Here is a 64,991-nt window from a genome sequence, read left to right on the forward strand (position 1 = left end):
GGTTTCGAACGAAGGTAAAGACAACTAATTGCTACTAGAGCCGTTCTACAGGAAAACACCGAATGCACTTTTTGGCCAGCCCAATATATCTGTTTCTCACTGTGCGCATGTCCAAGGGCTCTGCTTCCGGGCCCCCCATTCGTCACCCCAACTCTGCCCTGTTCTCTGTAGTCTGTTCCCCACCCCGAGGCCTGAGAAACACTTCGAAGCATAAATTAAATCAAGTCGCTCCTCTGTTCAAAATCCAGCAATGATGTCTTAACATGCTTAGAATTATTAATAAATGGAAGTGCCTAACTGTGGCCTTGGAAGGAATACTCGAAATTTAAATGTATTTGAGTAAATTTAAAATACAGCCCCTTCTATTTTCTAAATTGACCAAAGTATATTTCTGTATCTACAGAATAAAAGTGCTTATAGAATGATGTAAGCTGTCACGGAGAGCATTTATCAAGCCAGTCTAAGAATTCCTAAGTCATTTGTTGGCTTTCAGAAATGACTAGCGTGAGCCTTCGTTCGCTGTGTTCTCGCTACTTGAATAATGCGCTTTTGGAGCTACGACCTGACCGAAGGAAACGCAACGAACTGTTCCAGTAACTACCCCGTCCAATCAGCAGCCACTCGTAGACTCAACACAGAGCATTTCTCTTGGTAACAATATTGTTTTGAGTAATGTACGGTCTCTCAGCTTGACTGAAGAGCGGCAGTATGCAAACATTCTCTGCTTCTTACAGCATCACCTGAGGTGCTCACACAGCCAACGCCTTTCTGCCTCCACCACAGAAGTCGTCTGTGAAGGGCCATACTTAACCAGGTCGCGCCCAGTCCCTCCGGAGGTCACGGCAGGGCAGCCACCACCGCGCCTTCTCCGCCAGGTCCCCCGGTGTTGACCCGGCTCAGCCGCTGCCTCAGCTTCCAGTGCCCTCCCTGGGTGCGAGTTCTCTCGTCTGCAAAACGGGGCCGTGATGACTGCGAGATTCAAACGAGTTAACACGAATTAACACGCTTAGGGGAAAGCCTGGCTTGCTTTCGCTTTACGAAGACCAGTGTTGTTAGCGTCCCTGCCGGGAGGCTTGGGAGGGTTTGAACCGATGGGGGCCTAACCGGAAGTGCAATTCAGTAAGAATGGTGCGAAGAGCCTCGGGCCCTTCCTCCCACAGGTCTCTGTCCGCTTCCAGCGGAGGTCCCGCTCCTGGGGATGGCCGCAAGGTGGAGACTGGGGCTGACAGGGTCTGGACGTGGGGTCGCCAGTGATCTTGACAAGAGAGGCTGCAGGGCTGGGAATGAAAGGCACACGGCACAGGTTCCACAGAGCCCGTGGAAATTCTTTGTTTCTTAGGAATACATCTTTTGTTGACTATGTGTATTGAGAATATCTTCTTCCAGTTTTTTGTTTACCTTCGCAATGTGTTTTTTTAAATCCTCAACCAAGGGCATGCTCACTGATTTTAGAGAGAGGGGAGGAAGGGAGAAAGAGGGAGAGAAATGTCGATCAGTTGCCACCTGTACACACCCTGACAGGGGGATGGACCCAAAACTCAGGCATGTGCCCTGGCCAGGAATTGAACCCTCAGCCCTTTGGTTTACAGGATGACACTCCAACCAACGGAGCCACACAGGACAGGGCTACAATGTGTTTTGATGAACCAAAGTTCTTCATTTTAATGAGGTTCCAGGGAACGATTTTTTATTCCACAGATAGTGCTTCTTTATTACCTTTTAACCCTATCCCAAGTCTTAGAAACATATACCTATTTTTTCCCCCTAGAGGCTTTGTGGTTCTACCTTAACATGTAAGTTTTGTGTATGGTGTGAGGCTTGGGTTGATAATTTTCTTTTCATATGAATGTACAATTCATATGATCCAGAATAACGTCTTGTAAAACAATCCTTCCCCCCACCGAATTTTTGTTGAAACTTTGTTGTAAATCAGGTTAACTGACATGCATTTATAAGTCAGTTTCTGGACTTTCTATTCAGTTCCACTGATCTTTTGGTCTGTCTTTGTACCACACCATCTGGGTTTGTCTGACTTCTTGTTGCCGTTTAATATTAGTTAACCCGGCTTTGCCTTCCTAGAATAAACGCAACTTGGTTTTGATTTATTATCCTATTTATATATTGCTGAATGCACTGAAGGAGTTGCATTCAGTTTGCTGATGTTTTGTATGAAACTTTTGCATCTATGTTTTTGAAAGAAAATGGACTTTGGTAGAATTTATCAATTTTATGCCATTTGAGACTAGGGTTTTCTTTGTGAGATGGTTTTTACTGATAGAGTTGATTCCTTAAGTAGAGATAGGGGGCCCTGGCTGGTGTAGCTCAGTGGATTGAGCATGGGCCTGTGAAGCAAAGGGTTGCTGGTTTGATTCCCAGTCAGGGCACATGCCTGGGTTGCAGGCCAGGTCCCCAGTAGGGGACACATGAGAGGCAACCACACACTAATGTTTCTCTCCCACTCTTTCTCCTTCCCATCTCCTCTCTCTAAAAATAAATAAATAAAATATTTTAAAAAATAAATAAAATGCTTTGTATATACATAAAATCTTACAAAGTCACTCATCCATTCAACAAATAGTTATTGATCACCCCCTAGGTGCTACGCACTGTTCTGGGTCCTGGGTGTATAGCAATAAAAAAAGACAAAAATCCCTGATGTTCTGGGGCTTTTCTAGCTCAATGCACGAACTCCTAGTTAACCGGACGCTCGGTGCTGCCCCCTCTAATGATTCAACAGTTAAAATCAGGGCTGTTGTAGACAACAAAAGCCTTATGGTCAGCATTCCTAGGACGGTCCTTGGTGCTTTGAAGGTGGGTGAGGCTCCCTGGAAAGTCTGCTGTCTCACAGAGCCTGGTAAAGACACTGGGGATGCAGGTGGTCAAGAGCACGTACGGGGTGCCATGACCGAATAGTCAGGCCGGCTGCTCCGTGGGACTGGGGCCTCTCGAAGGCAGGGCTCTGCCCTGTTTATCCCTCACTTCCCACTTGCGGGCACACGGCCTGGCCTATAGTGGGTGTTTAATGGCTTTGTGAAATTAATGGGTCGATCAGTGAATAAGGAATGAATGAACACAGAGCCCCTCCCTTGGTGATCTTATCTAATGTCCTTAAATACCATCTTGGCAGNTCCCATCTCCTCTCTCTAAAAATAAATAAAATATTTTAAAAAATAAATAAAATGCTTTGTATATACATAAAATCTTACAAAGTCACTCATCCATTCAACAAATAGTTATTGATCACCCCCCTAGGTGCTATGCACTGCTCTGGGTCCTGGGTGTATAGCAATAAAAAAAGACAAAAATCCCTGATGTTCTGGGGCTTTTCTAGCTCAATGCACGAACTCCTAGTTAACCGGACGCTCGGTGCTGCCCCCTCTAATGATTCAACAGTTAAAATCAGGGCTGTTGTAGACAACAAAAGCCTTATGGTCAGCATTCCTAGGACGGTCCTTGGTGCTTTGAAGGTGGGTGAGGCTCCCTGGAAAGTCTGCTGTCTCACAGAGCCTGGTAAAGACACTGGGGATGCAGGTGGTGAAGAGCGCGTACGGGGTGCCATGACCGAATAGTCAGGCCGGCTGCTCCGTGGGACTGGGGCCTCTCGAAGGCAGGGCTCTGCCCTGTTTATCCCTCACTTCCCACTTGCGGGCACACGGCCTGGCCTGTAGTGGGTGTTTAATGGCTTTGTGAAATTAATGGGTCGATCAGTGAATAAGGAATGAATGAACGCAGAGCCCCTCCCTTGGTGATCTTATCTAATGTCCTTAAATACCATCTTGACAGACATAACTCCAGTCTCGAATCTGACTCCCATATCCAATGGCCTTCTCATCCTACCTGGAGTCCTCTAGATATCCCTAACATAATATGTTCAAAATCAAATTTTTTATTCCTCTTTTCCCCCACTCCCAAACCACTCTACCCACAGTCTGCCCCTGCTCAGTCAGTGGCAGCCTCACCCTTCTGGTGGTCCAGGGCAAAAATCTTGAAGTCATCCTTGACTCCTTTCTTTCTCTTACAGCCCATTTCTTGTCCTTCAAAATATCCTTATGGCTTTACCTTCAGAATCTGTATTTCCGGATTCTGTCTGCTTACCACGGCCTCCACTACTTTTACTGGATTCAAGCTACCATTCTAACTGGTTTGTGTTATTATGAGTCTCCTGACTCGTCTCCCAGCTTCTGCCTTTGCCTCCGGCAGTCTCTTCTCCCCACAACAGCCAGACTCATCTGTTAAACATACGTCAGATGATGTAATTCTTCCAGTGGCTCCCTGATTTCTCCAAGTCAAAGTCCATAAAACATATTGTGCCCTACCCTGTTTTCTGCTCTCCCTCCAGCTCACTGTTCCCGCCATTCCCTGACCTCGCTGATCTTTGGATGACTTGGCATGAGGCTCAGGACTCAGGGCCTTAGTTCCTACTGATCCTGCTTGGCAGGATGTCCCCAACATGATGTCCCCAACATGACTCTGGCTTTCTTGCCTCAAAGGTCACCTTCTTAGTGAGACTTTTCTTGACCCCTCCATTAAAATGGAGACCACCCTATAGCCCCCTTCTCCTCTCCTGCTTTTCTGCTTGGCACTAATTACCTTTATCACACCATATATTTCCTTATTTATTTTTATCTCTCTCAACCAGAACATAACTTCCGTGGCGAGTAAATAAAAAAGGGACTTTTGTTTACTTTGTTCACTGCTGAATCCTTAGGACCTAAAACAGTCCTGCTTAAGGAATAAATCAGGGAATGTGCCAACCCAGTGAAAGAACGAGAAAAGGTAAATTTGTGGGCACTTCCGTGAGGCTCAATGAGAAGGGTAATAGCTAACTTTTACAGAGGAGGAAACTGAGGCACAAGGAAGGAGAAACTTCCGTGATCAGAATCCCAGGTCTAACCCCGTAATCTGTATTTTCCCTGGAACCCCGGGCCCCCGCGTGCTATTAAAAGCCGGTACGGAGTGGAGAGCTCCCTGCAGCCAGAATCCGGAGCGAGTCTGGGAATTAACGGCAGAGTGTGATTGGATCAGCTCCGAGCTGGCACCGCCCAGCTCCTTACTGGTGTCTGGTTACCTTGACTTGGAAAGGGATGCTGTCTGGGCGGGAGATGAAGGATTTGCGAGTTTCGGCCCCCGAGCGAGCCGAGGTACTCCAGCGGCCCCACGCGCCCGGAATCCAAAGTCAGGGTCTCGGGTTCCGCCCGGAAGGCTGCTCTCGGGCTCCCGGAAGCTGCCCTCGCTTCCCGGGTAACGGGCCCGGCGGCGTCAACGGCGGCAGCGTCGTCATGGACTTAGAGGAGGCGGTGAGCGCGGGTTTTGGGGGAAGAGAAGGGAGTTTCTGGTCGGATGAGGTTGTGGGTGAAGGGAGGCTGGGGTGATAGCCCCTCTGGGTATCATTCAAGAGGAGGGTAGAGTTGTGGATTTTGGGGGGTGTGCACCCTAGTGGCTCATCCTCTCTGGACGGGAGCACCCCCCCGCCCCCAGTTCCCTTTGATGCTGGGGTAAGCGAAGGAGGACCGGGCTTGGAATGAGAGTGTCCCCAAGTAACCCCTTGGGAGTTACTGGGAATAATTCCCGGTCTCTGGGACAGTCCAAACTGGGGCTGGAGACACTCCAAATAGTGCTAGTTATCAATACGGCGTTGATGAAAACGGGAGCAACTTGCCAAAATAAACTTGGTGTTCATTGTTGGCAGACTACATAAAACGCCGCACTCTATGATGGTATTAGAGTATTCTGTAATTAGATCAACGGTAATGTCAAACACCAGAGTCGGGCATCAGTACCTTAGTGAGTCTAGGTGTGTGTGGAAAGTGCTGGGTAAGGAGAAGGCTTACTCATTGCAGATGCCCAATAGATGGTAATGGAGTGATGAACTGGTAACATCTGTGACATTGGCCATTGTAACTCCCCATTAGCCTGTACCTGCCCTGAGTAGGAATCCTGCTTTGCTCACCATTGGATCTTCACCACCCAGTCAAATGCCAGTATGTAGATAGTTGATACTCTGTTTTGCTGAATGAATCCATCAGGACTTGAAACAACGCTAATAAAAATCTGGCTTCTTTGTGGTGAGACCATGTTTTTAGTGTCTGAGAAGAAGTTTCCCATGGTATGCTGTTTTTATTTTTTAAGTCTTCTCCATACTTAAATTTTATCTCTCTTCATCACAGCCTTTTCTAGGAGTTTTACTGACTCATCTTTTTTTCCATTTCACCCCTACCACCATTTCTTCATTATTGGCCCTTACACATTGCATATTTTAGAAACTTTTGTTTAATAGGCTAATTCCATTTCAAACTGCTCAAGAAACTCAATTGCTGTTCTCCCCATTTATAGATAATCTCTCGTATGTTTTCTAATTTTCTGTGATTTGAACACATTTGTGGGGTGAAACTTGTGGAACTGCAGGGTAGGTTTAGGCACGATGTACCGACTGTGGCTTCCCTCTTCTCCTGCAGAAAGAGTTCCGAGAGCGTTGCACTCAGTGTGCTGCCGTGTCCTGGGGCCTGACTGACGAGGGCAGGTATTACTGTACTTCTTGCCACAACGTTACGGAAGTAAGTGACAGGTCTCATCTATGAACTTGCTTATGATGAAGAATTGATGTATTTTTATCAGTCTTGCAATGTCCAAATTCCAAGAATGTAAGTGGTCTTCAAGGACTTAAGAGGTGAAGGAATTTGTACATTAAAGTGAGGATGAGCTCTTGAAATTATGGTGGGCCATATATACAAATGATTTCCTGATTCAGACTGTATAGTTTAAGAGGAAATAATTAAAATTGTGCTTAGAGGATGATGCATTTCATTTTATTAGTTAATACTTAAGAGTTTTTTTTAAAGTTTTGTTTTCTTTTTTTAAGATTTTATTTATTTATCTTTGGAGGGGAAGGGAAGGAGAGAGGGAGAGAAATATCAATGTATGGTTGCCTCTCGTGCGTCCCCTGCTGGGAACTGGCCTGCAACCCAGGCATGTGCCCTGACTGGGAATCGAACAGCAATTGTGTGGTTCACAGGCCCGCGCTCAATCCACTGAGCTACACCAGCCAGGGCAATACTTAAGAGTTTTTAATGTGTTGTGGTAGCTTAGTGCTTTGGAAGCTGAAACATTAGAAAGATTGAGGGCTGTTGGGAAGTTTGGAAATATGCCTTATTATTATTTTATCTTTGCACAATACCTTAGAAGTTGCCAGATGTTTTCTGGTCGCTATTTGATTTCCTCCTCATAACAAGCAGTGAGGTAAGCTATCATGCCGATCTGTAGACGGGGCGAGCAGGACCCACCAGGTGAGAGAGTTTGCCAAAGACACACCAGTGTAAAGTGTTGGGCCAGGACTTGAACCTGAGTTTTCCAACCCCAGTGTTCATTTCATCCTAACACACCTGCCTCTTAAACTAGAGAGCGTCATAGTGTCCTGGGTGGCCTTGATGAATGAGGCTCCCTTCATGCTGAGAGTGCTGAGTCCTGCTCTGGTTACGGGCAGGACAGCCTGCTACCGGACGGTCGGCAAATGCCGGACTCTTCTCCCTGGAAAAGGAATTGCTCCAAGTCTGCAGAGCCGGGGAGGAGCAGACACTACCTTCACCATGTCAGCGTGAGGAAGGCATATTGGGGACAGGTAAAAGTAGCGTAGACTTGTGCTTCTGGCCACAGTGGAGGATGAGGAACCAGATTTACCCTCCTACCCTAAACAAGTGAAAACTTGGGGAAAATATATGAAACTAAAAAAAAATTCCTTTGGAAAAAGTGGTTAGTTTAGCTTGCAGCTGAGTTACACAAGAACTTTCCTGGAGACAGACCTTGTTATTCCACCCCCAGCGGAAGTTCTTGTCTCCTTCCCTTAGTCACACGGAGCATCTGAAAGATAAGTGCTTCTCTGATGAAGTGGCTGGGGCAATGGAAAGTTCATGATCTTGATTGCGGTGATGGTTTTGGACACCCCCAAGTGGCATACTTCACAAGCACGTGTCGTTTGCTCCTCTCTGCAGTTCACTCACAGCTGCGTCTGCACCCGCAGCGTAGACGTGAACACAGTGAAGACGGGCCCAGTGTCTATACGGCCTGTTCGCCGTTAACAGATGAAGTTAGCGTGCTGTTTTTATAGAAGTTAAACTATTAACTAATTGCTGCTTCTACTTCTGTCTTTGATAACATTTTCATCTGTTTCTGTCTGGTAAAATCTGCTACAGTCATTTTTAAAAAGTATTTTATTTATTCATTTAGAGAGGGGGAGGGAGGGGGAAAAAAGGGAGGGAAACACTGATGCACAAGAGATACATCGATTGATTGGTTGCCTCCCGAATGCCCCTAGCAGGGCCCCGGCCTGCAACCCAGGCCTGTGCCCTGACCAGGGATTCAACCAGCGACCCCCTGGTTCACAGGCTGGCACTCCATCCACTGAGCCACTCCAGTCAGGGCCCTTTTTTTAAACTTGAAAGATCTTAATACAACTATCCAGTTCCACGTGTGAAAGATCATCAACCTGAATGGAATAACTTGTCAAGAATGTAGTGTCCCTTTTTTTTAAAGATACTTTTATTGTTCTCGCTTCAGCAGCACATACACTAAAACTGGAACGATACAGAGAGGATTAGCACAGCCCTCTTTAATTTATTTTTAAAGAGAGGGAAAGGAGGGAGAAAAAGAGAGAAACAGCAATTGGTTTCCTTCAGTATACGCCCCAGGAGATGCATACACGTGCATACGCCCCGTGCATACAAAGGGAAACAGCTGGAAGACACAGTGTCTCAGAAACCGCAGGGGAGTGTGGCCGGGGGCGCTGCTTCCATTTCTGTGAGAGCGTCTGTAGGGTCTCCTTTAGCCCTGGCAGGTCTTTCTCTCTTCCTCCCTCCTCTCCCCTCCCTAAAGAGAAATAAGTAAAATCTTTTTAAAAAATCTCCTTTAGAGATTTAGAACGTCTAAATTACTGATTTATTTTTTACATAGGGTGATTCAAATGAAAAGGTTTTTAAAAATACATCTCTTCTACATTCCTCTTTGCAGAACATCAGATGTTATGGGTGCGAGATCGCATCTCAGTGCGATAAATAACCTCTCATAAATCATGAACATTCTGTAAATACAGGAGAGAATGTGGACGTGCAGGGGTCATCGTGCCACTCGGACGATGGCACCAGGCAGCATTTATGTGATCACTGATGACAAAATTCCATGGCTAGTGACACGTCAAATATAGTTTTCTTTGCAGTAAAAACATTCCTTTATTAACATTACGGAAAGGGGTACAAGGAGTCAACAACCTGAATGAAATTAGCATCAGGTACTGACACTTTTTGATGTGATTTCGGTGCTTTTTGTTTTGGCTTATTAACACCTTGGAAGCACGGAAGGCCTCATATTTGAAGTCTAGTTCTCTCGGGCTGTGTTCAGCTGCTCACTGTTCGGATAGGCAGTGGTGGACGCTGGTGGGGTCGGAGCTGAGCACGCTGTTCCTGAAGTGGCCCTCTGCTCTGAGTCTCCACTTGGGAGGTGATTCTAGCTTGACATTCCTGGTGGAACAAGCCTTATGTTTCCAGCTCAGCCACAGTTTAGAAGAGGAATTCACTGCCTTTAAATTTTTGTGTGTGGTTGTCTTTTAAAAAGTTAATTGCTTTTGGGAAGTCAGATTTATGAGTAACTGCTTATGTATTACTTGCACATAAAGTCATTTCTATTTAAGTGCCAGCGTATTTAAAGGTACTAAACAAAGGTATGAAGTAGTGATTACTTGGAAGAAAATAACTTCGCTTGCAAGTACTACTGAAGTTAGAAATATATTTAAAGAAAAATATACACTTAGTTGTGTTTCTATGTTTTTACATAATTTACGAGTATGTTAAGAGTATAAAGAAGCTCAATTTTTAGGACAGACTTTAGAATAAATTACAAATTATTAGGGTTATATAATTATACAGTAATGGCTAAATTTTTACTTGAATATTAGTAAAAAAGTGCGCAGGTCACCAAACCAGGCATTAGAAAACCTAAATTCCAATGTGATTTTTGCCTTTGTGTTCTTATTTATAAACTGTGACTCCTCTGTAAATAATATTATTGGTGTAACAATAAGGAGAAATATATATATGCAATCAAAGACATTCATACAATTTATTAAAGATTTTATTTACTTATTTTTAGAGAGGGGAAGGGAGTAAGAAAGAGAGGGAGAGAAACATTAATGTGTGGTTGCATCTCACATGGCTCCCACTGGGGACCTGGCCTGCAACCCAGGCAGGCGCCGTGACTGGGAATCAAACTAGTGACCCTTTGGTTTGCAACCTGTGCTCAGTCCACTGAGCTAAAGCCAGGGCTGTAAAAATTTTTAAAAAGACTTAATGCGGTGAGGGGGGGCAGCGGGCGGGGGGGGAGGGGTACATCAGAATCTTAGGCACCAGCTCCTAAGAGCACTTGGAATTGAAGACTTTGCGATGAATTTTATTCACCATTTAGTCTCTCCAAAATCCTGTAGATGCAATTAAAAGTAAAAAGTAGTACTTTTATAATTTCATAAATAAAAGTGTTTTAGCATATTATTCAAATACAAAAAAGTAGGATGTCTAGTTTAGGCATTGCTGGTTATAAAAAATACAGAAATTATTTTAATCCAAAGTGTGTTTTGAGTACAGAAAAAAGTGACTATAATTTGACTATAGGTTTTATCTGAAACAACTAGAAAGTGATTTGAAATAAAAGTTTATTCATTTAACAGACATTTATTCATTGTTTACTATGTTCCAGGTACTCCTTTAGGTACTGAGTAATTTTGAATGAGAAAATAACAAAAATTTATGTTATTTCCCCCAAATGTTACCATTATTGATCCTGGTACTCACAGTTTGGTTCACTAAACTTGCAGAACATGCTTGGAAATATCTTCAGGGAGATGAAAAGCTGTCTTTTCAGTGACACGTTTCTGGTTCCCACAGAGATCTAAGGAAGTTTTAAGCACTGAGGCCATTCCCAACACCAAAATACAAGCCATCAACCGGGGACTTAAAAGGAAGAAGAAACCGGGTAAGCTCTGCCTTCATATGCGCTTAGCACTCTTCAGTGGTGGTTTTCGCCTTCCTGATCTGAGGGTGTGGAATGAAATATGAAATGGATTCTATAGAAGTTGCCAGAATTTTAACCAGGTAATATGAAGTGGAATTAAACTGGGTAATTATTAATTGTAAACTTGGAAGCAAATGTCTTAAAGCTTGTCCTTTTTTACTGTGCATATTTTCAAGTTGCTTTTCTGGTGGGACAACTATTATGCAAAAAAATAACGATAACAAAAGGAGCATATCTCTTTTCATCTGTTGGCATGTATTTTTCTGTTCTATATTTATCGTCTATTATGAATATGATTTTCTGTCCCTTAAAGGAAAATGCTTATTTTCTGAAATGATTCAGCTGGAATTGTCAGGTTAGGCAAGTTAAACCTGACATTCCACTTTGAGAGGTCTGTTTCTCACCGTAAATTCTGAACACACCCTTTTAAAACAGGGGTGATTATTTCCCCTTAAAATAGCCTCAGTGTGGGGGTGCTTTTACAGGTGCGTACAAGTAACCCACCATCCCTGAGAAGAATCTGAGGTCAGGTCTCTCTGATGCCTTTTATTCTTGTGACTGATGACCTAGCGCCTGATCCCCAAGTTTGAAACGGGGCTGATGGTATTGGCTGCCTCTGCACGAGGGGCTTTAAAGACACACACACCTGAAATAAGCGTGCACAGATGCTAAGGAACCGTCTGTGTGGCGCACGCTAACACTCTTGGGTGGATGACGGAGAGAACTCCTGAATGCTAACTTCTGTTCCTTTTTCACCTTTCACAGTGACTATTTTTATTAGACTGAAACTCGATTAATTTTAATTAAATTTCGTCAGGTGAGGGCCTGGTTAACATGGACTTGACCCACATAAACAATTAAGATGTATAGTTTAAATGTGCATTGCTGCAGGAACTTCAGGTGCTTCCGATGAGGACTCCAGGTGTCTTACATTCAACCTCTTTGCCCTTAGTGTCTTCATTGGTAAAGCAAACACAGTGATCCCGTTTGTTATGTGAAATAGGAACCCAGACTCCGAAGTTAGCGTAGGAAGAACAGTGCAGGAGGGAGAGTACACACACACACACATAGCAAAGGTGAAGCTCCCTCAACTTCACCTTGAGGGGCGCCTCTGCCTTCCTCTGTGTGTCATGGACAGCCTAAGGTGCTGTCCAGAAACTCTTGGCCTCACCAGAGTGGGGAGGCCTGGGGCACTGTGCGGGGAAGGGGCGCCTGGGGTCACAGAAACACTTCAGAAGCTGTGTGTGAAAAGGCTGTAACCTCTCCAAAAAGCACAGCATTGGTCCTGCAGGGAGGGGGGAGACAGAAGGGTCTTCACAGATTCTAGCATGTTCTTTAACAGGCAGTTCTGTTGAAATGTGTAGCTCCTGTCTGTGGCAGTGGCAGATTCCTTCCCTGTCTCTCGGGGCAGTTCTGAGGATTGACCGAAATAGCCTGTTTACGTGCCTCGCACACACCTGACACTGAGGCGGAGCTCCGTAGTATGTCTTTCCTTTCGGTTTCTCCCTGAAACCTAGACCCATTTTCAGAAACCCAGGGTGAGCACTTTGTTTTAGAACGTTCTTGCTGTCCTTCCCGGTCACCTGGACAACCGCATCCTGGCTTTTGTTCATCTGGTCCCTAGATGCTTGGTGTCCCCTTGCTTGGGGGGTGAGTTGGGGCAGAGCTGTGGGCGCTGACCTCTCTTCCAGTCAGAACTACGGGGTGCGTGCTCGAAACATTTCCTTTTTTAAATGTGGTGATTATTCATTTTCCTGCCTTCTACATTAACAATTCAGAAAAATTATAGGTAATTTAAAATATGAAATGTGATTAATTATAAAAATGTTTGTCTTTTTAAAAAAGATTTTATTTACTTATCTTTAGAGGGGAAGGGAAGGAAAGAGGGAGAGAAACATCAATGTATAGTTGCCTCTTGTGCATTCCCTACTGGGAACTGGCCTGCAACCCAGGCATGTGCCCTGACTAGGAATCGAACTGCGATCCTTTGGTTCGAAGGCTCACGCCCAATCCACTGAGCTACACCAGCCAGGTTAATGTTTGTGTTTGGCATTTGTGTACAAATTCGCTACATTGGAAGCAAGAGAATGTCAGAAAGGAAATCCTATTCAGGGATAGGGAAAATTGCAGCCACATGTGGCGGGCATGCCTGTTGCTCCTCGGTGGCGCAGTGAGAAGAGCAGGGATGTGAAGGGCTGAAGCATCTTCTTCCTCCTTTAGAGAGAGGCTGGGACTGGTACGTGTGCGAAGGTTTTCAGCATATCCTTTGCCAACAAGCGGAGGCCTTACAAACGCTTGGAGTGAGCCCAGAATTAAAGGTAAGCCCACTTGTGTCTAGATGTCAGCCACTTGTGTCTTATGCTTTGTTGTCGGGGGAAGAACAGGATTGAAATGGAGGAGATGAGTAGAGTTATCTGCAATAACACCAGGGCTGCTGGAAGAATCACATCTCTGATACTTCTGCTTTAGTCCTTTTATTAGACCAGCTAGTCCCAAAGTGCATTCTACAGGATGTAAATAAGCAATGTACCTAAGAGGAAATAAACAGCGTTTTTGTCTGCACATGAGATGTGCAGGAGACACTGGCTTAAAGTAAAACGAGCCACGTGGTGCCTTGCTGGGCCCCCTCTGTGCTGATGCACGTGCTTAGTTTCCACAGGGCCCATGTGTGGGGTCATGACTGGGGAGGGAGCCCTTCGGTGGGCGCAGTGGCTCTGGGACTCGAGTTCCAGGATGTGCTCTGGGGAGCGATGCATTAGAATAGTGGTTCTCACACTTGACTTTGTGTCAGAATCACTCACAGGGCTGTGAAAGCTCAGGGTGCTGGGCCCCGTTCCAGAGTTCTGGTTCCGTAGATCTGGAGTGGGGCCCACGGGTTTGCACGTCCAGCAAGTCCCCAGGTGACCATCCTCCTGCTGGTCCAGGGCCACACTTGGGTTCTGTGACCCCCAGGAGTGTCCCTGGTTGAAGTCACCTCAGGAACCCTGTGAAGGGCAGCTGTTTGGCCGTGGTGATGGTTGTGCCCTTGCTTCACGCCCGTCACTAGAACCCAGTGCCAAGAGACCTGGCCTAGTTGGAGAGAGGGCTTTAGGCACTGGGTGTGCAAAACACAAAATCTACAATGGCGTGTTTAGAAGTGACATTAAGGGCAAAGGATACGGGAGAAAGATCAGTGTGGCCTGACGTCCCGAGGAAAAATGTGCGGAGGAGCCTTTGCTGGTCAAGCTGAAGCAGCGTGACCTCTAGACCCAGGTGTGGCTGAAGCCGGTACTGGGCCTCACAGCGTGGCGTCGTGCGGCGTGGTGTGGCGTGGTCCAGTATAGTATACAGGGATTGAAAACTCGAAACATGCCCACCAGAGGCGGACACGTGATAGAGCTTTCGGAGCCTCCCACTAAGGAAGGAGGGTACAGGTGCGCGCAGATGGGGGGCACTGTGTGCAGCCCGAGGGGTTCCGTGGCTGAGCTCTGCCGGCATGCTTGTCCGCACAGCCTGAACCACCACTCCTTCCCTTCCCCTGCAGAGTCCAGTTCTGCATAATCTTTGGAGGCGCTACCTTCAGAAGAGCAAGCTGGCGTACTGCAGAAACCCGGCTTACACCAGCAGAAGGGCAGCCGAGGTGAGTGCCGTCGGGAGGAGGCTGGGCGTGGCCTTGCCTGGGCTGGAAGGCCTGCCCCGGATGCCAGAGGAGAGCTTTCTGTCATAGTCCAGCAGGACGTGGGCCTGATCAGGACGCTGGGATTCGTAACTAGTTGAAACATAAAGAAATATATGCTTAAGTCCTAAATGGAGGCTTAAGGAATTTCTGTAACTGCACTATTAAAACATTCTTACGTGTTCTCCCTTTTGCTTGGAATACCTGCACCTGCTTTACATGACATTTCAGGATCCAGCTCAGTCACCATCTCTTCTCAAGCCTACATGTGAAGAAAAACAAGTCTGGGTGCCTCACACCTCTTCCCCATCCCCCCGAGCAGCTGTATTTTTAGCAGTTTGCTTTTAACTGCTTTCTAAATGTGCCGTGGTACTTTTATTTGGGTAGGGGGCTCCCGCCACTGAGCATGGCAGGTTTGGTAAATGCTGATGTGTGTGATGCGTGGTACTTACTCTCCAGGGCTGATGAGAGATTTCGAATCTACCAGACACTCTGTGTTGAGAGCGCGGAAGCCTGGCCCTGTGTTTCCGTGTTGGGCTGAGGCCTCAGAGGTCCCTGACCCAGGACCAAGAAAGGCAGGTCTCGGGGAGGGGAGCCAGTCTTGAGAACGGAAAGTCCTGAGAGATGCAGTGACGGAAGTGCGAGGGACCGGAGGGTTAGTGGAGGAACGCCCTTCAAGTGTGGGACCATGAGTTCACGGAAGCTCAGAGAAGCAACTGGGATTCATGGGAAAGCCAGTGTCTTAGAGTCATAGAGTTGTGAAGCAGTATCCTGGATTTAGGAGGCTGGCACCTCTGAGAAGGGCAGGCTGCGCGATGGGGTGCTGAGGTGGCCTTAGAAACGGGAAGACAGAGGCGTCCCGTCCGTGAGGAACCTGCGCTAACAGCAAAGCAGCCAAGGTGTGTGTTGGTTACGCGTGGGCCCCGGGGCTCTGCTTAGCGTGGGAGAATCGGAGTCAGAACCTGGGGTTTTCTCCGGGGCTTTAATATTTGTAAGTTAACTGAAGATATTAAACAAGGCTTTTGTTGATGTAAGTAAATACCCATATAAAGTAATATTAGCATCACATTGAAATCTTGTTGGTGAATAAGCAATAAGCAAAATTTTAAGCCGATATGTAGTTGGTAATCTAATTTCTATCAAAAAGTACAGCTGTACTCTAGAAGGAAAAGGAACAAGGACTTTTAAATTAGAAGCTTAGTCTTTTCAAATATTCAGTAATATTTTCTTGCTTTGGTACAACTGTTTTAAGAATAGTAGGAGATCTGCTTCTGAAACCTGGTTGCAGTACTTTAAAAGAAAAAAATTTTAATACCCACCTGAAGATAGGTTTATTGATTTTAGAGAGAGGGGAAGGGAGAGAGACAAAAACATTGATGTACGAGAGAAACATCGACTGGTTGCCTCCCATCCATGCACCAACCAGGGATCGAACCCATAACTTTTTGGTGCATGGGATGATGTTCCTTCCAATCATCTGAGCCACCTGGCCAGGGCCTGACTCCATCCATTGCTTTTGTATGATCTTGGGTGAAATAAATGACTGAAAACGTACATAATAAGCAAACAAATAGGCAAGTATGTGCATCAGGGTAAGAAGGGAGAAAATGGCGAGGCAGCGAAGGGTGCTGTTTGACATGAGTGGGCGGGGAAGGCGCCCCTGGCGAGGGGTCTCATGGAAGTGAGGAAGGAAGCCAGGAGAGCCTCTTGGACAGACGTGTGGAGTTTCGGGCCGGACCCAGAGGTACTGGGCCAGAGTCCAAATTCCAGCCCAGCTCGCAGGGGCTTCCTGTGTGCACTCAGGTGCGAGACGCACAGCTCCAGACAGGAAGTGACAGTCGCTGGGCCCAGGTGGTTGGCATGGAGGTGAGAAGGGGTAGGATTCTAGATCACCTCTGCGTAGAGCCACCAGAATTTCCTGATGGGTGGGACATAGGGTGTGGGAGACAGAGAGGAGTCCCCAACGATGACTCTTAGGGATTTGGGCCTCAGCAGCTGGGAGGAAGGAGTTGCCATCACCAAAGTAATAGATGGGGCGGGAGGGTCAGCGGTTCGGTTTGGGACTGTGAAGTGTGAGAGGCCATTAGAATCCAGTGGAGACGTCAAGTGCTCTCTAGACGTACAAGTCTCAGTTCAGGAGCGGGGTCTGGCCGGGCAGTGTATGTTCGAAGGCTGTCAGGCATTGGTGCAGCCTTCCCACCCATAATGCCGTCGTTAGTGAGGCGCACCGTTCCTGTAGACTCGGAAACAGTGCAGTGGGTAGTGTTGAAAACCACACAGGCAGGTGACAGGACAGAGAAGCGAAGGCAGAGGAAGACCAAGACCTGGCCGGGGGCAGGAGAGGAGCTGACAGGGAATTCTGAGGAGCAGCTGGTGAAGAGGAGGAAGCCAGGAGAGCGAGGGGCCTTCTGGAAACTAAGGAACTGAGTGTTGCAAGAAGAGGGGGTGATCAGCTTGAGAAATGCTGCCACCTGGTCAGGAAGAAGAGAGTGAAAACCAGCGAATGGAGCAGAGGGACCCAGACTTGCTGGAATGGGGCTGTAAGGGGGGAGGCGGTGGGGACGGCAGCTCTGCAGCCCCCACCTGGGCGCTCTGCTGCAGGCTCGCCCTGAGCTACTGCGTGTGGGGCTCCAGACCAGCAAACAACAGCACGTTGCCACCTTTTGCTGGTGAAAGCGAAGCACAGCACAGCAGTCTGGCTGTACAAGGAAAGTGCACCTGAGCTGGAGTACAGGGGGGTTTGCGTGGGATGGACGTGGCCGTGTTTGTGCTGATAGGAACGATACAGGAGGGAGCACAAGTGAGTGATAACCTGGGGGGAGGGGTTGCTGGCACAAAGGAAGAGACTGGCTGCAGACGAGAGCGTGGGTGTCCCCTGGGGGAGTCACCGGGCAAGATGTGGTCAGGTGCCAACAGGTGCCTGCACCAGCCTGCAGACGTTCCCTCCTGACCACGTCGCTCTTCCCAGCGAGTCCGTTCTCTTGCCACTGTGCTGTGCACCTTGCCTCTCAGGTGCCTGCCTGTAAAGGGGGGTGTGCGTGACAGTGGTCTCCTCGCCCTGGTTTATTTTCTTGTTAGTTTATTTTTTAGGGAGAGGGGAAGGAGAGGGAGAGAAACACTGATCTGCTGCCTCTTGCACACCCACAACTGGGAACCTGGCCTGTGACCCAAGCATGGGCCCTGAACGGGAATTGAAGTGGTAACCTCTCAGTTTGCAGGCTTGGTGCTCTGCTCGCTGAGCCACACCAGCCAGGCCTCTGGCGAGTCTTCTTACCCTGAGTCTGGTCTCTGCTCACCAAGATCCAGGTTCATGGCCTGCGTGGCTGAGAGCACAGCTCCTTTTCTGTGGTAGAGTCCTCCCAGGTTCATGTCGGCTAGTGAGGCCTTCAGGTCAGCCACCAGGCGACCTTTCTTAGGGACACTTTAATCAGCATTTCAGCAATATGGGGCGGGATCCCCCAAAACCCGGCATTATCTTCTGGAGGGTGACTCCTTGAGGTACAGCTTCCCCCACTAGGTGAGTGTTCTAGGAACCCAGCTGTATTTGTGTACCAGCTGGTGGTGTTGTGAGAGGCTGTGTTCGGCTTCAATGAAATTTTTTTTGAAGACTCTTTCAACTTGTTTGCCTATTTCATTTATGAGTGGTGCACTGAGTGTTCAGCAGTTTTTGACCAAAAACAGCATGACCTCCATACCCCACCCTCCCTATTCACTCAGTCTTGCCTGCGAGCGAGCGAGCGACTTTTTTTTATTTCCCTGGGTTAAAAACGTCCTCAAAGGGGACTTTTTGCCAATGTGGAAGAGGTGAAACAAAAAACAGCAGAAACACTAAAAGGCATCAGAATTAATGAGTTCAAAAACTGTTTTGAGTAGTGGAAAATATATCTCGATAGGTGTATTGTATCAGATGGAGAGTACAAGTTTAAACATGTAAGAATAAATACACCACTTTTTATATATAGATTCCATTTTCTTTTGGTGCCCCAAGTACATTTGTGAAAAACTAAACCAGGGCACAAGATCATACACCCTTGTCAAGGAAGTGTTTAGATACTGAGTGCCCCAGGAGTGCAAGGGCATGGGTGTCTCTGAAGAAGAGCCGTTGGAAGGTGGGGGAGAGCGCCCCTGGAGAGCAGGAGAGGAGGCATAGGAAGGACTGTCCAGGCAGGACACGTGGGTTAGCAAAGGGCCACAGCAGAGGGGCCTGGGCGGATGCGGTGAGAAGGGGCAGGCAGTGTGCGTGGGATCGTCACTGACACGGGTGTTTTGGTACTAGACCAATGAAAGAGGGGGTCATTCCAGGGAGAAGGAATCCTGGGTTTCCGGGCCCACCCTCGTTGCAGCCCTTCCCCAGGCAGCGCTGGGGGGCCCCCCTGGAGCCTGCAGCCCAAGTGCAAGTCTCTGGGTCTGAGGGCCCAGCAGACATCATCTGGAGTGGTCTCCGGGTGCTTTTGGTTGTGGTGAGGAATGTTCAAGTTCACGGAAGCAAGTTGCAGTTTCAAATTCCTCTGCAGCAACTTTGTTTATATCATTTTGCAAATAGGTCTCAGAAGACAATCCGAGTCACTCAGGCTGGGACAGTGAGCCTGAGCTGCTGAGCGACTTCAGCGGCCCTTCCATTTTTGACAGCGGAGCAGAGTCTCCGCCCGATGGCCACGCCCGGAAGCCTTTGCCCACCAGCCGAGCATCACAGTCAGGTAAAGGAGGCTCAAACAACCCAGGGCTTGGGAGCCGGCGATGCATCTTAGAAGTGATGTGGTCCAGTCTCTTCACACTCCAAGGAAAGGAAGTCAGCCTAACAAAGTGATATGGCCAAGGAGGAGGCAAATTAAATGAGACCATAGTGTAATTTCTAAGAAGGTACGTTGCCTCCACATGCATTTTTTTTGTGATGTTTGAAGGGAGCGGAACTGTAAGTGGGTCCAGAAAGGAGGAGGCTGACTCAGTAAAGCCATATACACCGTATGTGTGGGCCCAGAGTCTCCCAGGAGACATCGCAGCAGAGAAATGACAGAACGGAGCCACACAGTGAGGTGGGCGGGAGTCATAGATGGTCCACGCAGCTTCTAAGCACAGGCTAGAGCAAGCTGAGTAAAACCGTAGTACCCGTGTGTACGTGTACCTTACTTTCTGATTTAATTCCATAATTTGAAACAGAGGAGGAGTCTGTTGAAGGTTATAGGTGTAGACCTTCCCAAAGCATTTATTCATGATGTCAGTTGTTCCCAAACTGCAGTTAAAAACTGAAAACCATGGTGGCAAATAGACCTCAAAGGTCAGACGCGTCTTTTACGGTGGACGCCAGCATCGGATTCGTGCTGATGGAGTTCTCGGGGAGATGGCTTCCAAGCCCTCTGGGGTTAGAGACCGTTAAACTCTGGGTTCAGTGTGGCTATATAGAATATTCAACCAGACATTTCTTGTATGGACTCTTTTGCAAGCCCCTTGCCCTTCAAAGATTGAAAATTTCTTTTAGCAGCCCTGGCTGGTGTGGCTCAGTGGATTGAGCACCGGCCTGAGAATCAGAGGGTCACTGGTTGGATTCCCAGTTCAGGGCACGCGCCTAGGTTGTGGGCCAGGTCCCTGGTTGGGGGGGTGGGGGGCACGTGAGAGGCAACCGCACGTTGATGTTTCCCTCCCTCCCTCCCTTCCCCTGTCTAAAAATAAATAAGTAAAATAAAAATTCCTTTTAACAGCATATCCGCATTTCTTGCTAGACCACACTGTGACAAAAAAATCAGATAAGTTACTTTTCTGTCCAAAGACGTAAAGAAGTTGGACTCACAGAGTCACTGGGTGCCGTGAGTCTCCAGAGCGCCCTTCCCGTGCTCGCCAGCAAGCCCGGTCCCACGTGCTCCCGGGAGTGTGACTCTCAAACCGTCAGGTCTGTTAACGGGTCACGATCGGTCAGTGGGCCACCCAGGCCTGGTTTCTGTGCTTGTTTTGTGGCAAGTTCTGAACCTTTTCACTTAGTTTTTACGTGGAAAGTAATGATGACTGTAACTCCTGATACAAAGCTGTAGGATCCAGATCGTCACGAAGAAAACGCGATCGGCAGTCCCTGCACCACCCGCAACTAATGGCTGTTGCTGCGTGCGGGAGGTCGCCCAGAAAATTTCTGGTGCATCAGTAGAGAGAAAGGAGGAGAGGTGTTCATTCGTTTGTTTGTTTTAAAGACTTTATTTATTTATCTTTAGAGGGGAAGGGAAGGAGAGAGGGAGAGAAATATCGATGTGTGGTTGCCTCTCGTGTGTCCCCTACTGGGAACTGGCCCGAATCCCAGGCGTGTGCCCTGACTGGGAATCGAACCTCGATCCTCTGCTTCACAGGCCCGCACTCAATCCACTGAGCTACACCAGCCAGGGAGAAAGAGAGTTTTATTATTGTTTTTTGCTAAAGAGTGAACCACTTCTTCATTCTTTACTTTTTTAAATGAAAATTCTGCATGCATGTAATTCAAATACAATATTTACAAGGCATGTTATAATATATATTCATAAGGCTTGTTATAAAAAGTTGTAAAAATTCAAAAAATTATAGTCTGCTGTTTCCCCTAAATGGCCTGTCCCCCCAAGGCGTGCCCTGTCCCTGTCTCGTGGCCACCATCCCTCTGTGTCTTCCCTGATTTCCGGTTTGGGCCGTTAGCTAGTAAATTTCCTCTGTGGACCATGGGGTCTCAGCTCCTGCACACACGCCCCCTCCCACTAGTGACCCGCACACCATTTCGCATTTCTCATCCTCTATCTTCCCAGTATAATTATAATTTTTACTAGGTCAGAATTTAGTGCCTAAATTATTGTAAGGACTGAGCCACACACCCTACCACGTTATGCTTTCTGTGCGCCCTGTGGTTCTTCTAGTGCGGGGGATCGTTTTCTTCGTTTTCCATTTGTTTGTTACTGCGCTCTAACTAATTAATTACTATGTGTCTCCGCACTTCCTCTCCGTCTGAAACACCCTCTCGGTGCCCAACGTGGCTGTAGCTTCCTCTTCGGGAGGAGGGCTTCCTGCCTCTTCCGCCTGCGCTGCCTAGACCGGGACCCCTAGACCTGTGACCCAGCTGTCTGTGGCTGTCTGTGACGTCTCTCTACCATTCTGTTGTCTCTCCTGTTAAATTCCTTGTGTTACTGAGCCCATTTCATCTTCTTTTCTGGTTGACTTCCTCCTTTTTTGGGAGCATCTTCTCCTTCTGCTGAGGATGTCAATGACATCTTCCCTCCTGATGTGCTCGTTTTGACCTGTGCTTTTAATTTGGTCACTTGGGTGACTGGGGGCCATGCGCACACTGCGGCCCCATAAAATTGCAGTGGATCATAAGCAGCAGGTCTGTGGTGTTGAGGAGAAACGCTGGGCCCAGCCGTGGCCCTGACTCTGCGCCCAGCTCTGTGGTTTCAGTGCAGGAGGCCCGGCACGCGCTGCACTTGCCCTGCACTCGCCCTGCACTCGCCCTGCACCCGCCCTACACCCGCCCTGCACCCACCCTGCACCCACAGAGGCTGAGACCAGGAGTGGGGGGGTGAGGAGGGGCTGGGGGGCCCACGTACTCCCCCCCACCCCCACATGCACCACGTGTCTGTCCTCGGACTCCCCTCCCTGACATTTTTCTTGCTCTCTCTCCCTTTTATTATTTCTCGTCTCAAGCCTTAGTCTCTCTGGGTCTCTTGATCTTTGCTCTCCCTCCTCCCTCCTCCCTCCTCCCAAGGTCTCCTCCCCTTCTGTGGGTGGCCCCCCCCCACCAGGCACATCTCCGTGTGTAGAGGGAGTCATCTGGGCTCATGTAAATGCACTCTATGATGGTCCATGAAGATGCGTTTCTCAGAACGCGACCTTCTTAAGTGATGTGTGACTGTATTGGAGACTTTCTTCAGGTGTTCAGTGGGCCTCAGGTGGCTAGTCCAGTTTCAGAACTGAGACTGAAATGACTGAAACGTAGATTTCAAATGTTGGGGAGTCTTGTCAGCTCCGCTCTGCAGGAGAGCGGGCTCCCTGGGCTCTTTCCTCAGTGAGCTCCAGCATCACCACCTTGAAATCTTCTCCCTGGGAGCTGATCAGATTTTCCGGAGAACTCTCTGGAGTCTTTGGGTTGGAGAGTGCACAGGCTGTCCTGGGAAGTGGGTGGGGAGAAGCAGGCCCCGGGGGAGTGGGCGGAGACTCAACACTCCACAGGCAGACTCTCACTCCTGCTTCTAGCAAGGCCCACCTGCTCCCAACAGTGTGTGTACCCAGGATCCCTACTCCAGGGACCCTAACTTAAAAAAAATTATTGATTTTAGAGAGAGAGGAAGGAGGAGGAGGAGAGAGAGAGAGAGAAACACATCTATTCGTTGTTCTGCTTAATTATGGATTCACTGGTTGACTCTTTTTAAAAAAGATTTTATTTTATTTTTAGACAGGGGGAAAGAGAGGGAAAGAAACATCAATGTATGGTTGGCTCTCGTGTGCTCCCTACCAGGGGACCCAGCAGGGCACCAGCTGGCAACCCAGGCACGTGCCTTGACCGGGAATCAAGTGCGTGAGCCTTTGGTTCACAGGCTGGCGCTCAGTCCACTGAGCCGCGGCAGCCAGGGCCGGTGGTTGATTGTTGTATGTGCCCTGACGGGGATCTTCCAGCAGCCTCAGCCCACCAGATGGTGCTAACCAACTGGGCTCTTCAGCCAGGGCTAGAGACCCCTCCTTTTTACTCTCGCAGAGGAGATAGGGCGGGGCCGTCATTGAGCTCCCGGAGTCAGGGTAGGGGTCCCAGCCAGACTTTCAGGCAGCCCCTGCGGTTCGCGTCCCCTCCCAGGTTCCAGGGGAGCCACGTCTGACCAGCTCCAGGGCCTTCTTTAGAGGGCTCAGGGCACACTCCTGTCTCCTTTTCTGTCATTTGTTCTTGGGTCTTTATCTTTTAAAACTGCCTTTGTAGTTGTGGTAGTGAAACAGAGCAGAGGGCCCTGGGTGTTCTCACCCTGCTGTTCTGGCCAGGAGTTCCTCGTGTTGTGTGTGTGTGTGTGTGTGTGTGTGTGTGTGTATTTTGATATATATTTCAGCATAATATTCATATATTTTTTATGGAAATCTATGTTTGTATATATCTTTGAAAACAGCCATCCTCAAACTTTACCATCCATCAGGTCACCTGTGGGGCTTTAGAACACAGGTGAGCCCTGGCTGGTGTGGCTCAATTGGTTGAGTGCTGGCCTGCAAACCAAAGGGTCTCCAGTTCGATTCCCAGTCAGGGCACATGCCTCGGTTGTGGGACAGGCCCCTAGTTGGGGACTCTCAAGAGGCAACCACACATTGATGTTTCTCCCCTTCTCTTTTTCCCTCTCTTCCCCTTTCTCTAAAAAAATATATACATGTTTTTTAAAAGAACACAGTTGGGCCCAGCTCTCATCGGTTCCCGGAGAACCTGACACAGCTAGCTGGTCCGGGGACGAGGCTTCGAGAACCGCTGATTTATATAGAACCTCGTGGAAATTGTTACATGGTACTCCATGGTATGGAGATATTAAATTCCTAATCCTGTCACTTAGGTTGTTTAATATTTTTCAAATTATAAGCAGGGCTGCCACAACATGCCTTGACCCTGAATCTTTGCATGTTTTAAAAATCACTTAACTTGAATGAAAATCTTAGAAGTACAACTGCAAGATCTGTTTGTCACCAGGCATTTATTGGGCCCCCGCTCCGCACTCAGGCCTGTTCTGGGCACTGAGGACACACTGGTGGGCAGGGCAGCCTGCCTTTAAGGTGTAAAGGTATGGTGTGTGCAGCCGGACAGTGAGGGCACTCGTGAACAAGGGCAGTTTGGTGACCGACAGGTGCTGTCCAGATGGGCTTGTGGGGTTCAGAAATGGCATTTGAGGAATCACTGAACTTGGAGAGATTTTGTCCAAGAAAGCTCCGAGTCCCTCGGGGTCATTCCGGTCCCACTTTCTAGTAGGCACCCCCGCTGTGGCTTTAACCCCTGCTGTGCCCTGGCGACCCCTCCTCCAGCCTTTCCTCTGCACTGCAGATTTCGGCACCCAGTCAGTTGCCTACTCAGCGTTTCCGCTTGTGTATTTAACAGCATGTTACGCTCACGTGTGCACTTCCGATATCTTGACTTATCTCGCCCAACCCGTCTCAGTGAACAGCGTCTCTGCTCATTCCTCAGGCCCAAACTGCAGACTCGCACTTGCCTTCACTGTCTCCCATCCTTTGTGGCCAGGCCTCTGCGGCCGGGGCGCCCTCTGCTCGCTCCGCTGTCTTGTGCTCGCTCTGCCCTCCAGGATGCCACCATGCCTCCACAAGCCAGGGGACTTCGTGGAACCCAAAACGGGCACTTGTGCCCTCTGTTGAAAGGTCTCCAGAACCTTCTCCTCATACTGTCACAGTGTAAAATCCTAAGCCCACGTCGGGGCCTACGGAGCCTTAGACACTGCTTTCTCCCTCTCCCCTACTTTGCCAACCACTTTCCTGCCCCCTCGATGCGCTCACCCCACCGGCTTCCTTGCTTCCCTTCAAGGTCACGCCTGCTGATGCGCTTGGGGTTCTTCCCGAGACCCTTGGGACTTGGCTCTGCACCTTCAGGCTGCTCGGGCCTCACCCTCGCAAGCGGCCTCCGAGCGCACGTGCAGGGCGGCCTGCCTCTCCCCTTCCCGTTGCCTGCCCGCCCGCCCCAACTGCTCTGTTTCTGGGTAGCACTCACCACTGTCAGTCATACATTTTTTGGCTTACCGACTGTCTCCCATCACTCGAATGCCGGGTCCGAGAGCGGTGAGACACTCTTCAGTGTCGCCGCCCCAGACCCAGAACGGGGCAGGAAGAGTGAGATGCGTAAGGGTTGAAGGAGGGAGGAAGGGGCTGGGAGGCGGCGTGGCCAGGCTGGTGTCTGCAGAGCCTCTCAGAAGGTACAGGTGATAGGGGCCTGGGCCAGAGTCACACACTCTGCTTTGTGCTTGCGTGTCCTCGTACCATTTGACCAAGTGTTCGTGTTCGCTGTACAAAACTTCAACAGGTCAAATTCCTTTTTAGTACCCAAGTCCATCCAATTCCCACAAACAACTGACAATGTCCTTTTTGGCCAGTTTCCTCTTAAACTACCATGGCTTTATGGCCAAATTGTTCTCTGTAAGATTTTCTCCATCACAACCCGATTTAAACATGTTTAATGTGCCTCTGTGGGTTTTATGGGTTTTTTTCTCTTGCTGTCCGCACTAATCACTTTCACTGCTGAAAATCCCCATTTATCCCCAAGATGTGTCATCCGTCTGCTCTGGGTCTCTTGATGGCGTCGAGTATTCGCTGCGGAAGGCGAAGGGGACTGTGAAGATGTCCGTGCCCTGGACGCTCGCCCTCTGCTCCCTGTCATTGCTGTGGCAGAGAGAGGCAGTCACCCTCTCGGAGCTCCTGAGGTGAGCTGCGCCTCTGGGGGGTGTCTGCTGGCTTTCGGTGCGAACCGGGGACATTCTGGATATTTTGAATTTTACAGAGAGGCTTCAGTTGGGGGAGGGGCTGGAAAGACTGGGGAGCCGGCATTCTGATTCTGGAAGGCGATCCTCCCCGGGCAAGCCGCTCACCTCCTTGGTTTCCTTGCTCATACAGTGGGAGTAATAGTGCTGGCCTTGCGTCGGGTGTTGGGAAACCAGTCATCTGTGAGTAAAGTGTTTTAAAGATGAAAAGTGACATCTAAGAAGTAGTATTAGTGTTTTTATTCCTGACGGAGGAGATGTGCAGGCGACCTTTCCATCGGCAAGTGGCTACTCACGCAGGCACGTGAGAGCATGCGCCGTCATCGTTAAGAGCTGAGCTGCAGGCTGTCTCTGCTTGTAGATAAAACTGAAGACAAAAGTATTGGAAGAATCTGTTGTGTAGATAATTGGCATTTTTCAAGATAATCTACAGGGTTTTATAGTTAGTGAGCAAATTACGGCTTTGTGGGTAAGAATTTCTCATTAAATACCTGTGCGAACATCATTTATGTGTTAATTTCCCCTTGTTTTCTGTAGTCTCATGAATAACATTTGGGTTTAATCAGTGTGTAGAGTGATTTTAAGAACATACATTTAGAGCCATATTCCTGGGTTCGAATCCTGTCTCTGCTGTTAGGATGTTATGTGACCCCGAGTAAGTTTTAATTTAACTTTCATTCCTCCCTGCCTCCATTTTCTCTCTGGTAGAGTGGGGGTGACAGGACCCACCCCGTAGGGTTGTGACTGCTTTCAGTGATCGTCACCATGCGAGATGCGCTTTGGGCAGAAGCCGCTGCCGGTCCTGGTTGTTTTTGTCGCCGTCTTCCTCCTTCTTCCTTCTGTCTCCTCTCCTCCACCCCCTCCCTCACCAGCACTGTCATGACTGGCACTAGGTCCTTTGATTAAACAGAATGCCTCCAGTAAATGATGATAGTGTCTTTGAATTTGGCCACATCAACCAAATAACAAGGCTGTTCTCAGATGTGATTAGCTCTGTGCAGATAGTCCGTGATTCAGTGAGTTTTACTGTCAAGTTAGAAACCTCACCGTGCTCTGCGTGCCCCCCCAGGTGACCTCACCCTCCGCCAGGGCTGTAATTACTGCCTCCACGGGGACCGCTCCCCGTCACACCTCCAGCCCAGACTTGTCCCGGAGGCCAGACCCACGCAGTCCTGGGTGCCATGCAGCTGCCCGCTGGAGGCCCGGGCGTCTTCACGCCTGTCCAGGTCAGCACGGCTTGAAGGAGCTGTGCAGGCGTCCCTCTCCCTGGGCAGTCCCTCGTGCCTTCGCCCGCCCCACTGCGCCTTGCGCCCACGGGTGCGAAGCACACCTGTGCTGCTTCACCCCCACGCCGCCCCACCCCACACTGCCCGTCTGGCCTTTGTGGGTCCTGGTGGAAGCGCAGGTGTCTGAGTGTGCATGTGTGTGTATGTACACACACACACATGTAAAATCAAATGGGCCCAATGAGTAAATGAATCATGAATGTTAATACCATGAAATACTAGATAGTTGTCAAAGTGATAAGCCTGCAGTACACCCTGTATAAAGTAGTATGTAATATTGAACCCCAAAATTAGTTCCAAAATAATATGAACACTGATTACTATGCATAGATTCTTGTATACACGTTAAACTAACGAAAACCTGGGTGGGTTTCCCCATAGGACTGTTCTGATGAACACTGTTTCATTGTTAAGCTTCATAAAACATCATTTTTACGTAAAATATTTACTTTAATTCTCAACTTGCAGTAGACTAAAAATGTAAAGAAATCACATGTTAAGTTTAGAATTAAAGTTGAGTCAATACTAGTTTTTAACTACTGGCTTTACCAAAAACAGCCTTTGAGGCAAAATATTTTGTATACTAACTTATTCTTTACCTTATTTTCCTAAACAGTTTTCTTATGTAAAATGTCTAACGTGTGTATGCACATGTATGTATCTCTGTGCCCCCGTTCCTCGTGAATCTGCCCCTCTCTACTTTACCTGTCTTCTTACTGTGTGTGTGCCCGTCTTCTTACTGTGTGTGTCCGTCTTCTTACTGTGTGTGTGTCCGTCTTCTTACTGTGTGTGTGCCCATCTCCTTACTGTGTGTGTGCCCGTCTTCTTACAGTGTGTGCCCGTCTTCTTACAGTGTGTGTGCCCGTCTTCTTACTGTGTGTGCCCGTCTTCTTACTGTGTGTGTCCGTCTTCTTACTGTGTGTGTGCCCGTCTTCTTACAGTGTGTGCCCGTCTCCTCATTGTGTGTGTCCGTCTTCTTACTGTGTGCCCCCGTCTTCTTACTGTGTGCCCCCGTCTTCTTACTGTGTGTGCCCGTCTTCTTACAGTGTGTGTGCCCGTCTTCTTACTGTGTGTGTCCGTCTTCTTACTGTGTGTGTGCCCGTCTTCTTACAGTGTGTGCCCGTCTCCTCATTGTGTGTGTGCCCGTCTCCTTACTGTGTGTGTGCCCGTCTTCTTACTGTGCATGTGCCCAGCACTCGCGTTCCAGTCACTCGTGTCGTTGGCTGTCTTCCTCCTCTCACTGGGGTGTAAACTCAGGAGCAAGAACATTTTACTGTTTTATTCACTGCTCTATCTCCACAGCCTAGAGTAGTGCTGGGTGTATGGTGCTCGGTGAATTTTTGTTGAATTAATGAATTAATTGTGAGTAAATACATATGTGTATTTGTTTTTATGTATGTACTATTTTCTTCCAATTCGATAATTTACTTAAAAACATTGCATCAGCTACCATGTGATTGGGAAGGAGTGATAAGTAAATGGGCAAGGTCCCCCCTTCATTGTTCTAGTGACAAGCATCTGCCACGCAGGGGCGGCGGGCAGAGGGCAGACGAGGAAGGTGTTCTCACGAGGAGAGCAGGGTCAGAGGAGGGCTCCCTGAAAGGTGATCCGGGAGATGAGTCCGAGCTCACCGTGGGAGGGGGGAGGCGGGGGGACAGGCAAGGCCTGCTTGCGAGCCCCACGGAGAACTGACGGCAGGTCGCATGCTTCCCAGAAGCAGGCCATCTGACGAGTGAGTCGGAAACGAGAGGTCCGCAGATGGCTGACGAGGCAGTTTCTCCGCACACGGTACAGAGAGTGATAGAATCAGCCTTAGAAATGTGACCGGCCCTGGCTGGCGTGGCTCAGTGGACTGAGTGCCGGCCTGCGAACCAGAAGGTCACCAGTTAGATTCCCGGTTGGGGCACAGGCCTGGGTTGCAGGCCAGGCCCTGGTGGGGGGCATGTGAGAGGCAACCACACAGTGATGTTTCTCTCCCCCTCTCTCTCTCCCTCTCTTCCCCTGTCTCTAAAAATGAATAAATAAAAATCTTTTTTAAAAAATGTGACCACGACACACTCAGTGGGTTCTTACCTCCTCTTTGAAACACGGCATGTTCAGCTCCTTCCGTGACTTTTCAGAGTCAGTCTGTGCCTCCTACTGCAGCCCTTTCTCTTCACCCCCGCAGGCTCGTGGAAGAGGGCCACGTGCCGTACATGAACGCGTTCCAGCACTTCCCGGAGGAGATGAAGCTGTACGGGCGCGACAAGGGGCTCTTCGCGGTGGAGGTCAGTCTGCCCCTTGCTTCGGAGTGCCGAGGAGCCCCGGGTCGGGGGTGGGGACACCCTGGCTGGGTATGACTTTGGACCTGGCGTCAGAGTTCTCAGCAAGGCATCTAGTGTGTGTTCTGGCCAAATATGGACCGCTAGTCACAATTTCGTGGACAATAGATACTATTTTTTGTTCTCCTTACGTGGCTTCTTTTAACCCCTGAGGTTAGCCCGGAAATATAGCTCAGTGCCAGGTGCATGCCTTGCACAAGGTATATTGTTGAGACTAAACTTTAACAGTTGTATCTAGAGCCTTTAAATAATTTCAAGTGTTCTAAAAATACTTGTTGTTGGTATGTGTACACTGTGTTGCTTTGGCAAAACTAAAAGGAAGTTACCACCTTGTTTCAGGAGGCACTGTTTTAAGTCCTTGGCTGGCGTCGGTCTCCGTCTAGATCTGCTGGTAGATGTCCCCTGCGGAAGGGCTTCTGTCCCTTCGTCCCGGGGCTCTGTCACGGTTCTCGGGGCTCAGAGCCCATCTTCCCTTTTCCGTCACCAGGAGGTTTGCAGTCACTCAGGGTTGTGAATATCAAGCATTGCCTCCCGTTTCCCACTCAAGTTACTTTCACAGGCCTTCCTGATGCTCACGACCTCTACACTGTTGGAGGTTTAATTTGTGGTCATGGCTAAACATGCCTGATAACTCTGGTTCACTCTGTCCCAGTTCTGCGTAGGAGCAAACACCTCGGAAAGGCAGAACCATTTGCCACGGGCACGCCGCTGGGGCCCAGCCTTGGACCTGTCGCACTGTGGGCCTCGTGCTCAGGGGTATCGTCTTTTGCTCTTTTTGCCTGCTAGTCGTCCCTCCTCGTCACCTAAGTTCCTCCAAACACTGAAGTCTGTGCTAAGAAAAATAATATAACGTGCTAATTTTGAAGTATTAGCCACAAGGCAGTGGGTGACTGGAAACACAGATAAATAAGCTTGCAACATACCATAACATGTTACACCTGAGGCTGTTAATATTAGCAGCATCTTGCATTGAATTAGAACGCTGGTCACTGTGAACGATGCAGAGACCATTAGACTTTCAGACCAGCAGGGGCTGCACTCCCAGAACGGCTCGTGTGGGCGCAGGTCCCGCAGACTCAGAGCGCAGAGCCGGCTGGGAGGTGGGTGCCCATGCTGCTTCCTTACAGTCGCTGTGCGTTTGTGCCCAGGAGAGACCAGACAGGTTCCAAGCCTGCTTGCCTGTGCCTACCCGTGGGCAGCACAAGGAAGGAGGGGACAGCTGCAGCCCCCACTTGACCTGAAGGAAACAAGAAACAGCAGTAGTGGGAGTGTTTGTTGTGTGTCGGGCCACGTGTCAGAGGCTGTGTAAGCTGCTTTATTATTCATACCAACCCTATGAAGTGCACAGTAGTCTCGTCTCCGGTTTTACAGACGAGGAAACTGAGACAGAGCTGTTGGGCAGCATGCCTGGTGTTCCCATACTGCACGGAGTCCGGCGTGGCCACCAGTTTGGAAGGAGACCAAAAAAATATATGAGGGACCATACCTAGTAATGAGGAGGGGGTGAGGGGCAGGGCAGGGAGTGGCTGCGGAGGCAATAAAGGGGCTTCCAAACAAAGCCAAGGGGCAGGTGGCCCTGTGGCGGAGATGGTGACCAGGACCAGGAAGCATGGGGCAGGGGACCAGCTGGGGGGGGGCGGCGGTCTGGGGAGTGGGCACAGGAGGTGGCAAGTGCATGTGTCTGGCATGGGGCGCAGGCTGGCGGGAGCAGCCTTCCCCAAGGGCGGCCTTCATGGGAACCCAGGTTAGTCTGTTGCTCAGCAACCGTTGATTTAAAACCGGAGCACTGGCTGGTGTGGCTCAGTGGACTGAGCACCGGCCTGCAGACTGAAAGGTCACCCATTTGATTCCCAGTCAGGGCACATGCTTGGGTCATGGTCCAGGTCCCCGGGTCCCCAGCTGGGGACATATGAGAGGGAACTGATCAATGTATCTCTCCAACACATCGATGTTTCTCTTCTTCTCTTTCTCCCTTCCTTCCCCTCTCTCTAAAAATAAATAAATAAAACCTCAAAAAAGAAAAAGAAAAGGGCCAGAGACACAGGACACACCCTTCTTTTCCAGGAGGCACTCCAGACCCCAGCGAACGAGTCAGCAATGTGGTGGGACGGGGAGGAGAGCACCGCACCTCACCCCGCAGGAGCCCTCGCTCGCCTGGGGGAAGACTGACCAAGCTCTTGGTTTCAGAGCGGCCTGGGCTCCAGGTTGACCGTCTTCCCATGTTTTCAAACGGCATCGCGTGCTCCACGAGACAGAAAATTCAGGCACTCCTGATGCTGCCTGACGCTGTCCCATCGAAGTATCTCTTAAAATAATGGGTTTTCAAATCTATATAATTCATTAAGTAGTCATTTTAAATTTAGCTGCTGAAATCTTTATGACTAGTCATCTGAGCCTTGTTTAAATGTTCCGCTGAAAGAGAAAGACATTTGGTTCTATAGTTCTAGGTATGTGTCTTTATATTTGTTCAGTTTCCCTTGGGGAACCAATAGAACTGAGTTATGTGTGTGATGAAAGTGTCTTTAAAAAAGTAAGCTTGTGATGAGCAAAATTAGGAACACTAGTTACCTCTGGAGGGAGGTGCTGAGGGGGAGATAGAGAAGGCGTGCCCCGGAGGTGCGGTGGGGCCGGTGACATTCCTGGGTGCCTACTGCCGTGCCGCGTAGCTTTCAGAAACGCTCCCTGTGTTCTTTAAAGGCAGCTGGAGGATGTCTAAATAGAATTTCTAAAACAGAGGAGTAAAAGTTAATATGCAATGCACGGATTTATTTGTAAATGTCTTGCATCCCCAGTTACTCTTTGGGAGTAGGGACCATATTTAGTGTTTCTGTTTTATTATTCGTAATACCCAATGCAATTCTGTATGCGTGGTAAGGACTCAGTCTGTGTTTATTGTTAAAATTATTTGAAATAGCAAAAAAAAGAAGAAGATGTTTAAATGTATTTTTAGGAGAACTCAGATTGATCTGTTGGGGAGTTTTTCCACTTAAGCAGGGAACGTCCAGACTGCTTCTGATGTATGTATTTATTTTTTTTAATTTTTATTTAACTCTTGTTCAAGTACAGTTTTCCTTCTTGTATTCCCAGCCCTGCCCCCCCCCCAGTGCTCCCCACTGATGTATTTATTACACAGTGTGTCAGGAGGCTGGCGGGTGGTGGTGTCTGACCAACAAAATAAAGAGGCATTCCACTGAAGTTCTAGTGGTCAATATGTGAGGGATATATTTTCTGCTTATGAGCAAGAATATTTAAAAATGCAAATTATTGGGTGTGTTAGTATCACTCATGTGTGTGAGATAATCTCATCAGCTCATTTGTACTTGTTACCAATGTACTGAATTACTTTGGTCAGAAAACCTTTGAGGTTACACTGATGATACCTTTATTTAGAAGAATCATAGCTCATATTTGCTGAGTGAAACCAGCGACTTAATGCCGATCATCTGGAGTTGCGTTCGGTCCTGGGCCAGCACCTCCCACCGCCACACACTGGGCCCGGGCCCTCTCAACTGCACGTCTGGGAGGAGAGAGGGGGACCCAGGCCGGAGGCTCCTCTGGAGAAAAGCAACAGTGCATCCGCTGCAAGAACAGGCGTGTGACCCGTCCGACCGCAACTAGAAATGACCTGGGGGTTTCTGCTCCTCTGGACACCAGCTTCGAGTCTCCTTCAGTAAAGATGTGTGGCCTTTGAACAGAGCTTGGTGGCACTCAGCCGACTTTGGAGAACAGGGGCCTCCGAGGGACTCGGGGGGGTTTCCCCTGCTCTCGTCCTGGGGCCAGAACAAAGCACTGTCCCCCGGGCTGTGGGCGAGTCTGCATTGGTCAGCAGTGCCCGGGTCTGTGTTTATTCCTAAGGTCTGTCTCTCTGTCTGTCTGTCTGTGCAGCCGACCGCATTTCAGTAACGTCCCACCCCCAAGACTGATCCGAGGCTGTATTTCACAGAAAGTAATGTGTGTGCCACAGGCTCCCAGTAGGCTCAGCTTGGACCGTAAAAACGTAGTTTTTTTGTTACTCCCTGGTAGATTTACAACCATGGAGATAATTCTAGTGGGCTGAAATGCAAGGTGCACTGCTATGTGAGTGACAGTATGTGTGGAATTTATTTTATCCACACGTGCATTACAGACTCCACAAAGACTACATTACAGTGCTGTGTCGTTACTTCCGACGTTGCTTTTATTCCTCAGTAATTGTTTTTCGTAGTAGAAAGTCTCGTTTAAGTTGGATCAACAGGTGCAAGGAGCCTCAGCCGCGTCTCAGCGGAGCCTGTGCCTCGGAGCCGCAGTAGGTGTGAGGGCGAGGCACCGTGCCTTTCCAGTGGCTAAGCGGGAAGCTCGCCTGGGACAGGGCACTGTAATCCGGTTTATCACAGCGCTGCTATTGTGTAACAGAAACTCGAGCTTGTCCTTGCCTGTCGAAAGGCCTTGCCTCACGGAGGAAAACAGACTCGGAAACGTCCGTGAAGTTAAGCGGAATGCTCTCCCAAGCACTCCACCTTCGGTGCACACGGGGACCGTTTGGTATGGCCCTGTCGTCTTTGGGACCGAACCGCCCCGTGCATCCTGCTTACTGTACCTTGTAGACACGTCTCCAGCCACAGCTCCCCTGCCCGTCCTGAGTTTTCTCAAGAAGAAGGGGGAGGGTGTCCATGTCTTCAGGTGGCTGTTTGTCTAGGTGACAGGCAGCTTTTCTTCATTGCGTGCTTTGCCTGTGCTCACAAAAGTGCATTCACTCTGCCATAGTGTGTTGAAACTTTTAAATGGAAACGGCTTTTCACGAACAAAGGACGCATTTTCCTCCCTCTGTCCACATCTTACCTTTCCCCGCCGAGGCTTGGCTTCTTCAGCAGCTCTGCCTCCACCAGAAATGACAAAAGGTGCGATTGTTCTGAGAGATGGCAAGGCGATAACGCCAGGGGGTTGGCCGTGTGGGCTGCGGGGCGCTGTGTTTCTTCTGTGTTAGTTTTATTTTGTTTTTGTTGCCCCAGAAAGTTGAGCACAGCTTAAAAAACAAACCAAAGAGAGGGAGAGCTTGTGCCTTAAAGATCCTTCAACCTTTATCCCAGGTGGGCTGCCGCTTTCCATTAGGTTGGTCTGTGAGGGTTTCGGTGGGCCCTCTGTCCTGTAACAGCAAAGCTGACCCAGCTCCCTTGAAACAGCCGGGTACAGAACACAGAGGACGGGGGCACTGACGGGCAGGCCCCCCACCGTCCCCCTGCCCTAAGAGCAAAGCTTGGGAGAGGAGATAGGTACACAAACTACGTGTTAGTGCTTTTCTGAGTTGTGATTCCCAGCTGCAAGCAGATAGCCTTTCTTTTCTTTTTTACTTAATTTAAAAATAACCTCCTTCTTCATCTGCCTTTGCCTCCTTTTTTATTTTTGACTCAAGCTTCTGGAGTGTGGTACAGATTCAGAGCATTGTTTTCTTCTAGCAAAAACGTGGTGGTTCATCTGGCAGAACAAACTGAGCATCTGGTCTCTCTCGGGACACCAAGCCCACACAGAGTACGAATAATCCTTCGCCACTTGAACTGGCGTCGAGCCTGGGCACACTTGTCTCTGTTCAGGATACGTGTGTTCTGCCACTTTCTGCTACCTCTGTCTTCTCAGCCTTAATTTGCTTTATTTTTGTGTTGTCAACCCACGGACCAATTTCTACACAGATCACTTGTAACACACCCATTACTCTCCCACGGTCCTTGGCAGTGTTTCCAAACCCTCTCAAGAAGCAGTCATTTCATCACCCGTCCCCAGCCTCAGCAGGAGGGACACAGAGGAACTGGACAGCTTTTCCGAGGCCTCCTCCAGTCTGTGTCTGAATGCTGACCGACAGCATTCTGCTCTGCTCTCCCGATGAGTGAAAAGAGAAGGTGCATGCTGGGCTGGCCAGGCCCACTTCAGGGCCCTCTGGCCCTCTGCCTCAATGACTCATCGCACCTGGGGCAGTCGTACACCTTCTGGGAAACCGGGGCCCTGTCTCAGGGAAGGAAAAGCCTCCTTTGGAGCCTTCAGTCACTCCCCAAGCACCTCAGGTGACGTCCCGCTGGGTCAAGTTTCAGTCCACTCCCAGCCTTCAAACTCTGCTCTGGATTAGTCCCCGACTTACTCTACAGGCCACATGGAGCCCTCGGCCTGTTTGTGCCCCCTCTGTCAGAGCAGGAATGACCTGACGTTTGCGGTCTGCCTAGGGGGTGAGGGCAGGTGTCCGACCACAAGTGCCCTCGGTGCCTGGACGCAAACCCCACCCTCCTGGAACCTCTGCTGCCCGGTGGCAGGAACGCACGTCTCCTCCAGCTGCATGGAAAACGAGGGTGGGAAGCCACAGCATTTTACTTTATTTTACTTTCATTTTATTTTGTTTTTGCACGAGAATGTCCCAGAGAGCTTGTTTAAAGTACAGGCTCTTAGACCCAATGGCAGAGATGGACCCGGGGCGTGTGGTGTGGGGCCCAGGAACATGCATTTGGAACAAGTGTTTCCCTGTGGCTCTGACACAGACAGGTGGCGCAGGCCCGTCTCGTCCCCGTGCCCACTTCTCCCTGCGGTCCCTGCAGCTTGTTCCACACGGTGTCGGCGGTAGTTGGACTCGGGAGCACATCACCACAGTCCGGTTTAAGCAGATGCTGTTGTGCCGTACTAAACCCGTGAAGGTTGACATGTGGTCCTGGTGGGCCCCTCCTTCCGCTTCGTACAGCAGAGGTTTTACACGCCCAGTGCAGATGTGGTCCAAATGCCTGGTATTCGCTGTGAGGCTCTTCCTTTGCGTCGTTCTCTGCATGAAGGCAATTTCTGAATGTCAAGCAGTGATTAAATGTTTCCTGTCGTGATTGTTTGGTAGTTACCCATGTTTTGGAATCCTATCAGAGTTAGGGCCTGACCTCCCTCTCTGGGCTCAGGGCAGTGGGACGGAAGGGCCCCGCTCCCCTGGGGCTTCGCCTCGGAAACCAGGTTGCGTGCTCAGCCGTCTGCCAGGGGTTGGCTACAGTGCCGAGCCGGCCGGTTGGGGTGGGAGCAGATGTGTGGGGAGCTTAGTCCACAGCCAAGCAGTGGAGGGACAATTGGGCCAGCGCTTCCCGTGATGCCGGAGGGAGGAGGTGGCATCCTGAGCTGTGTGACGACGCCCCTGGGGCGGAAATGGGCAGTGGTGACTCCCTCAGCTCACCGGAGGCACTGAGACACCTTGGGTTTCACAGGAGGGCCGCTGAGCAGCAGTCAGGCCTTGTCTCAGGGACTCGGCAGGTAGCAATGTTTTCTTTCGGCTCCGCATAGTTTGTCTTCTGGGAAAGGCACCGTGCCCTGGTGTTGCGCGTTTAGTAGTTACAGTTTGATGGCTTTACCCGCCAAGTGCCTCTGGTGCTAAGATATTTTATGTGAGATAGTTAAGTATTATCTATCCAGTATTATAGGTTTTAAGTGTTTGTAGGTTTTATGTATCTTGAATTTTTAATTTTTTCTTTGTTTTTTCCTTTTTTTAAATTAAATTTATGGGGGCGGCGTTGGTCGATAAGGTCCTATGGGTTCCCGGTGTACGTTTCCATGACACACAATCTGTAAATTGCACTGGGTGCCCACCACCCACAGTCAGAGCCTCTTCCATCACCAGATTTGGCCCCTTTACCCTTCACTCCCCACCCCTCCCTCTGGTGACCGTCACGCTGTTGTCTGTGTCTGTGAGTTTCAGTTTCGTACCCACACGTGAGTGAGATTGTATGGTTCTCAGCTTCTTCTGACTTGTTTCGCCTGCATGTTTGGTCCTTTCTGATGGCTGAGTGCGCCCCACGGCGTACCTGATTTCCATACCACCTTCGTCCAGCCCACCATCGACGGGCACTGTGCCGTCTCATGTCTCGGCCACTGTGACTGATGCCGCAGTGAACACAGGGGTGTGTGTGTCTGCGAATAAGTGTTCTTGAGCTTTTTGGGTAGATGCCCAGAAGAGGGGCTGCTGTGTCACGTGGTAACTCTGTTCCTAACTTTTTGAGGAATCCGTGTACTGTTTCCCACCATAGCGTCTGCGCCAGCCTGCACCCCCACGCGCAGTGAGTGAGGCTCCTTCGCCTCCGCAGCCTGCCCGACACTTGACGTTCCCGTCCGACTGGTAACGGCCGTTCTGACGGGTGCGAGGTGGATCTCCTTGTGGTTGAGGTTCGTGTTTCCCTAACAGACTGAAGTCGAGCATCTTTTTGTGGACCTGCTGGCCATTTGTACATCTTCCTGGGAGAGGTGTCTGTTCAGGTCCTCTCCCATTGGAGTGTCGGTTTGCGTGGTGTGGATTTGTAGGAGTTCTTTATAGTTGGGACATTAACCCTTTGTTGGAGCTGCTGTTTGCAAATACCTTTTCCCTTTCGATTGGCTGCCTTCTGTTGAACTTTTTCTTTTTATTTTTTTAAATATTTTATTTATTTATCTTTAGAGGGGAAGGGAAAGAGAGAGGAAGAGAAACATCAATGTATGGTTGCTTCTTGTGCATCCCCTGCTGGGAACTGGTCCCTGCCGGGAACTGGTCCCTGCCAGGAACTGGCCTGCAACCCGACTGGCCTGCAACCCAGGCATGTGCCCTGACTGGGAATCGAACTGCGATCGTCTGGTTCGCAGGCCCGTGCTCAATCCACTGAGCTACACCAGCCAGGGCCTGTTGAACTTTTTAAATCTTCATCTTTATTATTCCAACTATGACATCTCTAATATATTTGGGTTTTCTCCTTTAGATAATATTTAGGTTCCTTTTTATAATTTCTGAAAATGGTGGTAAAATATACGTAACATAAAATTTACCACCCACACGACGTTCAGACGTGCAGTTGGGTGGAACTGACACATGTACATAATGCCGTTGCCGCCGTCTGTGGACCGTGTCCTCGCCCCAGTGCGAGGCCTGTCCCCTGCAGCCTGTCAGAGCTGCTTCCTTTCTGAGGCTGAATAACACTCTCTTGTGGACCAACCACATTTGCTCATCTGCGCTCCCACGGAGACATGTCACCTCATGGCTACCGGGAATGGTGCCTCGGTGAACATCTGTGCACGGGTGCCATCTGCGTCACACAAACGCACGTGGCTGTCGTGGAACAGGAGCTCAGTCGTTAGCTGTGATCCGAGACGAGCAAGGGGCCCCGCGGTGGAGCGGTTAGGGTGCCATCATGGTGCCGAGTGGGTCGCAGCTTCCTCCGTTCCCCAGAGTCCCCTGTGACTGGCGAGAAGTTCAATTTCACTGCGTCGAGGGTAAGGCCAGTAAGAGTTTTATGGGCCAAATAGAGTTTTGGTGGCTTTTTAAGTTGGTGTTATTACTATTTCAAACTGCTAAGTTAGGGTAATGACAATTGATAGTGTTTTCCCCTCTCATGCTTTTCTCCACATTCCCATTCCATTCAGGGAGTACATACTACTTTAATATCAGAAAATATTTTAAAAACTAACTTATGTTGAAAAAATGGCTACCTTGAGCGTCTCCCTTTCGTTTCAGTCGTGGCCTGCATATGAGGACATCTATAAAAAGATGGTTGAAGTGGCCGTGTTTTTAGACCTGCCTCGCTTCCCAGACATCACTGAAGACTGCTGTCTCCACCCCAACGTCCTGTGTGTGAAATACCTGATGGAAGCCAACCTCCCTGGTAAGCGAGTGGCGTTTGTCTTGAGGAAGCTTTTACCGACTCTGACCCGCTGAGCCGGAACGCGGAGTCCTCCCAGGTCACAGACTGGCGGGCCGCCTGGCAGGGCCGTGGCAACGCGGAGCCCAGCAGTGCGGCTTCCTAGGGCGTCTCAGAGCAGTTACAGTGGCGCGGGGGCGCTGGCCAGAAATCAGGGGCTCTGTTTCGGTGGGAGGGCTGTGCTTGAGGGCGGGTATTTGGTTCTTGTACTATGTCGGCTGAGTGCGGGTAAAGTAACAAACGTTCAGTGTGGTATCAGCAGCCCAGGTGCGCCCCCAAAGCAGCGCTTCCTCATTTACATGAAGCGTGATTGTTACGTAATGAGTTCTAATTTTTTTAATCCCAGAAGCTAATTTATGGCAACATTTTTATTGTTGGGAAACACGATGCTATTCCCAGCCCCTAACACGGATGGAGGTCACAGTCTGGGGGGGTCGCGTGAACCCAGAAGGCAGCGAAGCAGAACGAGCAGGGAGCCCCGGCAGCCCTCCTTCCCCGTGTGCTGGGCACGGGCTACCCGGGCGACCTGCCAGTGGGAGCCGCTCTTGAACTTCTTGCCAAACTAGAAATGTAAGAAGTTCAGGACTTTCATTTTTAAGAGAAAATACAAACATCGTGTGACTATACTATTGCTTGAGCAATATAAAAAATGTGATTGAATGTATTTTTAATAGAAAAGGAGACATATGAGAAAAGCAGTATGTAAAACTGTACAGTGTAATTTTAACTATAAAATAAATACAAATATGTAGCATTTTTACATGTAAAGCATGTAGTAGTTACGTAGTAGTTTCACACGTGTAAACATGAAGCCTGTAATTTAAGGAACAGAAACATTTCAAACTTTTAAAATGTGTTTATTGAGCTGAGGAATGTGTGTCCCCTCCCGAGATCTCAGAAGTCGCTCCCCATCTGATTAAGATCCCAGAGTTTGGGAAGTCGGGTTTCGATGTGTGACATGCTCCGTGGACCAGAATGGCTATTTTTGATTGTGCTTCTTTACATGTACGTCCTTGCTGTTTCTTTCAAGTATGGGAAGTTCCTGTGTTCTCCCCCGTGCTCCCAAATCTCGAACTCATGAAGGGAGTACTGGGTGTGGGGGAGGCGGCAGGGGTTTCCAGGGCTGCTGTCGTTCCCGCCCTGGGGCCGCGCGGGCTCTGGCCCATGGGTGTCGTTTGGCACTGTCTCCCACCTGACTGTCCCTGAGAGTGACAGGGAGCGTCAAACACGCCCCAGCAGGGATGTCACAACGTCCCTCTCATCTGCAGTTTAGGAAGTGCCTCTTTGGAAACAGTGTTATAGGGGTCGAGGGACAGAAGTTTCACTTCTCACGAACAGTTCAATAGAAAACAGTGTAGATATACATGTTATTGACCTTCTTTGTAACACTAAAATCAGGAACAATTTAAAAACCTAACAGAAAGGTAACGGTTAAGCAAACACTGGTAGGTACGTCAGTGAGACAGGGCCCAGCATTTTTTTTTAAGATTTTATTTATTTATTTATCTTTAGAGGGGAAGGAGAGGGGGAGAAACATCAATGTATGGTTGCCTTTTGTGCGTCCCCTGCTGGGACTTGGCCTGCAGGGAACTGGCCTGCAACCCAGACATGTGTCCTGACTGGAATCGAACCATGATCCTCTGGTTCGCAGGCCCGTGCTCAATCCACTCAGCTACACCAGTCAGGGCTGGGCCCAGCTTTTAAAGTCATGTTTTTGAAGAGTTCAGAAGAGCGTGGAAAATGTTTGTCACAACAAAAAGTGAAGTAGGCCAGATTACAAAAATTACATAACAGAACCACAGCTACATAAATGGAAATACTCGTAAAAATAAAAGAAAATCTACCACAATATTAAAATGGCATTTCTAAGTTGTGGTAACGCATTTCTTCCTTCCTTCTGCCTCTATGTCTGTGAGCGTCCTGCACTGAGGTGGTGTCACTCACTACTGGGGGGACAACAGACACAGTAAGTCTGCAGGTGCATACTGTGCACCTTCGGTTTTGGTTCTGAAATGTGACATTGGTTTGCACACCGCCCATGCGGTTACAGGGCCACCTCTGGGGCCTTGGCGGTTTCAGGTGTGCAGATCCAGCCGTCTGCAGTGCCGTCTGCAGTGCCGTCTGCAGTGCCGAGGGGGACAGAGCCAGCCTTCTGCAGTGCCGAGGGGAGAGACCGTGCCTCCGGCACTTTCACAGCCTCCCCAGGCTTCCCAGAAAGCTGAGAATAGTTGTAACCACGCTGCAGCAACACACGGCCCTCCCCAGAGCCTCTGTGTGACCACATGGCCTTTGGAGCTGGGAAAGTGTCACCCAGCTCCCCTCTGAGCAAGCAGTGACCCCTCAAAGGCTTCGAACAAGCCCCGGGTGCTTTTGCTAGTCTGCTCATCCCAGGACCCGTGAGCCTGCCAGAGAGAGGTTCTGGTGGCTTTCGCAGTCATGCACGAGTGTCACCTGGGGAAACTCGAGCTTTCCACTGTGCTCCCATGTGTCACCCCGTGTACAGAGGAGACACAGCAGGGCCCAGTGACACCTCACTGGCAGGTGGCGGAGCGCAGGCTGCAGCCCAGCCCTCACGTTCCAGAGCCAGCACCCCGCCCCCAGCCGTCTGCCTCTGCCATCTCCCATCTCCTTCCTTTCTCACGATTCTTCCACTTATTACTCCATACTTTTGTGTAAGAGAAGCAGTTCAAGATGTTAATTTAAAAGAAATAGAGGAGACAGTTTTCAAGAAACGTCATTTATAATAGTGACAATACCGTGGTTTCCATTCATTATCTGAGAGGAGACTAGCTTCTACACCCCAACACCAATAATCCATAAAACCTCGGCGCGCGTGTTTCACAGTGAACCTTGTCCGTGTTTCACGCGCGTGTGTTGGGAGCAGGAGCGCTGCCTCCTTGCCGGTCTCTGCTTCCCTCGTCCGTAGCAGTGTCCTCGCGCAGTGGGCCCCTGTGCCCCCGAGGTGCTCCTTGAATTGAGCTTAATGTATCTCCTGATCGTTTTGCACGTGAATGAAGCCCATGAATATTCCGATGGATCTGGAAGTTGAAATAATCCTAACAATAGTAAGTCCCAGCCCTCTGCCCCCCAGACCTCCATGAGGGGGCGTGCCCACCGCGCCACAGCCGAAGCCAGAGCTTGTGCTGGCTGTTGGCAGCCCCCAAAGCACTGGCCGGTCTGCAACCCAGTCCTGACTGGGCGGCCTGGTTATTTCAATGTTACGAACGGGGAGCCCGCCCCTGGAGGACAGGCTGTCTTTACCCTCGTACCCAGAACACAGTAGTTCCTCGTTATTTTGGAGAGAAAGAGTAAAGGTCAAGTCAAAACTTTAGCTAAGTTATTAGAACCCAGTAGATGCCTATTTTGAATTGTTATATATGTTCTATCCCTGTGTAAACAAAACATTTTTTAAAATCAGTGGAATTTTTTACTTAAACATTTAGGAGACAATTGTTTTGTATTTTACTCATTCTTCACCATAAATAGGTAGGTCACTGCAGTCAGGAAGATAAAACAAGACCGAGTCTCCCTCAAGTCAAAGAGGGCGACAAAGAGGCGGACCCCTAGCTGAGTGGTGGGGGGTGGGTGCCAGAGAGCTGTGCCCGCCCACCATGGGAAGGGGGCTGGCAAAGAAGCCTGCTGGCCTTCTGTGTGGGGCGACTCACTGCCCTCAAAAGGAGTGCCTCCGACACTGAGTTCTGTCCCGGGTGAGAAGCCACCCCACTGAGCTTGGGATGAGAGACGGGGAAATAAACCATGAGGGGAAATAAACCTTCTGGGCAGAAGGGCGAAATGGCTGTTGCAGCAGAGATGCCGGTGAGCACGGGGCTTGTTAGGGGACCGGCAGAGGTCTGTTCAGGCTGCAGGCCAAGTCCGTATGGGTCGTGAGAGCCGTGCCGTGAGACCATTGGGTCACACGTGGGTGGACGGGAGCTCAGTCGGCAGAATGGCTCCCAGGTGGCAAGGCAGGGATCTGCACACTCCAGGTGCGGTCAGTCCTCGAGTCTCCGCCGTGACTGGGGGTAGGTACCGCTGTTGTTCCTGCTCCATGCAGGTGAAGAAAGCCGAAGCCTGGATGGGGCGAGCAACCCACACAGGGCGCAGGGCTGGTCCGGGACTTGGCTCCCTAGTCTCCTCTTAACCCCTGTGCTGTGTGCCCTGAGGGAGCAGAGTCGCGGAACGAGGTGACTGAGTGTGTGCAGGAGATTCGGTCAAACACGGTGCAGGAGATGTTGCACTCACGAGTAATAGCTCTTCTACTCGAAATTAATGAAAATAGAATGTGGTACATCTTCAGTACTTAGATTAGTGAGTAAAGAAATTTGTGTAGGAACTTGGAGTTTTCAATGTATATTTTCTTATAATATCCTATTTAATCCTATTTACCCTCACTTCCTCCACTGTAACTCATTTGACAAATGAAGAAGCTAAGGTTCAGTGACTCTAATCCAGAATCACAAAAATCAGGATTGGGAACCCTACATAGTGGCCCTAAGTTTTCTGGTTCCGAGTCCACAGTGTTTAGACTGCGTATCCACAGACACAATCTGTGCCAAGCATGCGATTTCTTCGGAAAGGCTGTACATCTAGTGAACGCACAGTGAGCCTGCCTGTGCGCCAGCCAGTGCGCTGGTGTGCACGCAGAGAACTTGTGTTTTCATAGACAGGGACATGCGAAAGACCAGACAAGGGACATGTGTAGGACCCCAGAAAGGGGCCTGTGGCCATGTCTTGGGCACCGAGATGGATGTGCAAGCAGCACGTGTTTTAGGAGGTCAAAATAGGAAAAGACATCCCAGTTCCGGTGCTCTTTGGTGTGCGGTGAAGACGCGTGTCTCTGGGTTCTGGCGTGGTACCCTGCTTCCCGCTGCACCCTGTCTTAGGGATGGACACGCCAGTCAGCCGACGAGTGTATTTCATGTTTTACTGTTTCACTTTTTCCTCAACAGATGAAATGAGCAACTTCACCTGCCAGGTGGTAAAAATGGCTGGAATAGGAGAAGTGGATTTTCTGACATTTGATCCTATAGCTAAAAAGAAAAACACTGTTAAATATGATATTCAAGCCGTAGCTGTCATTGTAATAGTGTTGAAACTGCTCTTTTTATTGGATGACAATTTAGAATGGTAAGTGTGTATCAGTTTTATGAGGAAAAAATTGTACTGTTTTTACCTAATTGTTCAGAGTGGGGGAGCCCATGTGTTATCTCAGTAGAGAGTGGAGACGCTCAGGACACTGACTGGCGGCAGTAATTACTCCTTATGTAATATTTGGACTCGGCTCGTTGGCAGAGGCCATCCTACCCCAGTCAGTGGTTTGTGTCATGTTTTATTTCTGGTCGCTGGGTAGACCCATGTTTCTCATTGTTCCATTGATTCCTGAGTTTTCAGTTATCCACAAACCCTAAAGAATTAGCACTGCATCTGCATGCCCCGAGGCTCCTGGCACTGTGTGTCTCAAAGAGTATTTTGGAAAGTAAAAGAATTTTAAACTATTACCCCTCTCAATGCCAACGAAGAGCACCTGTATTCACGGTGTCTCCTTCCTGTCTCAGCGGTCGCCCCGTTAAAGCGCCCACCAGTCTTAAGGACTGTTACGTATGCCTCTTTCAGAAGAATTCACAGTTTTACTGTCTTCAAGTAGGTGACTTCTAACTTCATTGACTTGTTTATCCGTGTCTCCAGGTCTTTGTCTGCTGTTGCTGAGAAATATAATGAAGAGAACAAAGAAGGTACTTCATTTTTTTATCAGTCAAATTTAAGGATAATGTATTAAAGGAGGCCATAAATGTAGGGAAGAAACTTTGAAAATATACATGTACATGTCTATAAATTATACCTTGTACCAGGATTATTTTTTCATACAGTTATCTGGTGGCGTTTCAAGGCTTCTGAAAAACTTCGGTGACTCCCCACTGTGTGTGGGGGCCAGCCTGCTTTGTCACTCCCGGCGCCTACCCACTCACCACACTAGACCTTGCACCCAGCGGCCGGTCGTGTGGCTCTGCTGTGTGTAGTGATGCCTCCGACCTTTGGCATGCTGGCTCCTCTACCTGCAACCCTCCTTCCTTCCTACCCCCCAACTCTCCAGTCCCCGGCAAATCCGTCTTCCTTCTTCACGATGCAACATGAGTACCTTCTCGTCACACCTACGCCCAACCCCCTCTTTCCAAATCAGGACTGCTCACTCCTGCCACAGCCCCTCCTGTCCCGTTGTCTAGTAGAGGTGTTGCACGTGGAGTTGCGGCCAGTGGACTGAGTGCGTCTGTCTCTACTAGAGAGCCGCTGTCTGTAAGGTGCGCGGAAGAGAAGATGCAGTTAGCCTTCCAGCCGTCTTCCTCCTCAGGCAGCCCTCCTTCCCTCCGACTCCTCACTCTCTGGGCCTCTTTCCTGCTCTCCTTTTCATTCCCCTTCTCTCTCCCCACTCTTCGCCCTCCGTGTAGAGGGAAGTGGGACTGCCGGACCACGTGCCACTCTGTGGTCCCTCACCTGGACCTCTGGAACCCGCCCCCTCCACCCCGCCCCGTCCCATCAGCCCACTCGCTCACCTACCCCTGGAAGCTCTGGGCTTGGATTAGGGCTGGGAAGAACAGGAACGGGAGCTGACCAAACTGGACGTCTGGACTCAGCCACTGTGGTGCCATTTCCCACGTTTCTTAATCATTTGTTCCTTCCTTCATGTTGCCCCAGACACATGGGAGCATGTGAGCTGGGTTCTGGGCCGGGCCGGAAGGCAGAGGCCTGACTGTGTCGTGACAAACAACGCGTGTCTCCCATCCCAAGGAGGCAACAGTCAGGCCTCAGAGACAGACGCACACAAAGGCGGTTTCGGTGTGACCTAGTTAGGGCCATGATATCAGTAGATTCTCAGAGGAGGGAGTGACCGATTTCTCAGGAGTCGTGTTAGAGGCTGGTGACAGCGAGTCCTTCCATAATTTCCAGGACCTGCCACATAAATGTTCAGTCGCATCAGTGAACGAGGATTCTGGTGAACAATATACATTATTATAGTATGACCAATTTGGTTGATAATTGTGAGTTTCTTTCTTTTTTTTTCCAGATAAGCCATGGTTTGATTTCAGAAAATGGTACCAAGTCATGAAGAAATCTTTTGATGAGAAAAAACAAAAGTGGGAGGAAGCCAGGGCAAAGTACGTCACCTCTTCTAGTGTTGGGTTCGCCAACTTATTTCCCAGTCCGTTACTCTGCGTGTGAAAGCTGAGGTCTCATCAGTAGGGACTCCTCAGCATTGTGGCATTTTTTCTAGAAATATTAGCCTCCATATTCTAAGTAACTTTTTTCCCTCATGGGAATGTTCTCCCCAAACAAAGACCCCTGCAGTAATCAAATCGAAGGACAGAGAGTGTGTGATGCAGCCAGTCCCGTGTTTGCCGTGGGACCCGTGTTTGACGTGGGCCTGTGGGGCTATGTGGGAAGAGCCAGATTTGGTGCCGGGTTGAGGCCCGACTGAGTTGTAGACTCGCCGTGCGACCACGGGCCGTGCGCTGCCTTTACCTCTTGGCCTGAGTGCGCTGAAATGCCGTTTGCTCGTAAGTTCTTGGGGTTGCTGCATCTCCTATAACACAGAGCACCTTTCCGCAGGTCTCTGAATCAAACACTTGCATCTTTGAGTCTCAACAAGACTTTGAGGAAAAAGTTAGTATCTCTGTATTTTATGCACATTTATAACAACACTCATTTGATCAAATAGTTAAATCCTATAGTCACACCAGGGTTGCTCAAAGTAGTTAATAATTCATGCAGTTCTAGTTTCCTCATAAATAGGAATAAAAATAGATCAACTCCTGACTTTCTGTCACTTATCAGTGCTTTTTTAAGGAAGTCCACAGACACTGTTGAGCGTCTCCTCGCCAGACGCGCTGTCGAGCACCGGGTACCAGGTACTATGGATCTCTGTGTGGGACTCAGAGAAGCACCACGCCCCTCGTCCTAACCCCCCACAGCAGCCCTGTCCCAGCAGACCAGGCTGGGGACGCCGCGTGCACTTGTCTGTTCGCTCACGCACCCATTCGTTCTCCAGCAGAGGCGCGGAGCGGCCTCACCGTGTGCCGTCTCTGCCAGCGTTGGGGACATGGAGCAGCTCCAGAGGCTGTCACTCGTGACCCACGCGAGGTCAGGCCACTGGAAGCAGGAGGGCCAGGCCCTCTGGCTCAGCCTCCCCGGGTGCTGCACTGCCTCTGGAAATCAGAACGGGCCGTGGGGTCGGGGAGCAGGCAGTTCTTCTTTTTTACTGTATGTTTGGAAAATCCCCCACTTTGGGAAACTCAGAGTTAATGAAAATGGAACTAAAAATGAACGCGCAGTGTCCCCTGGGCTCCCGAGCAGCAGTCTTCTTAGCAACGTTCCTCGTAGTTTGGAACTAGAAATAGCACCTGTCACTCGCCTTTGGCCTGACTGTAGGCCGGTGGCCCCCATCAGGAAGAACCCCAGGTGACTCTTGGGGTTTGCTCCGGAGGGGTGTTTGGAGATCAACGCAGCATCTCCACGGTGCGGCGGGGCCCCAGGCTGGGCTGCCCCAGGTCAGGACCGGGTCATGCCGGAATCCTGGTCTTTCCTCCTCGTTCCACCAGTGACAGGATTGACTTCCAGGCGTTGGGTGACAGGAGACTGGCACTCCCTGGTCGCTCTGTCTGCGTATCAGAATCAGAAGAACCACTAACCTAGTCCCTCAGCCAAAGGGAAGCTGGGAAGGGCAAGGGACAAACGGCTGTTCTTCGGGGCTTCACTGGTGAGAACAGGCAGCAGGAGAGCTGCCTGGGGAGCCACCGCTGCCTTCTTTGTGCAGTTAACAGCTGCCCCGGGGACGCACAGCCCTGGGAGGCTCTCGGAGGACACGCGGCCCCACCAGCTTGTTCTCTGCTTTGGTGCCGCAGGTGCACCGCCAGGGCAGAAGCTCCCCGGGCACCTGTCCCCAGGTCGCTCTGAGCCGGAGCTCGCACTGCGTTTCAGCGGTTTCAGACGTTGCTTCGGAGAAACTTCTCCGAAACTTTCTCTGAGGTCAGTTTATTCTAATCTTGCTCCAACCGTGTCTCTACCTCGTGCAGGTACGTGTGGAAAAGCGAAAAGCCACTCTACCACTCCTCCATCGACAGATCGGTGGCGTGTAAAAGAAGGGGTGAGTTGCGTTCTCTCATTCACGCCAAGTAGCAATGCAGTTGTAAAGGGGCTGAGTATCTTGACTTGGAAAGTGAATGCGTGAGTGATTTTTTTCTTTTTTACCAAGTGTTCCAATGCACATCCAAAGGCACATCATCCTCTGCGAGAAATCTCCACTGGGCCCTGGCCAGGTGGCTCACTTAGTTGGAGTGTCATCCTATACACCTAAAGGTTGTGGGTTCGATCCCCAGTCAGGGCACTTACCTGGGTTACAGGTGCGCTGTCTGGTTGAGGTGCATATGGGAGGCAACTGATCGATGTTTCTCTCTCATATCAATGTCTTTTTCTCTCTCTCTCTTGCTTTCACTAAAATCAATAAACATATCCTTCAGCAAGGATTAAAAAACGAGAGATAAGGAAACCGCCACACGAGTCTGTTTCAGGGGCATGTGCCATCGTGCCAAACAGAGCTAACGCCCCCACCCAAGTCTAGCCCCACCCTCCCATAACTCTCAGAACTCTGTTCGCAGGATTGCCTTTAGGCCGTCCTATTTATTTTTTAAATGCGGTAAATATATATAACATAAAATTTACCATCTTAGCCTGTTTTCCCTGGTTCCCGCGTACCGCTCATCCATTCCGTTCACCCCTGGTGTCCTCGCCCTACATCCCACAGTGCACTGGGCACACTAAGAAAGCAGCTTTGAGAGGCAGGCAGTGCCGAGTGAACCCCAGGCTTTATCAGAGTTTGGCATCAGTTTTTATTTCATGCCTCCCCTGCTTCCTCCATTTCCAGAAATGGTGGTCAATCTACAAAAACAGTTTAGCACATTGGCTGATTCGACACCGATGGTTGCCAAAAAAAGCCCTTCAAGTTTTCAGTTCAACTGGACTGGAGACACAGATGGGACTTGTTTCCACGGACACAGCCTCCAGGGGGCCCTGGAGAAGAGGGGCCAGTCGCTGACAACCAAGAACACCCTGTACTGGCTCAGCACACAGAAGTTCTGTAAAAGGTATGTGCCACGAGCAGAAATCGGAGGGTGGGAAACAGGACAGAAGCCCTGGTGTGCCCGGGGGGGGGGGGGGGGGGGGGGGGGGTTATTCAAANGTGGATCTTCTCCAGTTAAAGAAACTCACGTGTAAGATAAAGGAGTGTGGCTACAGCGATAGCCAGACAGGTTGTTGGAAAGGGAGAGTGTGGCTTGTAATCAAGAGGATCGAATTACTCGTGAGTCTCGTTTAGGAGTTTTAGGGATGGAGACATCTTGCTGTGAGGAACATTTCAGTCTGAGCGCATCGATTTGTCACGTTGTACACGTAAAACCTGTGTCAACAACATCTCAGGAAAGCTGGGGAAAGGTTTTGGATTACAGAGACTTCCCTTGTGAGAAGTCTCTCGTCTCTGGTCGCATTCCCACGAGGACACAGCACTTGTCTGTGAGGCCCTTTGCTGTGGCACTTCGGAGGGTGCGCGAACGTGCCCTGCTGTTCATGTCCCAGCTCCGCCGCTTGCTGGTTGAGGGCGAGGTATTTGCCGGCTCTGCCGCTCTGCTGCCCTTTCTCCTCCCTCACAGCCTCCAGGGGCTCCCGACTCTTTCGGAGGAAAGCCCACCACCCCCTGCGGTTCTCTGACCTTGACAGCCGCGCCCCCTCGTGCTGCTGTCCTGTCTGCGTCGGCCTCCTGGCGGTTCCCTGAGTTTGTCGTGTGCATGCCCCATGCAGGCCTTTGCATGTGCAGTGCCTCCCTGTGTATCCACACGGGCTCACTTCTTTCGGGTTTTTGCTCAAATTTCACTTCCTCCAAGAGGCCTTTCTTAACATCCCCCACTCCTGCCCAACGCACCTCATCACTCTCTACCTGCCTTGCCGATTTTCTTTTTCCTTACAGCTTTTGTCACTATTGAATGTGCTATAGTATCTCATATTTATTTTATGTATTTGTCTGCCTCCTCACACTGGCACGTAAGGTCCTTTAGCTGGGACTCAGTCTTACTTATTGAAAAATCCCAGAGGCTAGAACAGGGCCTGGCTGCTCACCAAGTGTTTGTTGAATGAATGAATAAAAAGTGGAAGCCGCGCCGTAGATTTCTTAGGAGAGTTAAAGGAGCTATTTGGGGTCTGTCACATAGTAAACACTCAGCAAATGATAACTATGATCATTATGATTATTTTAATCAAAACGAATTTTCTATTATAATAGCACTTTACTGCCTGAGTTGTGTATCAAGGTCATGAGATGCAGATGATAAAATGAAGCGACCTGTGTTAAGATGAGCTGTTCAGAAGAGCTGAGCCGCGTCTAGACGGGTTAAGGAGTGGGGCTGACTTCACTGCCGCAGTGACCAAAGGCCAGGTCTCAGCCCAGAGCAGGTGCCGCGGTGGAGGGCTCCATTCCTTTGCGGGGTCCACGTCACAGCTTTCCTGGGTTGTAAGGCCTCGGGGTAGTCCTGGCTGATGTGGAGCACGAGGCTGTGCTGCTGGTCTCTGCCCCATCTGGGCCCATGGTGGGCCCTGTGAGTTGGCAGGACCTCACCGCTGTGTGCCTTTCACGTGGTGGCGAGCAAAAGCCCGTAGGAGGCTTCAGCTCTGGGACAGAGCTGATGATCTGCATCAACATAGAAGGAGACCCCCGTCTGTACGCAGGCCAGCTGCTGACAGGTCCAGAGGCCTGCCGTGGGCTCTGGCTGATGGGGTGTCCGGCCCCGAGTCCCTGAGAGGGGAGGCCGAGCACCTGTCCCCCCACAGGACGGGGCTCAGCAGGGTCTTCCAGGTTGTCTTCACGGGAGAGGGGGAGTTTGGGGTGACTCACAGAAGGGGGATTTGAAAATAATTTGAGGATTTATATTTAACTGATGTTTTAAACTATAGTAAAAAAAAACAATAAACAATACTCAAATATGTTGTGTGCCAAATTGGATCACACTGAGACCACTGAAACACTCACCTGTGTCCCCGGGGCTATTTATCTGCGTGTGGCACCGACTTCAGACTGTCCCTTTGCACGCATTGGCCTTCTCAGACGGATGGTTGTGCCCTGCACCGCCCCTGCCTGAAACGCAGGCCTCTGCTTACCCTGCCATCTGCAGCGTTGGCTGAAGCGCGTTCACACCGCATCCGTCGGTCAAGGAAGGTCACTGGGCCCACACTCTACTCATGGCAGAGTACTAGGCGGTAGGAACCTCCCCATAACTCAGGGGTAGCTTTCTGAGCTTATGGTGAAGAACGTAATCTTCACACGGTGTCACGAGTAACTCGGCCCCAAAATGGAAGGCCCACTGCTGCGAACAGTTGTGAGCCTCTCCTCACCTTTGTGGTTTGGCGGCAGAGCTTCCCGTGAGCCTCCAGGTAGGGGAGCAGCACTGACCCCCTTACTGTGAAGGGTCTCTCTGAAACCAGCTGAAATTAGAAGAGAAGAGAAGCAAGAGACCACCCACCATGTTTGTGGGGATTCCCGTCTCAGTGGCTGTGTTTCATCCCTGTTAGGTCTTTTCGGTTTCCTGCTGCTGAGCATAGTAGGGCACTGGCCTTGTTGTGTGTTTTAAAAATCACTTCAAGGCTGAAAGTGAAAACAAAAAGTCAGTGCTGAAGGAGTGTAAGGGAGATGCACATTTCTGAGCCATGCTGTGTGCTGCGTGAAGTCCTTCTTACCCATCGCACTTCACGCCGTGAGGGGGCGCTTCTCTGCTTCCTGCTCTGCGGTCGAGAGCACGGAGAGGAGTTAGCCATCGTCAGAACCGGAGGGCAGCAGAGTTTTACAGAGCAAATAGAAAAATTCAGGAATTCATGGCCGCATGTGTTACAGAAATCGTAATATCTAAAAGTCCGTGTTCTCTGTCTGTTGCCTGCTTGTTTTTTAAACTTTTCATTATGGAAAATGTCAAGTTTATTCCGAAGTAGAGGGAACAGAAGGCGCCTGTCACTCAGCCCCAGCGATCGTCGGCAAGGCTAGACCTGCCGCACCAGTGGCCTGACTCGGGGCCCCCGCCCCGCCCTCCCGACTGTTTGGAAGTGAATTCCCAACAGCAAAATATTTTTAAAGCAGAACCATAATGCCATTAGTTAGACACACAGAAAGATTCAAATAAGAATTCCTTAATATTACTTAACATGCAGTCACTTTTTAGATTTTCCTGATTGTTGTATATTCTTTAAAATAACTCAGAATCCAAAGGAGATCCATACGTTGTCAGGGGCTGAGTTCATAAATTCCTCCTTTATCTCCTTTTTTCCCTGCAATTCACTTGGTGAGTCACCCAGGTCGTGTTCTGTACAACCTCCGCAGCTGTACAGTTTGATATCACAGGGCCGTAATCCGTTTAAAGTTCCTCTACCCACTGGATTGTCTCTGCCTCGGTGTAGGGAGAGTCAACCACAGACTGACAACTGGAAGTAGAGATTTGGGGATAGTTAGAGATTGGATTAGATTCAGGTCCTACTTTACGATAAATGAAACTGCTGTCTAAACTCTTCTTCCTATAATATATACAGGATTGGAAGTGTGATACAGGATCAAATCTGGTGTCTTATTTTGGGTGGGGGTTGGTGAGTATTTGTTTTCTTTTGTTGGCTTTAAAAATAGCTCCAGAAGCTCTGCCGGGTGCTTCTGTTTGCCTGGTGAGACCCGGGCCCTCCCGAGGGGCAGGGCCTGCAGGCCCGGGGCTGTGAGACCTGGCTCCAGACCACCTTTGTGTCTCCTGCGTGGTGACCAAGGGCCAAGCTGAAGTCTTCCCCTTTGTAAAATTAAAGAGTTTTACCAAATTATTCTAAGTTTTCTTTTAGCTCAGACTACTATGTTTAGCCTAAATACTTGTCCAGTTATTTGAGAGATGTTCAAAGGAGAGACGCATACTTTTCTAGGTGGCCATTTAAACCTAACATCTTTCTTTTTTTCCTTCCCTTCCAGCTATTGTAAACACATGACAACCTATGAAGAATCCAATTTTTCTCTGAGTTATCAGTTTATACTAAATCTCTTCTCCTTCCTGCTAAGAATAAATACCTACTTCCTCCATGAAGAAGTGAGCTTAATTGAAAAGAGACTTTTTAAAACAAAATACAGTAAAGCAAAAAAGAAATCTTCAAGATCCAGGAAAGTGAGAAAATGAGAAAAATGAAATAGAAACTTTCTTAGGAAAATATTAGTGACAGTACTGTTGAATTGTAATATAGCATTCCAGAGGATTGTGGAAGGTAGAATTTTTTGCATATATACCCATGAATAGATAGACATGCAACATGTGTGACAGATTGTGCTTATAAAATGTATATTGGAAAACAAGTGTGCTTTGAATGCATTTTTTAAATTATAAATATTCTTTGAGAAAATTAAAGCAACAGTGTTTTATAAGTGGTAAATTTATATAAATTTGTGTTCATTGTAATGTAGACCTAAGTTTGCCTTTTAAACTAGATCACTTCTTGCTCTTTATGCCCCAAAGTAAATCCCAGATGAATCAAAGATCAAAACACTATAATCTTTCACAAGTATCACAAGAGAGCAAGTATGCTTTGATGATCTTACAACGGAGAGGGATGGAGAGGGACTTCTTAGACGTTCCTGAAAACCAGAAGCCAGAAGGAAAAGACTGATACTGTGACTGTGAAGTCAAAGGTAAATGAGAAACTGGAAAAAGACATTTGTATATTTGATGGACGAAGGAATAATTTCCATAATGGATCAGTAGCTCTTTAGAAGCAATAGGAAAATCACAGGCTGAGCGAGAGATAGGAAAAGATAGCTTTTTGAAAAGAGGAAATACAAAACCCAAGCCAAAAAAACGTACGGTACTCCGTCTCACCCAAATTAAAGAAATGCAGACCGAAAGAGCTATGACACCCCACGTGGCGGATTGGCAAAGCTTGTGGAGGCGGATAATGCCCGCAGAGGCTATTAGAAAATCAGGCATTTTTCTTCCGTTGGCCAGCTCTCGCAACACACGCTAACTGAGCCGCGTCTCCGTTCCGACCCGATCCGGCCGGCACCGCAGACACGCGCCGGAGATACGCTGTGAACTAGACCCCTGCCTCTGAGGATCCTGGGATCGGGTGGGGACCCTCCGGAATCAAGTACAAAGTGCTTAGAATGAAGTGGTGCAACGAAAAGCAGGCAAGTAAGGACTACGTGGCGGGGCGGCCATGTCAGAGCAAGCCATTGGAAACTTAAAACGACGTGCGACCGCATGCTAAAGGGCCCTTCTGTCCCGTGAACAGGCCGCAGGGGTGGAGCGGCCGCCTCAGACGGGCTGCGCGGGTGCCCGCGGGGTCGCACTTGGGCGCCGACCGGGCTGGCGGCAGGCTGTCCCGCCCCGGGCGCTGCTGCAAGCGGAAGGGAGGCGGTCTGGCGTTGGGGGCGGTGGACGCCGCTGGGGCTCTAAACTCCTGGCGATAAAGGTGGTTTACGCCTCGGGGTAGCTAGTGTCGCACCCAATCCTGATACTGGGCCGAAGGGCTGAGTGCCGCACAGACGTGCAGGCCGCGGGAGGAAGGCCAGACGCCGCAGGCGGGCGCGCGGCTCCCGGCAGCCAGGTCCGGGGTGGCGTCGCGGTGGCGGGCGGGGGCCCGAGGTCGGAAGTGTAATCTTTCGGGTGAGATCATACGTTATTTTCCACTAGAATGACTTGTGGTATGTGTCGATTTGGGTGGAACCTACTTTATGAGCATTTTATTTTTTTTTAAATTCAATACCACCCTACTGGACAGAAATGTAATTTCCATTTAGGAAATTGGAAGTTTGGAAATTTCCTAAATCTCCATTTAGGAGACCACCCAAAGGGAAATGAAACCAGGTGAGAGTTCATGTGGTCCCAGATCGAGTAGCTATTGTAACAGTGCGAAATGAGACTTCGAGGGGCAGGGGGTGGAATGCGGGCGTGGAATGCGGCAGATACTTCTGGGAAAGGAAGAAAAGCCCTTAAATTGTCTTTCAGCGATTAGTCTAAGCACATAGTTGTGAAAATGTAGTGTGTCTGGGTAGAAATTGAGTTGAATAGCGTGGTTTTGGTGGGCCTAGTATCACATTTGGACCATCCAAACATCGTAGGAAACACAGCTGTGCAGCGTGTATCGAGCCCCTACCTTGAACGGACTGGTGTAAGGGCTTTCTCATTCGATACAGCCAGATCAGCTCCGCAACTGTCAGGACTCGAAGTCTGGTCACACTAGGGTTAAAACACGAGCTGTAACGTTTTTTAAATTAAAACAAATTAGTGAAACTACGAGAGTCTTTTCCCACGAGAATACAGAACATTGGCCAAATACTTCATTAATCTACAGGGATATCTCATACATTTTAAACATAGTTTTGTTGGTTGATTTTTTTCCCTCTCTCTATATCCTTAAAAGCAGCTTTTTTAAGGCAGTTTGGGATTCTGTGTTAGACTTAGAAGCAGAGGCAGTGTCCCCTCCTGCCAGCCCTGGCCCCTTTCCCATCAGTCCAGGTGTCGTGGTTATGGGATGTAATACTGGTGAGTTAGTAGGCGATGAGGCATAGGTGCCTTATCTCCCTGAACGGGTTGGGGGAGGGGGTGCAGGCTTGTCCTTGCTACACAGAACTGGAGCCTTTTCACACCCAAAGAAGGGAGGCGAGCCCAGGGCTGGGGGTGTGCCTATAGTTCTTTATTATCTCTTTGTTTGTTTGTTTGTTTGTTTTATGTCTTCCAGCAGCACAAAGCCACCGGAGTGGTGGTGGGGGGGGTCAGTATTAATTCAACCCCATGCATAGTTACTTGGAAAGACATACTGCTTGGAGTGAAGGAGCATTCTGTCAGAGTCTTAAGGAAAACCTTGAATAGAATTTGCAAAATGTGGTGGCTGTAAACGTTGGGCAAATCATTATGTACTGCCAAGAGCGAAAAGTGTGTATTTTTACCTCAAGTAGGTAGCCAGGTGACATTTTGAATTTAAAATGCCACTGCACCTTGGAAGCTGAGTAAATTCACACCGGATGAAGCCTCTTACAAAATGTTTTCGAGACCCTCGTGGTTGGTGTTCCCCGTGTTTTGGGTCCTTGTAGAGCATTTAAGTGCAAAGTGATTTCAGTGCCAGAGTTACCTGGTAATTCTCTAGGACTTGAGAAGAGCTGACAAAAGAGTCCTTTTATTGACTTTGTGAATTAAGAACCTGGTATTTCAGCTCGCCTGGCCTTGTGCCCTTGTGCGACACTTATTTCCTTCTGGAACAATTGGTGTGTGTTTTATGGATATTTGCACTGAACTGGGTGACTCACAGGTATTCCCAAAGGAATTTTGAGTTAAAATCTCACTTAGATGTAATTGCCTTTTGTCATCATTGTCGTCCACATTAATTCAGATCAGGTGATCCGGTTAAACATCACCTACAATGAAAAAGGTGGTCTCTGAATTTTAAAACTCCCAAGGAAGGTGAACAAGAGGAAAAATGTGTTCCGAACCATATTAGAAGTTAAGAAAACACTATGAAATATGTTCACTTATTTTTAACTTTCTCTCCTTAGAAATTCGCACCAGAATAAAAGTCTCCCTGGGAAGGTGTCCTATGCGTGGGGCCCTGGCCCCAGGGGACTCTCCTTCCCAGGGCCTGGGGCAGGGGCAGGGGCCTCCTCTCCACTCCCCAGGGGGCCGTGAGTCCTGCCAAACACTGCATGTGCCCGCCCCCTTCTACTCCCCTCTGTCACAGACTTTCTCCAGGGTCCTGCTTGGTCAGCACCTGGACCAGGGCAATGCTTCTCCATACCGCATGGGGACTCCCCTGCGCGCCCCTCCCCACCGAGGCTTGGGGATCTGAGTGGGCGGGGTTGCCTCAGAGCCTGCCCTTTACTGCAGGGCACCCCCCACACCCACCCACTCGCACTGAGGGTGGGGCGCCCAGCTTCCCCTGCAGACTGTCAGTCCCCCCGCCCCCCGCCCCAGTGTAGTATTTCCCCAGGATGAAGACGGCCTCTGCCTGTGTCCTGTTGTCCCAACTCACTGCAAGACTCGGAGGCCGGGCCGCTTCCCATGGCCCTCTGTAGAACCCTACGTCCAGCAGGTGTTCAAAGCTGTCTTTGATGACGGCAATGATGATAAAAAGGGAAAAATTACAAAAACCTCCCTACTTTTCCTATCAGTTACTACAGGGTGATGATCGCTGTTTAATGAATGAACTCATTGTCTGCCTTCCAAACGTTGCTGTGATGATCACATCAGAGTACTTTTAGAGCAGAAGAGGGAAATGGGCATGACTTTCACCCCCAGTGTACCTGTCACTTCCTCACGTACCTACACAGTGTGCTGGGCGCTGTTCCGAGCCCCGGACACAAATCGCCTCTTGTAATTCTCCGAATGACCCCGTCATATGTCACTTTATAAATAAAGACACCAAGACCCTCTGATCCCAGGTGGTCTAGTCCCCCAGCGTCTGTGGCCTTCACCAGCTTGCAGCCTCTCGAAGGCCTGAACCTTCAAGGAAGAAGAAAACGCCTTTATGACTGCAATGCAACCTCACCACACCCCCAAACCTCCACCCCAAACCTGTTTGTCCTCTACACCCCTCGTTACAGCACCGTTTGCCTCGTCACCCCAGCTGTAAATCCCAGGCCTTCTCTGTCTGTCACCCCCAACGTCTCATCCGTCACTCACCCTGACAGTTCCACCACCAGGTGCTCCTTTGGCAGGGCTCCAGGCCTCCTCAGGCCCTTGTCACCTCCCTCCTGGTGGGTGGCGAGAGCTCCTTCCCAGGCATGTGTCCTGCCGGGGATTTTCCGAAAACAGAGCTAAACACCGTGAGGCTCAAAATCCTCTCCCACTGGCAACGGCCAAGGGTTCGGCCTGGGCGGTCACCTCCCTTACCCGTTCTCTCAGTCTCAGGCAGGGGGCTCCCAATGAGCCACGACGTCTCCACCGCAGGGCCTTTGCCCATGCTGTAGGCTCTGTCAGAAATGCCCTCCCTCTTCTCAAGAGATCCCATGTTCTCCCTCTATGACCCTGCGCTTCCTCCCCTTCCCCACTTTGACCCCCCCCAGGCCGAAGAATCCATCACTCCCGAGGCGCTCAGCCCGCACCTCCCCTAGGGCCCAACAGCAAGGGTGCTGGTGTGCGCAGCCTCCAGGTCCACTTGCGTGCTGGGCCGTGGTTCAGCCGTGGATGTGTATACCCAGAGGCTGGGGGAGGGGGCTAGATTTTGAGGTCCAGAAGCATGAGACCTTATTTGAAAAACAGAATTCACAAAGATAAAATAATAGGCAACATGCCAAAGGGGACGCATATCTAGGGCACTGTACACGTCTAATCTGTAGTAACGAGGTGTGTTAAATTCCCCCGCCACCGTGGCTGGTCAGAAACATTTCAGGCCTCTCTCCTGTGCCTTTTCAGGGAGCTGCCTGTACGTCTGTTCTGCTTTATGACAGATCAGAGACGTACTAACGAGCATGTGTGTGTGTGTGCGCGCGCTTTGCCCGGTCCTCTATCCACTTGTTAAAAGTCCTCTGATTTCCAGTCTCAGCGTCTGGACCCACCGACCCCCAAAGGGCGGCCTCAGAGCAGAGTTACAGAAGTTCTGTAACCCTCACCTTGAGGGTGCACCTCAAGGAGCTTCTGTAAAAAGCTGAAGGATACCTGAGTGAGTAACGCCTGTCTACCCCCGATCCTGAAGGGACACAGCTGTCGTGGAGCCCACGCTCACCTCGGGCCGGGTGCACGGCTCTCCCCTGCCCTTGTGGAAAGCTGCTTTCACTTCTCTTCTGCCTTGGTGCCGTCACAAAATTCTGATCTGTCCCTTCCTCTCTTCCAACCACCAGCTTTTCCCTTTCCAGTGATCACCAACAGAAGTAACTCAAAACAAGTACAAAAGTGAACCAAAAAAGACTCGAATTTCAGGAAAAGGAAACTCTGCTGGGGAAGGATTGCTGCAATGAAACGTCGACATGGGGCAAGGGATTTAAATCCCTCTTCGCTGGTTTTCTCTGTAAAGTGAGGATAACAACTCAATGATTTTAAATGGACATTATTTTATAATGAAGGCGTTTTACCACTAGTAACGTTCTCTTCCAAGAGGAAAACGTGCGAGCAGAGCCTTGGCCCCCCAGCTCCCACATCTGGGGTGTTTTCTTGAAAGGGCGTCATGGCTCCGCCCGGCTCCGCGGGTCATGGGCAATGGAAGTTTACTGGAGGTTAAGGCCAGTGTGCGGGGCCACGGGCTTTCTGGCAGCCGTGTTGCAACTGTTGAGCCTTCACTGAATGATGGATCTATAGTGAGGCCACGGGAAAAGAATGTGAGCCGGCCAGAGGTGCCAACCACCTTGACATTGCTGCTTCTGCCTCCGTTCAAAACCAGGGACCGCCCGGATTGCACCCCAGGTGCTCCTCGAGCCTCACCTGAGACCGCTGACCCCGTGGTGGTAAAGGCCAGCGTGGTGGGGAAGGGGTGAAGCCTCCACCAACGGGCTCGTTTGTGGCAAGTCCACTAAAGACACTGGAAAACGAAGCGCGTGCACAGGGGTGCCAGACCACGGAGAGCCCGGTGCTCCGCATTTGAGAATCAGAGGGCAATCAAATGCTGCCTCGAAAGGCAGATGTTGCCATTAGGAAGCCCTAGCCCTGGCTCGGCCACATGTAAAGCACCAGGCTGCTCTCCAGGGGAGCCGCAGGCTAAACCCAGAACATCAGGCAGAAAGGCTCACGTACCGGCAGCACCGCCACCCAGGAATGCATGGGACTCAGAAACGAGAGTCCGGGGTCACGTCCTGGGTTTACCAGCAATGAGGCTTTGAATGGGGTCCCTCGGGACCTCACTGCTTCATCCTCGGGATGGGCACAGCCCTGTCCACCCAAAAGGGTTGTAAAAATCAAAGGAGCTCAGAAATGCGACCAAAGGAAGGTTCGTATTGTTACCACCTTGAAGAACGACAATTCTTGACCCTCTGTAATACGCCTATCCCTGTGCCAGATGAGGGATTTTTGACACGAGACAGCTTCTCTTACGCACAGTAAGGAAAAATGGAGAGGCAAAGCATTTAATATTTACTGAGCTCCAACAGGTCTGGCATTGTTTGAGACATTTCATGAAACAGAACAAACAAACAAATCCATTGGCCATAGGAGTTATTATCCCATAGTTCCCAGCTGAGGAAACTAAGGCACAGAGGTTGAATAACTTTCTTGAGTGTCACAGAGCTGCGAGGCGAGGGTGGAGATGCCACACTGTCCCTTCCACACCCCATTTCTCCAGGATGGAAGACTTTCATCTGACAGCCGGCACACCAGGCAGCGCGACATGCCAGGCAGCGCGACACATGATGGCTCTGGCGAGCTGAGTGGGCTGGCCTTGGAGGACAGGCGTCCTCCTGCTATTCTGTTGATGCCCCTTCAGTACAGGCTGTCTCATCAGGGCCAGGGCCCTGCTGATGGCTGCTCAGATTGGGGTTAGGTCACGTGCCGACCTGGGAGCCCTTGGAGGGATTGGACAGGGCTCCTGCCCTCCTGATCTCCAGAGAGGATGGAGGCAAACTACAGTGTGGGGTTCAACTCCATTGTCGTAGTTACCGCCACTGAGCTTGGTCTTGGTGGCCTCGTGCACAGCCAGGGAAACGGTGGGCTGCCCGGGAAGTAGACCGCCTGACGTCAAAATAGCAGGCGCATCTGAGATTTGACTCCTGGCCTCATTGACCTCAAGTCATTCTCCTAATCTCACGCAGAACGAAACTAACCAAAAGGCAGAACCACTTGTGATGAGAGGTTTAATCAAGGGCTAGCTGAGTGCCGGGGCGGGGGGTGCAATTCGGGTGGGATGGGACAGGTTTCTGCAGGAGATGGCAGCAGGGGCTGGCTTGTAAGAAGGCGCAGGAGTGGGGCGGAGGGGGACTGGAGGAATGGCACCACAACCAGGGGCCTGAGGCTGCAGGGTGTATTCAGGGGACACTGCGACAGGACCCAGGGCACTGGGGGCTTTTCACTGGGACATAAAATTGGGTATGTATGTCGGGCCAGATGGAGAAGGCACTTCGGTGCCAGGCTAAGGAGCTTCAGTCTGTAAATGGGGGGTGGTTAGTGTCAGAACTACTCTTAGCGACTGCTCTTGGAGCCGTAGGACATTGGACCTGGAAGGGACCAGATGACCTGTCCAACCTCCTCCTTTCTCTGAGGCCCAGAGAGAAGTGACTCAACTTCCAGGAGACCTACAGGAGGTCACCCTGTGGGTCAGTGGAACCTGGGCTGGAACCCAGGTCTGTGTCTCTATTTACTCACCACCACCACCACCGCCCCCCGCCTCTTTGCTTCCACAGTCTCCTAGAACCATGTGGTCCCCTACAGGAGAGGCTTCCAAAATCAGTCCCCACTCTGGGAAGGGGGTGGCCCCTCGGGCAGTCCGATACCCCCCACCATTGGTAGGAATCTAAGTGGGGCAGCCTTTTGGGAAACCATTTGGTAAGACCTATAAAAGCTGCAACTGTGTGCACCCTTTTCACGGCAGCTCCAGGTCTAGGCTTATCCCACAGCTATCCTCGATCACGGGTGCAAAGCGGATAGTTAGGGGCTGTCTGTGACTGGCTGTTCGTAGTTACAACAAACTGGGGAGAAAGACCTTCCTTGCTCACCAACAGAGTCTAGCTAAGTCATCATACCCCAACGCAAAGAAATAATGTGCAGCCATTTTTTTAATTTTTAAAAAATATTTTATTTATTTTTAGAGAGAGGGGACGGGAAGGAGAAAGAGTGGGAGAGAAGCATCAATGTGTGGTTGCCTCTCATGTGTCCCCTACTGGGGACCTGGCCTGCTACCCAGGCGTGTGCCCTGACTGGGAATCGAACCAGCGACTCTTTGGTTTGTAGGCCGACACAACAGCCAGGGTGTTTTTTAAGTGCAGTAGTTGTTTCTGTGCTGAGGTGGAAAACGGTTAAGACACAGGGAGTGAAGTGAGCAAGCTGAGAAGGTGCCCAGTGTGAGTCCCATTTGTGTGAGAAAACAAAACATCTGTATGCTTGTAGATACACTGGAACTCTCTGGAAAGACACACAAACTGTCGACACTGGCTGTCTGGGGCGAGGGAAGGGTAGAGGACTAAGGGACTCTCTAAACCTTGGGTGGCTTTAAATTTCTTGCTTTCTTGTCCTTCTTCCTTTTCTCCCCCTTACTTCTCCCTCTTTCTTTTTGCTTAAAAAAATAAAACTATAAGCATGTATTATTTTTATAATTTAAAAAATAGTAAAAAAAATAAAAATGCCAACACCTCATAGACATGGATTTTAATTTCTGTTTTAGAGAGCACGCAGGGACACCCTAAATAAACCTATATTCACTTCACAAGACAGACTGACTGTTTTGTTTAAGGTAATACACGTGAAGTCTAATAACCTTGGGTCCTTACAGTTCTTGTGTTTGGTGTTACGGTTTGATATTCATTCACTCACTCATCCCATGTTTATTTTGTGCCTGTGTGTATCAGGCATGAGGTCGCTGGTCTTCTGCAGCAAGGAGGTCGTGTAAATCACTCCCAGGTAGGGTACAGGAGGGAGGGAGGAAGGAGATCGGAGCGGAACAGACGCTCACAGAGGAATGCATCCACTCAGTAGACAAGTACTGGGTGTTTTCTGCGTGTACCAGGAGGCTGGGACATTAACACGAAAGCGTGCGATCCCTGGCCTCTCCTGAAAAAGTTCCCACTATAGTGGCGACAGACAGAGAATCTCATGTCACCAACAGGATGTGGTAAAGGTGGTACAAGCTCTCTGGGGGAGTGGGGAGTCCTGCTGAGTCTGGCAGGTGAAATGGAGCTTGCGAGCAGGAAGGGGAGGAGCAGGGGCCTGGGGGTGGGGAGGGGCTTCGCCCTGAGCAGCTCTGGGAGCGGAATTGCAAAAGTGCAGATTGAGCTGTTCCCTTACGGGGCCCTGCTAAGGGGCTGGAGCTCCATTTTGAGTGTGACAGGGTGACAAGACCTGAAGCTGGGAATTTAGGAAGGTTCCTCTGGCCACGCCTAGAGCTGGGTCAGAGGAAGAAGAGGGAGAACACCATTTCCCAACTTGAGTCACTTCAGCAGCAAAAACTCTGAGGATTTGCATTGTACCCATGGACCACCTGTCCTATTCTTTATTGAACATTTTTCTGGAAAGAGATCGTTTAAAAATATAATTATTTAAACACACAAAAAGAAAAAAAGTGAATTAGAAAAAAAGAGCAGGCTCCATGCTCTAGCATTGTACCCAGGCTTAGGGACAGGTACTAAAAATGGCAGGAGGGGACAGTGAGAAGGGTCTGTGGTTGCTGCTTTAGGTCCCAAGGGGCCTGCAGAACAGGGAGCAGGAAGCTGTCACGGTAGATGAGGGACAGCTGGAGCCGAAGAAAGGCCCCAGTGGCCTCCATGTTGCTAAATCCTCACTTAGTTGGCCTCCAGGCAGCCTGTGACCTGCTGACCACACCTTTCTCCTGCCTGGCTTTCTTCTCTCAGCTTTGACTTCTCTCCTGCATCGTGATTCCCCTTCCCATCCCTGCTGCTGCTGGATCCTCCTCATCCAGCCTGTCTGCGTTAGTCCTGTGCTGTCTTCCCTCACTGCGGTAGGGAACCACCCCACTTACAGGCTTTTGATACAGTCTCTGAGCTGATGTCTCTCCTTCGTCCATTCAGCCCAGACGTCTCCGCTGCACCCCAGACTCACGATCCACCGTCTCCCAATACAACCACTTGGAACTCTAATAAAAATCCCGAGTTTATGCCCAGAACGGGACTCCTCACCACCCCAAGCCCTATGCCTGCGGTCTTCCCGCCTCAAGAATGGCAAATCATTCCTTCCAGCTTTCAACTGAAAACCTTAGAGTTGCCCCAACTCTCTTTTTTCTTGCACTCCATATCCGATTTTCAGGTTATCTTTCTTGTTGGTTCTACCTTCAGAAGAGATCTAGAATTTGACCCCTTCTCACCACTCCATTTTCCCACCCCAGGCCAAGCTATCATTATCTTTGGTCTTTGTCCGCCCACCACCCAGCAGCCAGATTATTTGAGACGTGAGTGATATCACATTCCTGCCGGAATCTGAACCTTCCAAAGCTGCCCCACCTCACTCGGTAACAACCAGTCCATACACAGGCCTACACCGTCCCTATTCACTGCCCCCACCTGCGGCAAAGCTGCGCCACTATTGGTCCCCTCTTCCCCCACCTCCCCGAAGGACTCTTCCTCACGTTTTCTCACTCTGACTCCACCCCATGTTCCCCAGCTGCCTGCTCTTTCTCCCATGGAACTTGCCACTTTCTAACATACCATATAATTTACTTTTTAAAATGGTCCGTTTCCCCAAGCAGGAGGATGCTGGAGGAAGACAGGGATTTTGTCGGTTTGTTCACTGACTTATCCCCAGCTTCTAGATCAGTGACTGGCTCATAGTAGGTCTGTTCACAAATATTTGTGGAACGGGCAGACCCTGGATAAGAAGGGTCTTACCCTCACAAAGGACCACAGGGCCTGGGGTAGGGGTGGAAAGGAATGGAGGCGTGGTGCTAAGAGTGAGACTGCACTAGGACTGGAAGGAGCTGGGGGT

General features: G+C 49.8%; 1 protein-coding gene across 1 annotated transcript; it reads left to right on the top strand.

The window, feature by feature from the left end:
• Positions 1-5,165: 5,165 nt before the first annotated feature.
• On the top strand, positions 5,166-53,882 carry TAF1B (TATA-box binding protein associated factor, RNA polymerase I subunit B). The gene is made up of 15 exons (XM_037048698.1): positions 5,166-5,297; positions 6,456-6,554; positions 10,923-11,010; positions 13,270-13,367; positions 14,573-14,668; positions 19,248-19,401; positions 25,926-26,082; positions 29,593-29,692; positions 39,207-39,354; positions 44,340-44,517; positions 45,076-45,122; positions 46,451-46,541; positions 48,456-48,526; positions 49,304-49,523; positions 53,414-53,882. The coding sequence occupies exons 1-15, from the start codon at positions 5,280-5,282 to the stop codon at positions 53,613-53,615; spliced, it is 1,767 nt and encodes a 588-aa protein (XP_036904593.1). The 5' UTR covers positions 5,166-5,279; the 3' UTR covers positions 53,616-53,882.
• Positions 53,883-64,991: the final 11,109 nt, after the last annotated feature.

The sequence above is a fragment of the Sturnira hondurensis genome, unplaced genomic scaffold, assembly GCF_014824575.4.
Source record: "Sturnira hondurensis isolate 20B ecotype Veracruz unplaced genomic scaffold, ASM1482457v3 Scaffold0006413, whole genome shotgun sequence".
NCBI classification, from domain to species: Eukaryota; Metazoa; Chordata; class Mammalia; order Chiroptera; family Phyllostomidae; genus Sturnira; species Sturnira hondurensis.

Coding starts and splice junctions, on each gene's coding strand:
- TAF1B (XM_037048698.1), top strand. Junction 26,083..29,592: donor ACCCTCTCGGAGCTCCTGAG/GTGAGCTGCGCC, acceptor TCACCCCCGCAG/GCTCGTGGAAGAGGGCCACG. Junction 48,527..49,303: donor GGTGGCGTGTAAAAGAAGGG/GTGAGTTGCGTT, acceptor CTCCATTTCCAG/AAATGGTGGTCAATCTACAA.